The 72,089-nt window shown below is 40.1% G+C and overlaps 1 protein-coding gene and 1 pseudogene across 1 annotated transcript; one reads left to right on the top strand and one right to left on the bottom strand.

The window, feature by feature from the left end:
* Nucleotides 1-5,579: 5,579 nt before the first annotated feature.
* Nucleotides 5,580-41,784, bottom strand: CXADR (CXADR cell adhesion molecule). Its single transcript, XM_028116709.2, has 7 exons — nt 41,584-41,784; nt 20,387-20,553; nt 15,562-15,766; nt 9,213-9,368; nt 7,574-7,696; nt 6,919-7,057; nt 5,580-5,844 (listed from the first exon to the last, which is right to left on the bottom strand). Exons 1-7 carry the CDS (start codon nt 41,624-41,626, stop codon nt 5,580-5,582), a joined length of 1,098 nt encoding a protein of 365 aa, XP_027972510.1. The 5' UTR covers nt 41,627-41,784.
* LOC148164988 (large ribosomal subunit protein eL43 pseudogene) lies at nt 9,550-12,359 on the top strand (annotated as a pseudogene).
* Nucleotides 41,785-72,089: the final 30,305 nt, after the last annotated feature.

Here is a 72,089-nt window from a genome sequence, read left to right on the forward strand (position 1 = left end):
ATCAGGTTAAGATGATCTGGTTTTTAATATGATCATTTTTACATCTTAAGACAACCAGTCCACTATGACTCAGTGGATTAGGAGACAAGGACGCAGGGGAAGAGTCAAGATCATATCGGTTTCAAGTACTTTGTCGGAGACCGACAATGATTTTACTTCTAATTTCCTGCATCTTCTCCCCCCTTTCTCAATCTCCATTAGTTAGAATTTTCACAGCTCTGTAGTGAAATGAGAAGCAAACTGATATATCAAGGACCTTATCCTGAAATTTATTTCTTGGTTCTTCATTAACTCTAGAATTTTCTCCTGCAACAACTTTTTCTATAAATAGTTATCAAATTTAGAAAAATCACTTAAGTAACAAAACAACACATCACACTTGATTTAGATTTCAGAAATACCAGCATGAAAAACTGATCTGGGTTCCTAGGACTGGCTTCATGATCTTTTCACTGATGTCTTTATTACATTTAGAAATTACATTTGATTATGCCTTAGGCTTAAAAGCTAGACCATTTTTATTTAAAAACAAATTACTTTATATTCAATTTTACCTGTGTTTCATCAGTTTTGCCATTTGGTACTTAACTAACCACAAATAGGACCTGGCCTTGAGAGCTACAAGGTTAAAATATGGTCTAAATTAAAGGCATTAAATTATACTCAGCAGTTTCACTCAGCATGTTTTGTTGTAATCTTGATTCTTTGAAAATCTGGGTATCACGATCAGCATCCCAGCTCTCAGGGACACATGCACAGAATTTTCATTATATCAATTCTCTCTTTAGAGCCATCCAGCATCCCCCAGGATGTATAATTTTTCTCCCCATTTTAAACACCAGGAAAGTGAAGCTAAGGAAAGCAATTAGTAATGAGCAGAATTTAGACACGTTTGATTATAAGGCCTATCCCTCTTAATCTCTGAGTAGAAAATTTCACCTTAGTATAAACTAGTGGTTCTCAACTGGAGTAATTTTGCCCTCCACCCAGGTGGACATGTGGCCAACATTTGGAGACATTTTTGATTGTCGCATCTTGGGGAGGAAGAAAGAGGCCAGGGACGCTGCTCAACATGCTACAGTGCAGAGGGCAGTCCCTCACAACAAAGCATTATCCAGCCCCAATGCTGCTAAAAATGCTAAGACTGAAAAACTCGATTCTAACAAAACATTCCTAAAAATGTCTTCTTACAAAAGTATTACGACCTCACTCTTCTTTTCTGAAATCATTGTTTAGAATCAACGAAAACAGCTTTAAACCATAACTAGATGTTTAGGTATTCAATGCTACTCTTCAAGAACTCAGATTTGAGTTTATGCTCTAAATTGTGAACTGATCACAAAACTGTGGGAGGCTTCAACCCCAAATATGTTATTTGGTCTCATAATAAATGCACAGGTGTGGGGAAATATATGTATGTCTGACATGTTTTCATTGATGTGTGATAGTTTGATCTTTATTCTGTTTAATAAGGGATGCAAGGGGGGGGGGGGGGAGGAAGCCCTGAGGAATAGCATACTGAAGTTTTATGAAGTAGTCATTTTTAAAAAGGCACAATGAAGCCACACCATGAGGCAGAAAACTGCTTTCTTGATTTTATTTCAAAAGTACACAAGGTCACAAAACTAGAGCAAGTTTTTGGTTTTTTTAAAAACAAATTTGTTCTTACAAATTTCAAAATCTGCACCATTGGATACGTAAGCCAGAAACTTTAAATACAAAATCATTTTTGAAACTGACACTTATCAATTCTCTACTTGCATATGTGAAGTGTCAAAATATTTTTTCTCAGTAGTACAAGTTTATCACAAAAGTTCACAGTTAGGAATGAGAATTAAGTGAATAAATTGTGGTTCTCTTAACACTTATGTCATTAAATTAGCAGAAAACACAGAGTTCTTCCTTGATTGGAGCTTTTAGTGTTCAGGACCAAATCTAACCGATATACACCATACTTTTAAAATTACAAAACAGGGTATTTTTTTAAAACTTGATTTTAAATAATAGTTAAGAGACTAGATGAAGAAATTTTTTGATGTTACCATCTATAAGATAAACAGAACCACAAGTCACAAGTTTATTTATTATTTTTCCTTACTTCTGTAACATCGTAGAATTTGTGCTCAGTTATGGACCTTTTTTAGTGTCAAAATAGGCAAACGAGTAAAAACTCCATCTGCAGAATGTGTTGCCTCTATTGCAAGACTATCTAAAGGCATTGGAAATATTAAAACTTGCCCAGAACATTTATACTACCAAACACAAGAATATTACAAAGGTATATGTACATATATATATATAATGTCACAAGCCACTAAAAAGTTAAAGTTGTGCCAACACTTTCTACAAACTACTCCTTAACGTGACACATCAAAAGCATTAACCACATAAAATGTTTGTTTTTTCTATTCACACTGGAATAAGGCATCCAACAGCCCGAAACACTGTGGAGATGATTAGAAATAAACCTTAAACATTCAGAAAACTTCAAATTTACATGCCGCACGCACACAAAAAGACAGAATAGTTATTTTAAGAAGCCATACATTACAGAATTGGATATCCAACTTCATGCAATGAGTTCTTTCTATATTTAATCAAAATGTTTACTTGCCCTTCATTTGCTCCAAATTTCCAGAACTCAATCTTTAAAAATTATTTTAACAAAATCAGGTATTTCTTCATATCCATAATCTAATTGCATTTCTTCAATGAACTCCTCCCAAGACACACACAGGCTGTGTTTCCATTGTAACCACTCCATGGCATAGTTATTTGCCTGAATAAACTGGTCAGTGTAACCGTGATAAGAAATTTTGGGGGTTCTCGAAGAGGGGAATACTGGTAAGACTGCCAATAAGAAAAAGAACACCAGTGAACTACATATTCCAAGCACAGAACTCATACTCTCCAGTATCATTTCTTTTCAAACGATCCTGTGTAACTCAAAACAAGATGGTGTCAAGTCTCTCAGGTGTCAAGTAGAATCAAATGGATTCTCCTCAAAGATGCAGGGCCGTTCTGGAGTGGCCTGGTTTGGCTTTCTCATGATTAAGGACTGAATAACCAGTTTTGGTTGAATCACCTGATGATTACTAACAGTCATTCTAGAACAAATATTTCTAGTTCAACTGAATTATCATGAAGAATTACTTGGGAAGTTATCAGTACCTGACTGACCTGACTGTAGGATCAGCTGAAATTTACAATGGGAACAGCTGGAGAAGTAAATCTAAAACTTAACTCTGTCCTCAAAACTTACTCCCACCCACCCGGTCTTCTCAGGTCACACAAATGCTGTTTTACGAGCTGCGTTCTCAGGTGGTAAGTGGTATGGAGCTGGAAGAGCTTCTGGGAGAGAGTCTGATTACTCAAGAGCCAGATCCTAGACTAGGGAGGAGGACATGTCCACCTTTTACCGTAGTTCCTACTTAGACTGCAGCGTAATCTTCACTGTACGAAAACTGGGGGTGGGAAGGACCAAATGCTTTCATTATTCAAGTTTGTGATGTTATTTATTCTTATACTATCTTATAAATTTTCATATAAAACAGGCCAAACATCTGGCACCCAAAAATAGCTACTGATATAAAATCATAAACACAGTCAAAGAGTGCTGGGGATGTGGAAATTTTAAAATCTTTATGAATAACACAATCAGTTAAGTTGCAACCAAAAAGAACAGGGAAGAGGAGGCAAGAGTCAAAGTATGAAAAGAAAAGGTGTCACAGTGATGTGTTTTTAGGAACAGTACCTTCACCTCTAAGCACCTTTCAGGTGATAGCTAGCTCATAGGCACCAGAAATTCATAATAAAAATTAAAATTACCCAAAGGCACAGATGAAAATGTTAACACAAGTATAAAAGCAATATTATATAGGGTTAAAAACCTACTAAAAAATGCTTCCAAATATATAAAACTATACACTAATCCATTACACAGACATTCAGCTTAAGTTCAGCATTAAAAAGTATACACAATACTCTGTCTAATCTCAAATTCATACGAACATTAATTTATAATGTAGCATTTACCACCACAGCACCCAAAGAGATCAACAGAAACCAACTCCCTACCAAAATCTAGGGAAAAGGTTTTAGAGCTAGTGAAATAATTTATTGCAAACCTTATTTACTATAAAGAAACTGTTGGCTCATTTTACTATATCCACACTCCCTCACAATCTTAAGGGAAATACAATAAACTCACTTTCTTCTACTACAACAGTATTTAACACATTTGGCAGTTAGGAGTATACCTTTTACTCCTTTTCCTTTCATTTCTTCTTTTTTTTTTTAAAGAATAAAATCACTTTCACAAAACTAAGACTCACTCTTTTCAAAGCTCATCTTGATTTTCTGCAACTATACGAAGACATGTTGGCCATACAATAGCAGCTATACATCCTTCCCAAGTCTGAAATACAGAATCGATGGAGGACACCTACTAACAGAAAATGTATTTCATCATTCTGAGTCTATGAAGAAAATATCCTCCAGGAACTGCATTCAAGTGGGTAAATTTAGGATTACGTGTTTCTAGAACATATATTATGCAACACCAACACAACCACCCACCCTCCCCTCCCCGAACCAAAACACTGAACCAACTAGGGAAAAAGTTTTTCAATTTGGAACCAATAATCGGGGAATTTCAAACTGTAATTGTCAAATAATAAGTGAATTATAATTTTTCTTATTAGAAAAATATTACCTCAAGGGCTACTATTTAGTTGGGAACTGCAAAATATTCCATCCTTGTTCTGACTGGTCATTGTTCTGAAGATGGCCATGGGCCTCAAGGCATCAGATCACTCATGAACAAAACCCATATTCACTACTGCACCGCTAACTAGTATCACTGCTGTATGTAGCTGGCAGCAAATTTTCTATATGAATCAGAGAGATGCTCCTTTATTTTAGGGTATAAAAGAGATTACTATGTCCCTGTTGCCTATAGCAGTCTATCAATTAAATAGTTAGAAATCATTTCATAGACAAGGTTTATGAATGATTCAGAAGTAAAACTAGTAATTTCTAGAACACTGTAGTGTTTTCTATGTTATTAGAGATATTTCAAACTCATATATAAATAAGCTTCCAAAGAAGCTATAAAAAGAACATAGATGTGGCATTAAGTATTTTTGCCATGAATGTTTCTTTACCAATTTGGAGGGGACACCGGATCATAAATTGAGAAAGGCAACCTAAAAATAATGGTAGAAAACAGGGAGTACCACTTTCACATGATTCAAGCATCAACTTAGGGTGCATGTAAGTTCACCAATTCTTCCCTAGGATTTCATATTCAAAGTGCTCTATCTTAAGTATTGATATTCAGAAATCTATCATATCAATATCTTAAAGGAAATCCTTTTTCAGTTGGTGAATCTGTCTTTAGTAACTTCAATACCTTTACTCTTTCAGTAACCAAACAAAACTTTCTAAAGTATAACTTTTAGTTTCTGGTTAACTTCTTGATATATTTTGAGGCTGGTAGCAGAATTTAGAACGGAACAGTCTTCCTATTTGAAGAGGAGAAAAGAACCACGGAAAGCAGAGGTGAAAGCACGCAGGCTCTATACTATAGACCCGTCCTTGCTCTGTGCTGGAATCATCACAGGCACCGCTCCCATCCTACTCAGATTAGGGGCAGCTACCTTAGCAGGTGGGAGAGTCGGACTCTGAGGAGCGCGTTCAAAGTCTTCACTTGGTACTTGGTTATATTGAGTCTTGGAATATCCTTCCATGTTGGAAGGAGACATGGAGCCCAGGGATGAGTGATTGCTGCCCATGTAGCTCCTGGCAGTGGATGTACGGCTCTTTGGAGGAGGCACGTCTTCCCTAGAAAGCAAAGATCCCAATACAAATTCAAAGAACAAGCTTCTAAAAACCTACAATTATGTAAGCTATGAAAAATGGATACGGGTGAGGAAAGATCCTCTATTTAAATATGTATATAAAAGTGTGTGCGACACACAATAAAGCAACTGCAATAAGCTACAATGTCATGAACTGTGTATTCATCCCAAATCTATCATTTACACAATGTACACCTTCATACATAATAAAATGTAATTTTTATAAAAATCTGATTCTATAATGTTCTTACAAGGAACAAACTTAAATTTCTTCATACTGTGCTATCACTGATCAAGATAATCTATAGTCAGCCAACACATTATAGTTGATAAGGCACTAATACCTATAGAAATATTTCTACCAAAAAAAAAAGCAAGAAAAACTTTTTCGTTATGAAAATTACTTCTCTAAGACATTAACTGAAAGCTTAGCAGATTTAAATTCGCAAAAGCTGAGAATTTAGGCCTAAGATTTTTCACACCAAGCACTGACAAAGAATATACACCTGAGTTACCTCTGGTACAGTTTAAAAGTGCACAGACCCCAAGCCACACCTACCAAGTGTCCATTTATTTCCTGGATGTTATTTCAGTCATGTTATTTTTTAAAGTTCTATAATGCAAACACACACTTCTAGTTAAGATCTACTAGTTTAGAATATTAAAAAATAAAATCACATTACTAACAGTTCTATATAATTACTGATGTCACTTGATACGATCAGGTCTTTCTAAACCTCAACATCTGCTCCTTTTTTTTTTTTGAAAACTTCATGCCTATACTTTATTGGGAGAAGGTAGACAGTCTTAAGATAAGCATTTTGCAGTAGCTCTTAAAATAGGATTCAAAATTGAGGCTGGAGGCGGGGCACAACGGAGGTTGGTTGATTCCGCACACCTGCAATTGAAAGTAAAGCTTTCAAATGTACTGAGGGGAAGAGCCACAGCTTTTATCCAGTTCTAATGGGGTAAATGCTCCACATGATTAAGAGAACTAACGCTTTAGAGAAATAATACATTTAGTTTATTTTCGGCAACTCTTGTGTCACTTACTTACCTGATATCGTGATGAACTTCCTTTTCATATTTTTCTTCTCTGCGCTTTTTACGACAGCAAAAGACGGTAAGACCAATGAGCACTAGAGCAAGCAAAATTCCTACAATAGCTCCTGCAATTGTTCCAGCTCTATTTGAAGCTAGAATAAGATGTTAATAAGAAAATAATTAATAGTAAAAAAAAAAAATCTGTATCTAGTCATATTGAAGGTTAAGGATACAACCTGATGGACTGATTTCACTGTATATATTAACTTTAAGAGACATTTTAATTAGTTTTTGGTCCAGTGGGAAAATCCACTGGAAAGAACTTTCTTCTGAACTGTATAATACTATTTCAAGCATAAAAATCATGAAACCAGACTAAAACATTTTAATATTCAAAGCATTCTTGGCTGGCACATAAGAATGTTCTAATGATACATGAGTCGATTTGACAACTCTTACCTTCTTAATATCATTACAATAATGAAGTCTTTATTAATATAGTATTTTCCCCCCTTTCCAGGACTTAGAATAGCTAATAACCAAGGCAGAGTGCTTTGCCAAAGTTAGCATCCCTTTGCCCTCAATACATACTTGCTGACTGAACCAAAGGAAGCTGTATGAAGACAACAGAAAGACGTTATCACAACAGACCGAAAGAAGGTACTTACGTGGAACAACATTCAGGTGTAGCTGGCATTGATCAGAGCCTACTCTGTTTGTGACTGTACAACTGTAGGTCCCAGAGTACTCAGTAGAGGCATTTTTTACAGATATAACAGGTGAATTCATGTCTATGGGGAAGAAAAGGGGGAGTATTTGGCAAAACCTATCTTTATAAAACTGCATTGCTCAGTTTTTAGTAAAGGCAAACCCTATTAAACTTGACAATCCAGGTAAAAGTCAGACAAACTGAAGCTGGGTACAGAACAAATTTCCAGGGAAACATGCGCATGTCTCCAGAATGCAGACACGGTTGACTCTTAAATAATGGCAGGGGGTGGCAGGTGTGTAAGGATTCTGATCTCCTGCACAAAGATTAGGGTATAACTTCTGACTCCCCCTGAAATGTAACTGTAATTTTTTTAAAGATCTTATTTATTTTGAGAGAGACAGTGGGCACATGTGAGTGGGGAGGGCAGAGGGAGACAGGGAGAGACAATCTCCAGCTGACTCTGCACTGAGCCTGGAGCCTGAAGTGGGGCTCCATCGCATGACCCTGCAATCTCCACCTGAACTGAAATCAGGAGTCTGATGCTCAACAGACTGAGCCACCCACATGCCCCCGAAACGTATGTACAATAATATAAACAGCCAATTAACACACATTTTGTATGTTGTGTATGTTATTAAGAAAATCACTAGGAAATATTATTTACAGTACTCTCCGTAAAAAAATCCACATATCAACGGACCTACATAGTTCAAACCTGTGTTGTTCAAGGACCAACTATAATTGTCCTCCAGGTCATTTGTATCACAAGTAAGAGTACCCACGACTGCCTTAGCCAGGTACAGTTTCAGCTGACTCAACTGGTAGAACATGCCAACTCTTGATCTCAGGGTGGTGAGGAGTTTGAGGCCCACACTGGGCATAGAGATTACGTAAAAAGACAAAAACAAAAAATTCCATCCCACAAAGGCTCTTTGGGGAAGCAGGAAGATTTCAAACCTATTTTATCCCCGCAGATGGAAGAAACATACAAAAGTCAGAAGGGGTCATATAGTTTGACCTCTTAGTTTGAGAAAAGAAAGGTGGAGAGAAATCCTACTTCAACATGAATCTAAACAAAACATTCAAGATCCTACTCTTATTATAACCAAGCCATTATCTACATTATGATCATTATTTTCCATCAGTATTACTATCAATTAGAAAATACACAAGAGGGGCGCCTGGGTGGCTCAATTGTTAGGCGTCTGCCTTCGGCTCGGGTCATGATCCCAGGGTCCTGCTCCGCAGGGTGCCTGCTTCTCCCTCTCCCCCTGCTTGTGTTCCCTCTCTCGCTGTGTCTCTGTCAAATAAATAAGTAAAATCTTTAAAATATATATATACACAACAAAGAAACTATAATATCCTAAGCAGTGAGATTATAAAAATATTTTCATTAACATATGACACTAAGTTGACATTGTAAAACATTGAATAATTCTCATGGACTCTTGATTGTTCTGTACAGAAATGGGAAGGTATCTGAGAACCTCTCTCTCTCTCTCTACACACACACACACACACACACACACACCCCTACTACTAGATCTAAGTCCAAAACAATGGCATATAGTACAACTTGTAATTATCACCAGTACCTGGTAACCATAAGGCGGGCAGTTTCTGGGAGTTGGACAATTTCTGCCATTCATATTGTAATGGAAGTGAACCTTCTTTTGGTTCACATTTTAGTTTAAAGTCATTTCCAATTTCTTCTGATCCATCGACATAACATCTTATACCTGAAGGCTTAACTGAGAAAAGAATAAATTGTAACTTTATACGAGAACAGAATTTATGTTTGCAAGTGATTAAACACACAGTACATCGCATAACCACTGACTCATTCCCATGTGGTCGTTGACAAGACTAAAAGACTATAGTAAGTTATCAGCACCAGTTTACTCAACTTTATGCAACACAAAGCAGGCACGGATGAGCTCAGGTATCTTCAGGTGGGAGCTCTGGGCTCCTTCATTCCAAGGGGGCACATCTGAAAAAAGAGAAGGATGGTGCAGGCGGGTCCCACTTTAGACTCAAGGAAGCTTCCATCTCCCTCTAATCCTTACCTCTTCTACTCAATGCTTGACATGTAGGTAGCGCTCTGGGAGTCTGTGCCATGTCATATCCCTCTGAGTGCTGTTATCTCACTATTTGGGGGATTTATAATAAATAATGTTGATAACAGGAACAATTAACACTCTGCATTACATTAACCCCAAACCATCCAGAGAGCAGGGTTATAAAAAGGTAAACCTGAGGTTATACTCCAGGTCTCTCTGGGAAACTGTTTCGAGCAGCTGCTAAATCCATCCCTTGTCACTCCCTCCAAACACTGGAATAACACCTTGGCATTCCATACTCTTCTGTTGGACTTTATTAAGGCACAGTGAACGTACAATAAAATCAACACAATTGAATCTTGTGGGATGATCATTTTTAACAAATGTATAAGCACCACCGTGAAGCATGGCTCGCCTCCTCTTCCAAGCAATTTCCCTCTTGTTGAGAGCCGATGCCACAACCCTGGTCCCAGGCAGCCACTGATCAAATTTCTGTCACACGCTAGATTTGTTCTGCTGCTTCTAGAGTCATATAAATGGAATAATACCCATTTACTTTGGCTTTTTGTCTTGCTCCTTTTATTCACTGTAAGGCTTTTGAGACTCATCCATGCAGTCAGTAGTTCATTCTTTAATGCTCAGCTGTATTCTATCAAGGGACTAGAACACAAATTTGCCTCTCCACTCATCCACCGATGAACACGGTTTCCAGTTTTAGGGCTTGTGTTAAAACTCAATCAGCTAAACTCAACAGGAACAGGTGTGTAGTCTGTCACCATCAGAGGAAGGATTCTGAAGGATTCGGAGTACGGTCTAAGAGCAGCGTGGACCCGTCCTAAAGCATATGCTGTTTCCGAGGCTTAGGAGGATTAGGAGAAGCAGGGATTAAATTGGAGATGGGGGCCATTTAGCAACGGAGTACCCCAGGAAAAAGATGAGTAGTGCAGAGCAGGGGCACCACGGGGGAAGCAACAGTAGTCTCTAGTTTACTCCTGCTCCACAACCTTGGGACGAATAGTGCTCCCGCCATCCTGCTGGCTTTTACTGCACGTCTTCCATTCTGAGAAACAGCAGGACTGCTTTGTTCTTTTTCAGTCGGAGCTAATTTTTATTCTTTCAAGTCTTGGATGGGCTTATTCTTTCACTGCTGTGAAAATGTAAATGGGTTTTGTGCTATTACAAATGCTGCTTGAACACTTTGTAAATATTGATACATGTTTTCCTTTTTCTTGGTAATTCCTGGATCGTATTTGGAAAGTTCATGTTTAACTCAGTAAGAAACTTTCAAACTGTTTTCCAAAGTTGACCAAAAGGATTATTGGGGAGCATCTTTAACAAAGGTTGTCAATCATGATCTCACTTCTTCACACTTTTCTTGATAATACTTAAATTTGACTTTATTTCTCCACTCTCTTACTGCCTGTACCTTTTAACAAGGATGAACACATGCATTTAATTACACTGATGACTTTCCTAAGCAAATGTGTTTCTTTTTCAGCTTGATCAGTTACCCTGGGGACTACATCAATTAAACACTTCTAAATCAGTTTTGCAAATTATTTCATCCTGTGAATCTTCAATGAAGTGAGCTTTATTCTCCATTTCTTCAAACTACCAAATAAATCCTTCATTACATGAATTAGCAGATATTGTGAGATATTAAAGCAATGCTTCATACATCAAAAATCTATTGGTAATACAGCGTTCTAACCCTAACCTTCATCTTTTCTAACAAAAATATCCCTTTCCCATAAACCAAACATATCCAATAATGGGCAGTTACTTAAAGTGACTGCTGAGGAAATTCAAGGACCCACTGAGCTTGAGATACACACCATCTACAACAGAACAAAATGTTACCAACACTGGCTTCTGGGTGTCACTCTGGGGGCGCCCACCTGCTTTCCACTGGGAGGAGAAAGTGCAAGTCTTTCACATGCCAACCCCAACCATTATACCACAGGGAAGATAACTCTTAATGCATGGCACTTGCCTATATTGAAAGAAAGATAAAAACCACAAAGGAACACAGATAAAAGTCTTGTCTTCTAATGTTTCTTTGGCCTGCGGTTCCAGGATACCTGGCCATTGTCCCCAGAACATTTGCTTCCACGATCATTTGCACAGCCAACAGTCCTTCTCAAGAGAAGCTGCATGTCCATCAATTTGTACTTGGGCACCGTCCCACCAGTGTAGTAATGCTGTATTCCACGATCACCCCTCCAAGTTAATGGCCTGCACCAGTCTACGGGAGAAACACTCTAAATTCCTACACGGGGCAGGATATACTTTTATCATCACATCATCTACCCAGGAATGATATTTTTGCTTGGTTGAAAATACCCTGCTCTCTGGGCTCAGACCTAGTTTGCCACAACATAGCTAAAGGCATCAAGAAGGTCCAAATCATGGCTAAGTGTGGGACCTGTTATGGTGCCTCCCTCAGGAAAATGGCGGAAGACTGAAAGAAGCCAGCACGCCAAGTACACGTGCTCCTTCTGTGGCAAAACCAAGATGAAAAAACAAGCTGTGGGGATCTGGCCTTGTGGTTCCTGCAAGAAAACGGTAGCCAACGGTGCCTGGACCTACAGCACCACCTCTGCCATCACAGTAAAGCCGGCCATTAGAAGACTGAAGGAGTTGAAAGACCAGGAGAAGCTCCACCACTGGAAACACTGCTAGTCTATAATAAATGGGTTAAGTTATGGAATAACAACAAAATACCGTGTCACCAAGTGAAACCATGCACAGAACACCATGGGCAAATTTTGAGGAGAAACAAGATATTTGCATAGTCTCAAAGTGGGTCCAAAGATACCTATTTTTTTTAATTTACAGAGAGGAAAATCGTCATGTTCTAGTAAAGAAACTTTTCTATTTTATTTTGTATTTCAAAATAAAAAATGGAAAAAAAAATGCCCTGCCCTTTACCAGTGGCTTACAAATCCCCCAGGGTCAGCGTTCACCGAGCTACCCCACATGCAATTGCACTGTATACAACCGGGAAATGATTAATTGTTGTTCTATTCTTCAAGACCAGCCAATCTGTTTATATCAAAAGGTCTCAATAATATGTCCTTTCAGAGGTCTAAGGGCAGAAGGTGCTAGTGATGTGTGGTGGCCACCTATTAACCCTCAATCAATTCCCTCTGTCACTGAGCTGCATCTACATGAACTTCTGGCGTATCTGAAAGAGTAGGGCAGGCTCAGGCAATGGGGCAAACTCTAGTAACACTTCACCTCTCACACCCAGGCAACTAAGTCATCCCAGTTCATGTCCACACAGCACACAGGGCACAATGAACAAACGTCGTTACTCTGTGAACACTTTGGTGGCATCTCCTCCTGATTCCCCATAAGCGAATCAAGCAAGGTATTAGGCAGGGACTTCAAGTGAACTGAGCTCCACTGGACTAACGCTCAGTCTGGTCCCTAGAGGGCACTTCATTTTATCTTTCCTCCCAACTATCCAAGCAGATTCCTCAGATAAAGCTAACAGATAAGCTTCCACCCAACAGTCACTTTCAAGAGCAAATTCTGGTAGTTTCTCCCAGCAGCAGCCATGACTCATCTGAAAACATGGAAGAGCACTACAGGACATTCTCCTCCAGCTCTGACACAGCTTCTCAAATCAGAGTATTACTCATCCCCACTCCCCTCAGCAGTCACTTCCTTTTCTTCTCTTACCCTCCACTTAACCCCTCCTCTCTCCCTGCTTTGGATTCACAGCTTGCTAGGCCATGGTGATCACCTACAGATGTGACAAAAGGAGTTACTGTGTCAGTGCTTCTCACTTACCCATCCTGAGATATGAGAAGCTGGGCTGTGAGGTTTAATGAAAACGGGACATTTCTCCTGAGTGGCAGTCCTGGCTGCTGTCATGAGCGTGCTTAGCCACATGACATGCCAACCATTATTACCGACTCGGGTTCCTTCTAGTAGTATATGAGCTGCCTCGTGCCGTAGGGGTCCCTTCAGTCAGGACCTGCAAATTCAATCCAGAACCTGGTCCCATGGGAATATACACATGCCCACACACACTGTGCTTGTTCACACCATTTCTGGAAATGTGTGTCAACCGCATTATTCCCAGTGTACCTGCCCACTCAGGGTCCACAACAAATAATTCTGATAACAGGTAGAGTCTGGTACATTATGGACCAGTTAAAATTTCATCTCTATCTTAACTCAATGCTTCCTGGAGAATGTGTTCAAAGAAGATACGCAATCAGAGTTATAATCCCAGGTATGCCTGGGCCTGGGATAAGAGTTCAGACAAGTTATACCCGCTTTCACATTTACGAAAAAGAAAGGTAACTCCACATTTACTAAATGTAGACACAGAAAGCTAGAATTCCCAATGTTACCATATTCCTTCTCCTGGTTCCCTGTTTAGGTTCACTGGCTTTCATACCATAGCCGAAACATTTTGAACTAGGGCCATTTAGGATGAAGCGCCTTTTACCAGGACTCCCTTGTGTGCCCACTCAACAATGCGGCCAGTGCAAGGCAGTCTAACCAAGACAACACCTGAAGTTGCCACTGGAGTGCACAAAAATCCACATTCTTGTTCCCAGTCTCTACCTGCTCTGATATTGATATTCATTCTTTAGAAAAGAGTGATGTTTTAAATGAGTCTGGAATCCAGCACCTCTAAAGTTTTCCACCCCCCCCGCAACCAATCAGTTCTCGAAAAGAAAAGGAATGAGGTAGAGTTGCTGGGGGCGGGGGGGGAATGCCCTGATTAGTTATCTCCAGGGGTATGCTAGGCAGTTCTAGCGATCCAAATTTCCTACACAAAGTGGGTCTCCAAGTGTAACCCAAAATAGGACACCTTAGGTCACAAAACGGGAATTCCCTGTCATAAAACAGAGCTAGACAATTGTGTTTTTCTACATGGCAGCCATTGTACTGCTGGGTAAAGTCTACCACGCTAAGACTTTACATGTATATTTATGAACAATAACCTTTCAGTTTCTCAGTCTGAAGGAGTTAAGAGTGCTTGTGACAAGCACAGAATCTAGAAAAATAAACATGGAAGTCTTTGACAGTTTACTGATCCCCTTCTTAACTGTCAGAGAGACAAGATATCCTAGTGATCATCTGTCTAATCCCTTTATTTTAAGGATGAAAAACAGTGATGCTCAGGGAGATTAAATGATCATCTGAGGGTGCCTGGGTGGCTCAGATGGTTAAGCGTCTGCCTTCGGCTCAGGTCATGATCCCAGGGTCTTGGGATCGAGTCCCGCATCGGGCTCCCTGCTCCTTGGGAGCCTGCTTCTCCCTCTACTTCTCTCTCTCTCTCTCTGTCTGTCATGAATAAATAAATAAAATCTTTAAAAAAAAATAAAAAAAAATAAATGATCATCTGACGTCTAATGGCCTTATCCCTTTAATATTCCTTCTACTACATTCCATCTTCTCGGTTCTAAATATTCCAATTATTCATCATAGAAATCTCATTTATTGAAGTTATATAGTTTGCAAAAAGCTCAAAATGCCCATAACAAACACTTCTGAAATGAATCGAACAGGGTAGAGATTTAAGGATAATTAAATTTTTTATGTTTCAAAAAGGTAGGCTGAGGCCCAAGAAATGAAGAGATTCTATTTCTTTTTCAAAGCAAATCTGAGCATAATACCAAAAAAATACCCTGGATCTCCTAATGCCCTGTTTAGGGCTCTTTTTTATCACAAAACTCTGTCATTTGCCTTTAAACTCTTTTGTGAATTTCATAAAGAAGTCAGTCACTTCTTATATTTTTAATCCAAAAAGTATGCTAGTTTTATGTTTTATGAGGACATTAGAATTACTTCAAATGCTGCTATTACAGAACCGTGTTGTATTACTTTGTAACAAGTAACATTAATACAAACAATTTACCAAGAACTGTCAGCTGAATCTTCTTATTTCCAACACCAGGAGCTTTTTTCACTTTGCACTGATATGTCCCAATATCCGACAACCGTAAATTTGTTACATTTATTGATGCGTCACCAGATTTGAGGTCACTACTTGTAAAATGTACCCGTCCTTTCAGATCTTGATAGTAGTCGTCATAAATTTTGTCTCCAGAATATAAAATAATCTGAAATAAAACCAAAATAAGACAGGGAAAAAACAAATAAGCAAACCCTCTGTCTCATTAAAGGAGCTCTGGATACACCATGGTACTTTCTGTAGGATCCAAAATAAATATAAAAACACAGTATTATCAGGAAAACTACAATTATTCAAATCACAGATTAAGAAAACAGGACATCACAGGGTGCCTGGCTGGCTCAGTAGGTAGAGCATATGACTCTTGATCTCAGGGTTGTAAGTTTGAACCCCATGTTGGGTGTAAAGATTACTTAAAGATAAAATCTTGGAGGAGGGTGGTGCACCTGGGTGGCTCAGTCAGTTAAGTGTCTGCCTTCGGATCAGGTCATAATCCCAGAGCCCTGGGATCGAGTCCTGTGTCAGGCTCTCTGCTCAGCGGGGAGCCTGCTTCTCCCTCTGCTTCTGTCCCCACCCCACACTTGTGCTCTCTCTCTCAAATAAATAAATCTTTTAAAAAAATAAAGTAAAATAAAATCTTGGGGCACCTGGGTTGCTCAAGTCAGTTAAACGTCTGACTCTTGATTTCAGCTCAGGTCATGATCTCAGGGTCGTGAGACTGAGCCTCAAGTCAGGCTCTGCACTGAGTGTGAAACCTGCTTGAGATTCTCTCTCTCCCGCTCTGCCCCTCAACCCACTCACTCTCTCTCCACAGTACTCAATTTAAAAAATAATAAAATCTTAAAAAAAGAGAGAGAGAGAGAGCAACGGGATCCTTGGGTATGGTCACACACTCATTTTAAATGGAAAACCAGGCGCCACCCACCAGTGGACCTGAAGAGGCTGCTGGCAGCAACAGTAGCGGCTCCAGGAAAAAGAAAAGGCTCCAGAAGTGATCCCAGGAAGATCAAAATGGGCATTTACCTGGTAGGGCATAACCCACACGACATTTTCCAAACTATCCCTTATATCCCAATAAAAACAAATTCACAAGAAAATGTTAATAAATAAATAGGAAAGCCAAGACCCAACATAAGTTAAGATAGCCCGACGTAAGAGTGGCTTAGTTAGAACGAGAACAGATGTGCGAATCCTACACATGTTATTTTTCAGCTGTCTCGGAGCTTACTGTATGTCAATCACATGTGTAAACTCAGGTAAATACCACCACCCCTATTCCCCAAAAAAGGCTGGTGAAAATTTACCTGTGGAATCTAACAACAACAAAAAAGACAACATTTTTTTGTCTTAATACAAAGTCAGAGGCACTTGAGGGTTCTAGACTCTAAAAGATAAAGTCACAAAATAAACCTCTTGAGATACATGTGCCCGGGTTAACAGGACCTTTCAACTAGTCTTCTGAGACTAAGAGCAAAGACCGCTTTCTAATTCTGCTGAGTTTTCTGAGCCACTGTTACAAGCTTTAATGGAGATAACTAAAGGCTAGATTTAGAGAGAAAATAATTTTTTTTTTTTTTAAAGATTTGATTTATTTATTCATGAGAGACAGACAGAGAGAGAGAGAGAGAGAGGCAGAGGGAGAAGCAGGCTCCCAAGGAGCAGGGAGCCCGATGCGGGACCTGATCCCAGGACTCTGGGATCATGACCTGAGCCGAAGGCAGACGCTTAACCATCTGAGCCACCCAGGCGCCCGAGGGAAAATAAATTCTGTGTTAAACTTGGCTTGGAAGAGAATTACAATGGTCATCTCTATCACCCAAATTAACATACTTTATAATTTTTTCACATTTTCTAATGAAATCCTACTGGATCATCTGAGACAAAAGGTTCAAAGAGCAGTGGCACCAAACTCAAGTAATAATCAGAGAACATGACTACAGTCTGTATCCTGCAAGTAATTTTTATCTGAGATGTAATTATGGGCAGTATAATCAGAATCAGTGTCCTCAGCAGGAATTTCTTGATGACAGGGACTTGGGTTCTTTTCGGTATCATCACCTCCCCTGCCATGCTAACCCCACTCCTTGTCCACGAGATTTTTAAAATTTATATATTTAATGTCTGCACTCAATACCAGTTCGCTAAGTAGATTAAAAAAAAGCAGCTGAAAGGTCCACAGCTGACATTCAAATGAGGCCATCCTAGCTTCCTCTGTATTTAACTACTGACTCCCTTATTCAATCTACGGTACTCAATCCCTCATTTTGCTATAAACACACCTTAGCAGTTTATTAAGGAGTCTGACATGTGTCCTCACTGTTAGTTATTTTGTAAACTCTCTTAGTATTTCCCCAGGAAAACGATACTACAAATGGTGGTTACGTGGCGGAGAACTAACATTTACCAGAAAATTCTGACTCCTCTTCACAACCCTACAAAGACAGTGGCACCATCCACAGTCACCCTTGAAGCTGAGGAGGGCAGTGACTCTCACAGATGAACTTTTGCAAAGTCCCACAGCTAAGATGCAAACCAGATCCATTTAACTTGGTATGCTTATTGACTTGGTACTGACTTCGTTAATTTCTACAGGACTTTTAAGCTTCTAAAATCCTTATGCATACAGTATTTCAGTGAATTCTCATTACAACCCTGTCTTTTTCCTATTTTACAGGAGGACAGAGGCTTATGAAACACGGGAGGCAGTATGGGGGCAGTGCAAGGGATCACAAAGTGTGGCAGGGGAGCGAGAGAGACCTGAGTCCAAGCCCCAACTGCATCTGTTGCCAGCTGTGTGACAGTGGGCCTCCATTTCCTCTTCTTCACATGCATAAAAATTCTCATTTTAGGTTGTTCTAAGGCTTAAATAACTATATATAATTAAAATCTATAAAACACTGCCCAGCACACAGAAAGTGCATAGTACATGGTAACTGCTGACTAAAGAGATCACATGGGGAACAAGGATGGCTAACTTCTCCAGCCCAGTCCCCTGCTACAGTCACTACTAGTTTAACTGAATTAAAATAATGGCTCAGCTAACAGATAACATAGCTGAAATTCTATATAAGCATCCTCTTCTGTATCATCTCTCCCTATCCCTTTTACCTTTCTTTTTGGTTTGATTTTACCATATTTTAGGTTAGAGGCTAGGTTTTAACCCAGAAATGGACACTAAAACCCAGTTCCTAGTTTGATACTTGTCTCCTAAGTCCCGTAGGCAATAAAGCTCTGCCTCCCACTCAGCACAGAAGACTCTGGGTCCTCCTGCCATGAACGGACACGCCAGGCTACAGGGCACACTGTGCTTCTTGGTCTCTAGACGTATCTTTTCAGAGGGCTTCACTCAGGAGTCCTAAGCCAGAAGCATTTAAGACCCATGCTCTCCATTCATTCATCTGAACCACGGGAGCGGTCACAGGCTCTACAGCCCTGGCACTGCCAGAGGAGGGGTATGCAGAACCGGAGGTAGAATAGAAGCCTATGTTCAAGGTGTTGGCGCTGCCAAAGAAAGACACTAAGGGGAAAGAAGAGCAAGCAGGGAGGCACAGGGTATCTGGGCTGAGTAGACAGAATGAGTCAGGCTCTATTTTGCTTAGGGAAGACAGAAGGAAGTTCCTTCCGGTAGCACAATTGGGACAGAGGTAAGTCTTTGGAGGAGGTGGCCCTGGTCATTCACAACCTGGGAAAGACATTAATTTTTTCCTTCACAAATACATCAGGGGTAAACTGTCTGAATTTGCAAAAACAGTAATTACCTAACTGCACTGTTTCAGTCATTAAATGGCTTAATAACCTCTTCTTTTCTATGGACCATAAATAAAAATAAATTTTCTCTTCCAAATGTGTATATTACTAATATATTCCTGTAAATATTTGGACTTACTTTTCTCTCCCTGATCTAATACAATGTGTTTTTTAGAACTAAACGTGTCAGATAAAGCTAATATGAAATATTCTAAGTTAAGTGAAATATTTTAGTACTAATTGTGTGATATATATATTTGGAGAGGAGATTAGTAGGCAATTTTCCTCCCTTGTGCCACTTTTGGCTTTCCAGGTTTTCAACCTTAGGCTCTTAATACTTTATAATTAGAAAAATGTCTATAACAGTATTTTGCTATTTCATTTTTTTAGATTAAATATTTTATAAACTGTTTTGCCACGAAGATTTTGTTTTGCTTTTTAAGAAATTCATTATTCAGGATATTTAACTTGAAGAATATGGAAGACAGACTGTTGTAATATGTACTTGCATTGCACTGTTACACTCAATGACCCTTATAGCGATAACAGAATTCTTGTGTTAAAAACTGAATTCTCAAAAAAAAAAAAAATTAAGAAATAAAACAAAAAACAAAAAAGCTGAATTCTTTCTAATTCTTCACAAAGTCTAGTTTACTTGCTGTCCCCTAACACATTATGCATGTTCCTACCATGCTTTCTATCATGCCTGCTCCATGTACCCCTCCCACCACTCCCTCACGCCCATTTCCAACTCCAGGTTTTCAGAACGTTCTTAAGTTCCTCTTCTTCCTTAAAGCCTTCACTAAGAAATCTCAGGCCACTTACCCATTTCATTCCATTACACGTGTCCTCACTTTCCATCCAGTGACTGTCTTCCTCACCCAGACCACAAGCCAGAGAAGTCTGGGGCTTTCTACATAGCTCCCCCATTCCCACCCCTGCCTCTGTGATCAGCATAGTGATGGACACCTAAGAAGTTCCACAGACATCTACTAAGTGAGCAAGCACTCAGCAAACTTACCACTTGATCCACTTTCTGATTATCAGCTGGTGATAGCAGCCATTCGATATCCAGTGGTCCCTGGTCTTCTGGACTAAGGGTAAATTTGCATGGCAAATAAGCAGTTTCCCCTTTGGCCTTTTCAATCATCTGATCAGGAGTAGTGATACTCAAACTTCTGGTAAAATCTGGAGAAAGAAACATGCACATGGACTAAGCATCTGCTGTTAGACTGGCAGCACACTCAGCACACACCAGCTGTGCAGGAGAACAGGATGCGATTTGTGACCAGAGCGATGAGGTTCAAACTCAGTGGTCCCCAGTTTTCAGTTTGTGCCTTTGTAGAAATGGAATGCCAATATTAATATCATCTTATCTGATACAATTTCCTTTAAGAGCATTGAGAATCTCCCAGCATCATATGAGATACAAGTTTCTATTAGTAGAGGGTATTCTATGTCCAAGCAGATCTTTAAAAGTGAATTTAGCTAGTCTCTAAAAGGTCAGTTATATCATACTAACTCAGGGCTACATTTATTCCTACTTGCCACAGTGCCATACACAACACTGGTAACTCTTGCTGCTGGGACACATGCTCATGAATTTTGACAGTACTAATTCTCTATAATGATGATTTTGATGTTGTTTTTCATATAATAAACCCCAACAGACCAAACCAAAATGAAGAATTAAATTATCAGCCATCCCACAATCCTTTCCATTATCCCCAAGGAAGCTTAATACATATCAACTGTCACTTGTAATAAAATGTTAATAAAGTTGAAGCCAAGAGATTGAGAATGAAAGATGTTACATTCAAACCGTTTATATTCAAGCACCATCATAAGCTTTTAAACACATTTAAGGGCACTCCTCAAATAGCAGACCCAAACTGGACAAAAACTAAGACTCTCTGCTCCCTTCAATCAGAGGCTGGCCTAACTCTGACCAACAGAGCAGTCTGAGCGCAGCTGTGAGTTCCGAGGCAAGACCTCAAGAGACACCGCTGCCCCCACCCTTGCCCTCTCAGACCCCTGGCACCGAGTGACCAAGCCACACAGGAGAGAACAGAGGTGTTCAGCAGCTGCAAGTGCTCAATATGCGGCCACCTTAGAATTTCCAGCCCCCGTTCCAGACCAGCTGCCTGCAGCCCCATGGGAGACCAGAACTTCCCATCTCAGCCTGGCCTAAACTGACAACCCACAGGATCACAAAGCAACACATAATTTTTTGTTTTAAGCCTCTAGAGTTTGGGTTGCTTTGTTACACAGCAAAAACTGATGATATATCATCCAAACCCAGTGATTCAGCCCAAATGGACCGTTTAATATCCTAAAAAAGGTCCATTACTATTCCAATCTCCATTTCATGTCCACATTTTTATTTAAAATTATGATTTGGTATTTATGTGTATAATCTCAAGTGTTTCTCCTGAATTAATATTCAATCCTCTAATAAATACTTTCTATCGTTTCTAATAAACTCAGTTCCAATCCCTCCCTCATTCACTCAGGCGCTCTTCTACCTCTCTAGCCTACAGTGATTTATCCGTCTTTCTACAAATATTCACAGTACTTTACTTTCTGCTATGATTACCCTTTTGGCACTTACTTAGTATTTATACTATCTTGGGGTATTTTCCTCCATAAGCTTTATTGTGAAGTTGACTTAGGTAGCCTCCAAGGTTTTGTCATGTGTTCTAGATGTTGATGAGCTTGTCTTCTTCCCATAATACCTTGCATTTTTAAGTAAATTTTAAAATTCCATGTCCTGATTTAAATCATTAGCCCCAAAAGGGTTTAAACATTTTTGTGGATGCCTCTATCTCTTGTTGTAGTTCCTTGCACATTAGCAGAAAAGAACTGGTGACTAGATCATAAATCTGATCAATTTTATAAAGGTTGAAAGAGAGTATTAACCTACCAGAAGTTGTTCCTGCTGTATGAGGATCTCCTTTCTATAGCTACTACAATTTGTTATCTCCATTTGTCTGGGTATTGATACTTTACGTATTAAGGTAAAAACAATCTGAGTACGCTCCAGAATGAAAATTCCATTCCAAAATGAATCAAGACATAGCCCCAAAATATCAAAGCCAGAATATAAAAGAAAATGAACTTTTGTTTAAAAAAAAAAAATTAAAACTTTCTGGTTCCTCGGTGCTTTTCGAGTTTTTATTTTATAAAAATAAAAAAAGTTAGGGCGCCTGAGTGGCTCAGTTGGTTAAGCGACTGCCTTCGGCTCAGGTCATGATCCTGGAGTCCTGGGATCGGGCTCCCCGCTCAGCAGGGAGTCTGCTTCTCCCTGACCCTCCCCCCTCTCATGTGCTCTCTCTCAAATAAATAAAATCTTTAAAATAAATAAATAAATAAATAAATAAAAGTTAAATGACACCAAACATCTAAATATGTACATATTCAAATTTTAACCATGCTCTCTGTACTTCTATTGCAGTCATTAGAATAAAATGCAACTCAGTTTTCATGATAGTATCTTTCATTCTTTGTTGTTTGACACATAAAAATTACTTTTACCTTAAAACACTACCTTAGGGAACAGTTACATATGTATAAAAATGATCCGCAAAGATATATCTTAAACTGTTAAGAGCAGTTACTTTTTGAGAACTGAGATTTTAAGGTGATTGCCCGTTTCTGCTTTATACTGGTATTTTCTTAATGTGTGTGCTGCTAAAAAAATATTAAACAGATTTTTAAATGGCTTTCAGCATTTATTTCTAAAAAAATGTTTAAAACATTCAACTGCTCTTCAATGTGTTGCACTAGAAATGAATTAAAATCTCAAGATTGTACAAAACAGTTACTGGGTTTCCTAGCAACACTGAAGGGGCTCTCTGCACAGAGGCATAGTTTATCAAGCGCTGAAGTATGCAACAGTCACAAATTGTAGGAGACAAAAGGCTGACACTAGGTCCCATGCATTGTCTGAAGACTCTTTCGAACAGGTGCTGCCCAATTCTATTTATGTAGCAAATTAAGTGATAATTTAAACTGCAAACTACTTGCAGGTTCAAACACGGCCTGAAACCTAAATAACAAATCTTATAATTTTATTTAAACTTATATTCAGTGTGATGAAATATGTAGAACATTATGAACTGCAAGTATTTGCAGAATCCAGTTAATAAGTGCTCAACACTGGATTATATAAGTAAACAAACTGAATCACATCCCATTTTGGCAGTGACTGAAATAACATCTCCCAGTTTTCTGCTTGCTTTTTTTAAATCTCCAAATTTCAAACACTTGGATCTTCAGAGCTTCTCTTCTGCCCAGTCTGACTTCTACTGGAGCATCAAAATGACACCAGCTCATCGAAGTATTTTTTAGCCTTGATGTTGTCATCTCCTAGCAAACATTAGAAGATCTGTTTCTGCCCTAAGAATGGAGAAGAAACGAAGATAATGAAGACTCTATTCCTCTAGCAGGAAGGCAACATTTTGAACCAAGGACCTGCTTTGATTTCTCTAACAGACTTCTTCAAGTTTAAGCTACCCATTGACCTGGATGGTCTTCAGTTATCTTTTTCTTCTCGCAATCTTAAAATCATTAGAAAATGGAAAGTGCTCATGAAACTTTATGGCTGATTTAAAAAGAGAAAGAAGTAAATGTGAGAATTTTCAACTATGTTTTTTTTTTTTTAAAGATTTTATTTATTTATTTATTTGAGAGAGAGAATGAGAAATAGAGAGCACGAGAGGGAAGAGGGTCAGAGGGAGAGGCAGACTCCCTGCTGAGCAGGGAGCCCGATGTGGGACTCGATCCCAGGACTCCAGGATCATGACCTGAGCCAAAGGCAGTCGCTTAACCAACTGAGCCACCCAGGCGCCCAACTATGTTTTGAATAAGTCTTAAAATTAGAGAACACCAAAGCTATGGAGGAAAAAAACACAAATTTAACTGTATTAGGTCAGAGAACCAGAAGCTAGCTTTTAATAAATTTGCTGAAAAAAGGAAGTTTTTTTTAAATTGTTCTATCACTTGGGAAACAATAGTTTCCAACATATTTTTCATGTTTTTACCTCTATCAACAAGATCCTAAATGTGAAGTCTGACCAGTGATGGTACATGCACAGGGATTTTAAAGATCACGTCTGAGTCCAGGCACATCTTCTAGGAGGCATTCCTTCTGCCCAAACATGGACTGACTTAGATGTCCTCTATGTACACCTTGGGCAACGGATAAGGCCTCCATCATAAGCACTTTTCCTGCTTTACTGAAGTTGCTACTTTACTGTGTGTCCTTCCTACTCTGTACCCCCAGTGAGCATTTCACATCTGATTTTGAAGTCAAAGACTCAGCTAGAAAAGGATGAAGCAAGGAGAGAAAGAAAAGAAAAAACACAATTCACAGAAGTACCTTCATATAAGAAAAGGAAAACAGATGAAAGACGGTCCATTTCAAAACAGTGGAGAAAAATTAACAAGTTGTAATGCAGTTAAAAGTAGGTGAAAATCAGTTAAGAGCTTTCTCTGGGGCCAAACATAGGAAATCAAAGCAACGAGAGGAAGCACTGAGGAGAAAAGTTAGTCCTATTTGTGGAGCACTTGTGTTTGTGCATGCTGCCCACTTTCTCCCCTGGCCCACCCTCTCCCACTGAGAGCATCTCTAGCCACTTATCAAAGTACCTCTTACCTGTCACCTCCTCTCTGAAGTTTGCCCCGTTCTTCACGGGCCGTGTTTAACTGCCTCCTCTGTATTACACAACGTGTTCCTCTATTGTTGGGAACTGTTTACAGGGCCCCACCTTAAGCACATACACTTTCACTCAGTTGACAGTGTCTCAGGGCTTCATCTCTGAAGGGTATGTCCCAAGCCTCATTTAATAAATCCCCGGAGGGGCGCCTGGTTGGCTCAGTTGGTTAATTGTCCGACTCCTGATTGCAGCTCAGGTCCTAGAGCAGGTCCTAAGATGGAGCTCCGTGGCAGCCTCTGGGCTCAGTGGGGAGTCTGCTGGAGATTTTTCTCCCTCCCCCTGCTCACACTCTCTTCCACTCTCTCTCTCTAAGAAATTCATAAAATCTATAAAAAAATCAAAAATAAAACAAAAATAACCCCCCAGACCTGGTGTTGGCCGAAACTGCTGAACTTTTAAGTATAGAGCAGGAGCTCAGAGTAGAGGGAAGGTGAAGGAACTATTTACTGTCTGAAAGAGGAGGTGGGGACGCCTGGGTGACTAAGTCAGTTAAGCGTCTCCCTTCGGCTCAGGTCATGATCCCAGGGTCCTGGGATCGAGTCCCATATCGGGCTCCTTGCTCCGCGGGAAGCCTGCTTCTCCCTCTGCCTGCCACTCCCCCTGCTTGTGCTCTCTCCCGCTCTGACAAATAAGTAAAATCTTTAAAAAAAAAAAGGAAAGAGGAGGTGATTAATGAGACATAAAACCATCAGTCCTTGTGGGAAAAGCATAAGGAGGGCTATGTGAGACCATGAATCCAGGAAAGCAAAGGAATAGAACAATGATCCCTAGACAGGAGATACACCTCAGAAAAAGCTGAACAAACCTGGTTATGTGCTGATGCTTATTAATTTAATACTCATAGAACAAGAAATATTAGCAAATCGGATAAGAAATTAACAATATACAACTTTATAGTTCCATTAACATGAGAGAAACTGGACATTAAGAAAAACTTAAAAAAAAAAACCCTTCTATTTGTAAATATTCTAAAATCACAACTGTAGCTGAAGAAAAGTTACTTGTCCTATTTTTCAACTATCCTTAGAAAACAAAGCAAAAATAAAAAATACTACATACTGATACATGGTTTCTCAAAATACCTGGAGTCATTCCAAAGATATTAACAAAAAAGGGGAAAAGAGACTAGAAAAAAAGAATTTAAATTTACATTCCAAAAGTCTTGCATATCTCTTTGATTTCTTGGGAAGGGGTACATTATGATGACCTTAACATCGATGGTTATAATTTACTCGATATTAATTTTTTGAGAAATGTCAAAGAATGTCTTAAGAGTTACTATTTTAATGTTAAGAAATAAACTGGGTAAATCAGGAACTGATATGTTTAAGGGACACGTTGATCAGGACAAGTATAATTCTATTGTGTGTATCTAATAACAAATACTACAGATGCCTGTGTCAGCAATCAATCACTAGGATATTCCAATATCTGCAAAAATGCAATTCCCGGAACACCTGTCTGGCTCAGTCAGTAGAGCATTTGACTCTTGATCTCAGAGTCTGATTTTGAGCCTCATATTGGGGGCAGAGTTTACTTAAAAAAATAAAATAGAAATTCTTTTAAAAATGCAACTACTACTGGGGCTCCTGGGTGGCTCAGTCCTTAAGCGTCTGCCTTCGGCTCAGGTCATGATCCCAGGGTCCTGGGATCGAGCCCTGCATCAGGCTCCCTGCTCCGCGGGAAGCCTGCTTCTCTCTCTCCCACTCCTCCTGCTTGTGCTCCTGCTGTCGCTATCTCTTTCTGTGTCAAATAATAAAATCTTAAAAAAAAAAAAATGCAAGTGCCACGCTATTTGGATCATTTCCTTGACCCTCCCTCTAACCTGTGGCAACTTTCCTTTTCACCGGGAAGTTGCTTTGGTATTAGCAATTTATAAAAGCCACCTAAATAGTATTTCCTGAAAGGAAAAAGAAAAAAACATTTTAAATATGTTACTATTATAGTTATCTACTCCAACTAGGCCTTTCAATATTGCTGGGGGAGAGAAGAAAAACACTTAAGAGGAAGGTAGAAATTATGCTCTTTGCTGTCTAGGGGTTTTGCTTGTTTAATTCCCATGTGGGCTACCCAGTACAGTATGTTAGTATGTACTCAGAGCTAAGAAAGTAATACTTACAGTTAGATAAGTTAGTAAGAATGAGAAATGACATTAAGTGGACTTATATGCTTTTCTATGCAGTTTTTAAAATACAAATTTCCAGGGGCGCCTGGGTGGCTCAGCGGTTAAGCGTCTGCCTTCAGCTCAAGTCATAATCCCAGGGTCCTGGGATGGAGCCCTGCATCTCCCTCTCCCTCTACTGCTACCTCTGCTTGTGCTCTCACGCTCTGTCAAATAAATAAATAAAATCTTTAAAAAAAATAAATAAAATACAAATTTCCAGCTCCCCGCCCCCATCGAGAAATAAACAAGCAGGTGTCCAGGAAATAAATTGAAATGGAAATGGGGAAATCATTATCTTAACAACAAACAGTAACTAACAGCGACTGGGTGCTTATTATGTGTCAGGCACTTTTCAAAAGTGTACATATATTAACTCTAAATTCTCATAACTCTGAAGGAGGTACGACCATTACCCCATTTTACAGTGAAGAAATAGAGATACTGAAAGTTATCTAAGCTACTAAGGGGAGCAAGATACAAACCTAGGCAGATTGGCTGCCAAGCCACATTTATTCTGTAAGTAGAAGTCCACCAGTAAACACCCTTGAACACAGAGATCTTGTTTCAAAAATTACTATGGGGATGCAGGGGTGCCTCAGTTGGTTAAGTGGCTGCCTGCGGCTCAGGTCATGATCCCAGGGTCCTGGGATATAGTCCTGCATCGGGCTCCTTGTTCAGCGGAGAGCCTGCTTCTCCCTCTGCCTGCCGCTCCCCCAGCTTGTGCACTCTCTCTCTGACAAATAAATAAAAATCTTTTAAATAAATAAATACATAAATATCACTATGAATCACCAGGAGCAGGTTTTAGACCCCACTCCAATCACCACAGGTGCAGGAGCGTTTGGGAATTCACACTTCTCCTCTGCTGTACTGAACTTCTAAGGAGACAGAATTTTAGGTAGCACATGGTTCAGGAGTTTGGGTGAATCTTTGTCAGTTTTTGTTTTTTTGTTTAATTTTATTTTTAAGTAATCTCTACATCCAATGTGGGGCTTGAATTTACAACTCCAAGATCAAGAGCCAGACAAGTGCCCTTGGGTGAACTTTTTTTTTTTAACAGGGAAATAAATACCAGACTAGGAATCTGTTGTCATTTGTCACAAAAGAACAAAACCCACTATCATTATGGACATGTTGCTTCTTTAGGGCTTAAACATAAATTAAGGGTGTTGAACTAAAATATCTATTTCAGATCTAAACATGTCCTAATTTTAGACAATCAACCAACCAAGGAATCTTCCCAGACATCCACCTCCTCCCCTTCTTCTGCAACTCAAAGGTAGTGAGCAGCAGTTCTCAAGAGCTCACTTAAACATGCAGACATTTCTGACACACGAGCATATTGAATTATGGAAGCTGTTCTGTCCATTAATAGCATGGGCTCCAAAGATCTGGGTTCAAATTCATATTGAGTTTACTAAATGCTTGGCTACAGGCAAATTTCCAGCCTTTTTAAGTTAGTGTTCTTCTCCTTTAAAATGGGAATTAATAGTAATAATGCCTACTCCATTGTAAGAATTAAATAATGTATGAATACATTATATAATAACCTTTTATCCCTTACACTTAGCAGTGCCTTCCATACAGGAAGAATTCATCAAAATGTTATGTAAATAAAGGACTCTGAAATGTTTCTACTATGTTTGAAAAAAGAGCATAACTAGTGACCTAGGCCAAATCTGATTTAGTAATGGTTTTCGGGAGTTGTTAACGGGATATGTCTATCTACAGAGGTTGGAATGTGTTGGTAGGAACAAAGTGGTAGAGTGTGGTGTGGGGTCAAGGAAGGGTTATTTTGAAATGAGAAATGTAGAGCATGTTTATATGAGTCAAAAGGAAAGAGCAAACAGAATGAAAGAGGTTTAAAAATACACAAAGCAGAAAACTCAGAGACTGAAGGATCAACACCCCACAAAAGAATGATGCCTAGAAAATAGGAAACAAAACACCTTTAAGTAAGAATGGGGGGGGCGGTGCCTGGGTGGCTCAGCCAGCTACTTAAGGTCTGACTCGTGATTTGGGCTCAGGTCATGCATGATCTCAGGGTTTTGAGATGGAGCCCCGCGTGGGACTCCATGCTCAGTGGGGAGTCCGCTTGAGATTCTCTCTCCTTCTCCCTCTGCCCCTCCCCCCCACCCCGGCTCACGTGCTCTCTCTACAATAAATAAACCTTAAAATCAATCAATTAATTTATAGATAAGAATGGAGGAAAGGACATAAGAGGACTGGTACAACTATGGATAAGCTTACACACTGAGGTATAAGAAATTAAGGGAATTTGTAACTGATTGAATCCAAATGATACAAGTTCATAGTTGATGAAGCTGAGCTTTATCATAACATTTTTCGTTTTATATATTTGAAAACTTCCATAATTAGGATGTTTTTAGAAATGATATGGCACTATACACCCACCAGAATAGCCAAAATGAAAAAAAGCCACGACGAGGATGTGGAACAACTAAAACTCTCATACTCTATTGGTGGGAGTACCACCTGGCACGATTAATTGTGGAAACCTGCTTGGCAATTTCAACTAAAGCTAAACATAGGTATTACCTATGGGACCCCAGAAACACCATTCACAGGTAGGGAAATGTGTACGCATGAGCACTGAAACACATGAAGGAGAATGACGCAGCAGCATTTTTCACAACAGCAAAAAAATGGGGGAAAAAAGCCCATCAGCAATAAAATGGGTAAATCAATTGTGATATAGTCACACAACAGAATACCACATAGCAATGCAAGTGAATAAACTACAGCTACACAAAACCAATAATCTTTCTAACGTGGTAAGTGAAAGTTAGACAAAAAACAGACTGTATAATTCCATTTATATAAAGTGGTAACACTAATCTACATCATTAGAAATCAGAAGAGAGTGAAGAATTGACTAGAAAAGCTTGCGAACTTGGGATATGTGAGGGGAAACAGAAGTGACTACTGTTTGGAGGAACTTGGCTCTCAAGGGTAGAAGGAAAGTGGTTAAGTGTGATGTGTGGTCAAGGAAGGGTTGTTTTGTTTGTTTACAAAGATTTTATTTGACACAGAGAAAGTGTGCACAAGCAGGGGGAGCAGGCAGGCAGAGGGAGGGAGCAGGGAGCTGGATGCGGGGATGCAGGGCTCAATCCCAGGGTCCTGGGATCAGGACCTGAGCCTAAGGCAGATGCTTAACCAACTGAGCCACCCAGGTGCCCCTGAAGGGTTGTTTTGAAATGAGAAATGTGGGATATATTCTATTTCCTAATCGGGGTGAGATTAAACATGTTTCTGCTTTGTGAAAATGCTTGTTTTTGTTAAAAATATAGTGTCCCTATGCTTTATAAATGGACTTTACAAAAAAAAAAGTCTAGCCACATTGGGACAATAAAGTCTTCCCAATGTACACAGCTGTGCACCACAGTCCATGAGCAGGAGCAAAGAAACTGGCCTGTAAGATCAATCCGTATCAGAGACAGAACTGAGCTCTGACCAGGGGACCCTGGATTACTGAAAAAATTCTGGTTTTATTTTTTTTTTAAAGATTTTATTTATTTATTTGAGACAGAGAGAATGCGAGAGAGAGAGAGAGAGAGAGAGAGAGAGAGCGCGCACATGAGAGGGGGGAGGGTCAGAGGGAGAAGCAGACTCCCTGCGGAGCAGGGAGCCCGATGCGGGACTCGATCCCGGGACTCCAGGATCATGACCTGAGCCGAAGGCAGTTGCTTAACCAACTGAGCCACCCAGGCGCCCCAAAAATTCTGGTTTTAAAGCAACCAGAAGTGGGGTAGAAGGTGGTAGGGCCCAAAGATCTTAGGGACAGAGGTCTGATGAAGTTCAGGAAGCTAGGCGACAGTGTCAACAGCGTTCAAAATTTCTTCAGGGAAAGAAGTATAAAGAGAAGGTTGCCTCAGTAAACTGGAGAAAAATCACTGTATTTGAGAGGTCAAGTAACTGCTGTGTAAGAATGTTATAAAAGGGGTGAGTGGGTGGCTCAGTCAGTTAAGTGACTGACACAGGTTCAGGTCATGATCCCAGGGTCCTGGGATGGAACTCTCTGACCGGCTCCTGGTGGAGTCCGCTTGTCCTCCCTCTGCCCCTGGCCCCAGCTCGTGCTCTGTCTCTCTCTCAAATAAACAAACAATAAATAAATAAATGTAAATCCTAACAGACGAAGATGACGCTATGATGGGAGGGGGTGGGACAGGAGTATGAGGCAAGGCATTTCCTGGTCATTGTGGAGAAGCAACCAAAAGTTTGGTGTAAACAGAGGGCAGGAGACTCACAGGTTGAAGGGTTGGTACATAAAGTGGAGGGAGCGGAAAGTGGTCAGGAGAACCCAGTGGGGCACCAAGAGAATAATCAGAAAACCATACATCTTTACATCACGTAACATTTCTGCTCTGATCCCCAGCCTGCTCTGCTTCTCTGGCCCCAAGCTGGCTGACAGTATCAGAATGGTGTCTTCCTCATTATCTTCTGAAGCATTTATCACAACACCTCACCCGTATATACATATTATATGATTTATTTACCCCCAAATGTCTTCCATAGGAATTCAAGTTCTAAATAAGAAATATTTAAAATATGTTATAAATCAGGACCAGGGAAAATGTAAATTATAGTGGAAAGCCAGGGGTACCTAAGAATGTAAACATGCAGACATTTTTTCTATCAGTATTTGTTGAACTGGATTGTGACACACCCTTTCCCCACCCTCCTGTCTCTCTCTCTCTCTCTCACACACACACACACACACACACACAAATACTCATCTCAAGAATTTCAAATGCAATCAGAATTAAGTCTTAGCCTTTTGTCAATCCATGCAGTATATTACCTTCCCCACGTTCCTTAATACACAGATGCTAATTTCAGAATTCTCTGGCAAAACAAATGCAAATAGCGTATTTTGCATTATGGGTAAAGCAGATCCATTGCCATGGTGAATATTTTCATCACCTTTACAGTATAATATGTATTGCTCTATTTTTAAAAACATGCCTTTTCTTCCTTGCTCATAAAAACCTCAGGCTCTCTTCCTTTAATTAACATGAAACAGTAAAAGTAACTGAGTACTTGGCAAAAAACAAAGCAAATGCACACACAAAACTCAGGTAAAGTGTCTTATAAAGATGAGATCACAGAAAATTAGAAAGCAAAGAAACAGATATAAGATCAAAATGAGTAAATATTATCTCCTTATGGAAAATCCTGAAGGTAATAAAGGGTTAATTACAGTAAGAAAATCACCCCTGCTGTAAGCATGTCTAACTTGATTGCCTCAACTCACATTAATTCCTTTCTAATATCCCAAAGTGAATTCAAATTTCCCTAGCAACCATCATCAGGGGCCAGTCTATCCTTATTTTCTACCTTCCCATAAATGCATTTATTTCCCTCACAGGCAAGTTAAAAAAATGCGATTTTTTGTGCATGTATTTCTTTTTTCTCCCTCATACCTAAAACGTAAATGCATCGAATAAGGGCAGCCAATACAATTTTGTGCCTAAGTAACAAATGTTCTGGTAATTCCAAGAAACTAAGTAAGAAACGAGAGACTTTAGTTAGCTTGTTACCAACAGGAATACTGTGTGATACAAATAATTATAATTATCTCATGAGCACATCACACCCATGATTTTTTAGTTAGTAGGATGTTCAGAGACTAGATGTTAGAAGGTGACTGGAACTAAAGCTCTAATTTCTAGACTTGTGCTGACCAACAGGTAGCTGCTAGCCACATATGACTACTGAGCACTTCAAACATGGCTACTGCGATTTGAGATGTAGTATGAGATTTCAGACTTAGTACGGGGGGGAAAAATTTAATCTTATTAATGTTTAATTTGATCACATAATGATATTTTGTATATACTGGGCTAAACAAAATATATTCTTTTTGAAGAACTGTAATGTCTCACAACTCTAGACTCAAATATTTCTACAAGGCACAACCTGCTGGGGCTGAGGAGCCCAAGAGCTCCAATTCCATCTAAATCCCACCACCACTATAACATCTGCAGATATGCTTCAGGCAAGCCAGAAAAAAAAAAACAAAATTATATATATTCAAATTAATTTCACCTTTATTTCTTTTTACTTTTAAATGTGACTACCAGAAAACTAAATTACATATGTGACTTCCATTACATTTCTGCTGGACAGCACTGTTTAGACCAATGTCACAATTTATTGGACTTAATTCCTATAAATGAGAATAATACAAAATGTTCTTCCTATCGGGAGGTTGTCAGGAGAGCAGATTCAAATGAGGCACTTATAAAATTGTCTTAAAAAATAAGTTACATCAGGACACCTGGGGGGCAATCAGTTAAGCATCAGACTGTTGGTTTCAGTTCAGGTCATGATCTCAGCAGAGGAGTCAGCTTGTCCCTACCCACACCTCTCTCTCTCTGGATGTAAGTTACATCCTAACAACTATGCATTTTGGTTCACTGCGATGATCTAGATTTAGTGACTGCAACATGTTTATAATAGCACTGGTTCAAATTCCATCCCTGATGAAGTTATATAAATAATGCATATACTGATACCTTTTATTGCAAAATATAAATTTAAAACTTGTATAATGTTCTTGTGTTTTTTGAAACAAAATATATGTGTCTATTTACGGGAGGGGGGGGGAGGGAAGGCACAATCACTTTTCTAGCCCAAAGTTACCAGTTCATTCTAAAAGTATCAGATCTCACATTGTACAACCAAGTAGTTAGAGATTCTTCTCAATTCTTACTGTACAACAACCCAGGGCACAACACACTCAAAAAGGTTTTGTCTGGCCCATTAGGGAAAACCCCCATGGGAATCGCTGGTATTCAAGAGTCCAAAGCTCTCTTCACTGGGGAATCCAAGTGAGACTGAAAGGGTTAGCTACAGTCACTCTAACAATTCAACAGAGATGTGGCTGAATTTGTTCACTCTATCTGAATGTGTCCTGAGATTCCTTGAGAGCATGGGATCTGTGCAGCCAAACTACCCCTCCTCTGGAGAAACCTATAAAACTCACTGAGAACATACATTTACACTATGGGATGGTGAAAAAGTAACCACATTTAGTTACTTGAAATCTAAATACATTTTTATTTCTTGGAAGTAAATGAAATCAAAGTCATTCCCATTCCAACTTGTAAAATAGCTTTGAAATAATAAAGGTGATTTAATAGTTTCAAAGGCAATTTGCATTGTCTCAGTTAACCAATTAATACTGGTTAATTTGACTGTAAATCCTTTTTCTCACCAACTATCAAAAGACAAACTAAACCATGCCATTGATCTCACACCTACCCTAAAACTAGACTGTTATTATCTCCCTCCCTTAGCCTACCTTCCCTTTGTCAACAGGACAGGCCATAGTCTTTCTCTTCTATAGCACACTGCTAATTAAAATTAATTGCAGAGGCGCCCGGGTGGCTCAGTTGTTAAGCGTCTGCCTTCGGCTCAGGTCAGGATCCCAGGGTCCTGGGATCGAGTCCCACATCGGGCTCCCTGCTCAGCGGGAAGCCTGCTTCTCCCTCTCCCACTCCCCCTGCTTGTGTTCCCTCTGCTCCTTCTTTCTCTCTCTCAAATAAATAAATAAAATAAATTGCAAATACTGCTGAGTCAAGTTAAAGCCTTTAATGCTTAAACTCTAATTGGCTAACTATTAGAAACCTGGAAGAGTGAGTCAATGAGGTGAGGGAAGAAAGGTGACAAAAAAGGCCTGTGGGAAAGCAAAAAAGAGAAACTGTCTCTTTAAGTCGCCATTTCACCACTGAATATAGAAACATTTTCAGCTTCCTTTGCATTTTTACAGACAGTAATGAATTCAACAGAGTGAACAAACTACAAAGCAATACTAATGGTAAGGCCCCAAGAGATCACCAAACCAAACTATGAACTCGGAACCAGCTTCCTCAACAGATCACTTCATCATGCCAGGGTGACGTTTTCCCAACTCCCTCCCATTCCACCATTTGTCATTTCAGCCCCCCAAAAAAGTTGAGTAGAAAATAAGGTAGGGAACCAGCACCAGAAAAGCTTGCTACTTTTTACTGATACATAGCACCACACTCTACCGAAACCAGTCTAATTCCAATACCAATCTAACAATTATTCTAGAATACTAGATTTTTCTTTAAAAAAAAGTTCATTTTACTAAGATAATTTTTAATTTGTCTGGTCTCCTTTATCATTTTAAAGTCCACATCCATGCCTTTCTGGCCAACAAATGAACCAAATTGAAAGTTCCCAGTAACAATTCTTGCCTCTACTTAATTACTCTTGAGAATGCTTTGTATGTAACAGAGGGAAGATGGAAACACCGGGATTGGGAGAACAGGCTGCAACAGGAGATTAAAATGAGACCGAGCGTTCACACAAATTCACTCCATTACTGAAGGCAGAGCAAAGCTGACAAACACCAAGCTGGCCTGTGCAGGATATTGAGCCCAGCCCTGCTCACCTCTTCCATGATGTACCTATTCTTTTTTGTTGTTGTTATGATGTACCTATTCGTGACCTTCAAATGATCTTTCCCTCTAGGTCTTTTTCTCAAGTCAATATTCATCAATGCCTGTCTGGAACACTTTCCTCATTTATTTCATTAACAGGCACTGTGCACACACTGGGAATGAATTAGGAAGAGATAATCCCTGACATCATGAAATGTACAGTTTGTTGAGGAAAAACAATTATAATAAAGGCCCACTTGATAAACGTTAGAACAATAGATAAACGTTAGTAATGCAATGTGCTCGGGGCAGGGGAAAATTCACTTATCGGACACCAACGATGCAATTTCAACCATCTTAAGAGATGCTGGCATAACCTGGACTCCGGCGGCTGGAGGGATACAAGTGACTCAGAAACTGACTGGATGTAAGCAGATGAGAGAATAAGAAGGTAGAGCACCCAGATATCTGCCACTTAATGGGAGAGGGAACAGTGGTTATGTAGACAGGTTCAACTGGAGATGCCTGTGGAAAGTCTACACAGGGGATGTCAAGTGGGGGTTTCAAATGATGGGAAAAAGCTTGGGAGACACTAGACACTGGAAGCTGTCAAGACATAAATGCTAACTGAAGCCATAAACTGAGGAACCCCAACATTTAAGGTACAAGGAGGAAACTGGGTGCACAAAGGAAAATGAGTTCCCATCTGTTGGCTTCTACCTTATCCCCTGGGTCTGCTACTGTCCCTTGGGATAAAGGTCATATGTGCAACGCTTCACTGTCAAGCCAACTGCAAATGCTGTTTCCCTTTCTTCACTTACCTGATGCCCACTCCTTAATCTATGAAAATCGAGCTTTACCCACTACAGAAACTGTCCTCCCTGTGGAATCAAGAACTTCCTGAATGTTCCCAATAATCTCCTAATGGTAAGACCCATTGACCTCGTTTCTGCACCAGTTTCTGGGACACCCTCATCCCACAGTTCTCCTACATCCTGCGCATCCCGAGCATCACTCCTCGTTGTTCACCTTCTGTGTACTTATTAGATGCTGATGTGCTCCAGTGTCACATTTCACCATCTCTCCTAGTCCTACCAGCTTTTCCTGGTTAACCTTACACAGATGGCACTTACCAGCAGCGATTATCAATTCTCTACCACCGATCTTTGTCCCTTTCCCAAGATCCAGTCCTTTGTTTCAATCCTACTAGGTATTTTTTTTTACCTCCATTCCCCTCAGGTGCCTCTAATACCACCTGTTCAAACTTAAGCTCGTTGGTCGCTTCCCCTAAAACGTGTTCCTTTTTTCTTCCTCTGTAGTCAGTGACTTCACCATTCACTCAAAGCCAGGAATCTTACTGCTTCTGTCCAACTACTTCTTGCAACCAACCAGGTATCAGGCTTTGGTGCATTTCCCTCAAAACAACTTTTCAGATCTGAGAGGAAGCCCAACACCACTCTGTTTTTCAACAGGTACTGCTTATGTGTGTATCATCCCAGATAGCTTCCTGTGTTAGTGTTAGACCCATTGGTTCTACCTGCCTCCAGACTGCTGCCGAGTTTGTCATTCAAGAGAATAATCTCACTTCTTGAATGCCTCCACAAGCTTCTTAGTGCCACCACGGAGGGTGGTATAACTTGACAAATGTCAATCATCTTTCATCTCCTACTAAGCTCTTGGCACAGCCTTAGAGCTTCACCCACCCAGAGTGTGGTCAGCAGTGACATCACGAAAGACTTGTTAAAAAGCAAAATCTCAGGCCTCACCGGACTTTCTTATAAGAACGACTCAGATACACATCCAAAGTTCAAGAAGTGCTGGTTAGATGCGTTAATGAACTGAATTTCTCACCTCCCAAGACACATCATACCCTTTCAGATCTCCATGCCTTTGCAAAAGCTGTACCATCTGCTGGGAATGTCCTATCAAAACTCTGCACCTTGCAAAGTTCTATACTACTGTAAGGGCACCTAGCACAGGCACAGAACATAGCAGCCAATAAATATTTGAATGACTGGATCATGTAATCAATTAATTAATGGATGAGAGTGGCTCCAGACTTGCAGAATCTGAGACACTCAAGTGCACTCAGGTGGAATGTGAATGTTAGGCAGTTGGACACAGTGGCCCAGAATTCAGAGGAGAGGTGGACTGAGCTGGCACTATTTTTAAGTCACTAGCAACTATTTGGAGGTTATAGTAATGGATAGATGAGGTCATCCACACTTAAGATGAAGAGAAGAGGATTATGGGCTAAATCATTGGGAAGGCTGGGATGTAAGGGACCTACAATGAAGTCGGTGAAGAGCAGGTTAGCAGGGTGGGAAAGAACCAAAGTAGGCATCAAGGAGCTCCAAAAAGATAAATGGACTTGGTGCAGGGTTATTGTTACCTCTGTCAATTGAAGTGGAATAGAACAATGAAATCAAAGATAAGGCAAGAGCTTAGCACTTCTTTATAGACTAACAACTGAATGAGACAAGGCTATTGGAATGACCACTACAAAGACCATCTTTATTTGATGAGAAAGGGGAGAGAGCTGGAACTGATGAGAGCCACCTCATATACACAGACCTATTGATAAAAAGGCTGCAAACTTTCAGTCACACGACATTTACTGAACATTTGCTATTTGCCACATACCATAAGCTAACACTGGGACTGTAACAAGAACACAAGTAATGCCCCTGCCTTGTGATCTGTGAGTGCAATGAAATAAACTGAGTAACTGATGGACCCCACAACAAATAGGGTAAGGAGCCAATGTAAAGTGGCTTGCCTCGGAGGAGGGGCAACATTTTTTAGGTAGTTGGTATAATGGCCAAAATGTAAACAGTAAGAGGTATATGGAGGGGATAAAGTTCACATTTAATCTTCATATTTTTTACGCAAAGGAAGACTCCAGGAAAGCAAAATGATAAAACATTTCACTTTGCTCCATAATGACTCTGAGATGGTAGGATCCCTATTTTTTTTTTTTAAAGATTTTATTTATTTATTTGACAGAGAGAGACAGGGAGAACAGGAACACAAGCAGGGGGAGCGGGAGAGGGAGAAGCAGGCTTCCCGCGGGGCAGGGAGCCCGATGTGGGACTCGATCCCAGGACCCTGGGAGCATGACCCGAGCCGAAGGCAGACGCCCAACGACTGAGCCACCCAGGCGCCCGGATCCCTATTCCTGACACACAAAGCACTGAGGCGCACGGAAAGGACAGAGGCCTGCAGCCATCAAAGGGCTAACAAGTGGTGGGGAGACAAGTACTTTTTAGCTTCACTCATGTTGACAATGTGAGAAACAGCAGCACCTCAAACTTTAACAAGATCCCCAGGTGATGCTGATGGTGGTACATGGGACACATGAGTTTACAACACCCGCCTAAGCCGTGCGTGGTTCCTCTTGTTTTCCTAATAGTGTCTGAAAGGATTCAACTAAGATCAAGAAATGAAAGGGCTAATAATAAAAGTCTTCAGTATTTGGCACATAGTCAAACCAACAGCAAGTTCTTACTACATGACAGATAACCAGTGATAGAAATTTAAGGAGGTCAATTAGAGGTAACTGAAGAGGAAAGTGGCTGCTTTAGAGGCAAAAATAGCATAGTGGTAAAAGCAAGGATTAAGAAGGAAATTTGTGACCTTGGCAAATTAAGTTATATAACTATTCTGTGCCTCAGTTTCCTCACATGTACAACAGAGATCATTATAATACATACCCTCCAGGGTTGCTAGGTAGAGGGAGTATATGTAAAGCCCTTAACAGTACCCTGACATTTAGTAACTGTTCGATCAAGGCTTTAATTTTACTACTTTTGCTACAGCTCTACTACTGCTACCATTACTACTGGTAGTACGACCTGCTACTGGGTAGGTAATAAAATGCATCAAGAGGACGTCCACTAGCAACCACAATATAGAACAAAACTCTTTACAACCCATATGGAAACAGATCTAGAGGAAAAATAGCACTGCAATTTTTTAATATGTAAGCCTCCTCCACTTTGTTTTGCCAAATGTAGAAGCCAATCATGTTACCACTCAAATCGAATTCATAGCAATGAATGCCTAAAATGGCAAGAGTTATCTGAAGAAATACTCAAAGCCATACACCAATTACATAGCTTTTTGAGTTGTTCCCTAAGCAGGAAAACTGTACCTAAAAATAGTTGTCTTGTTAAGCTAAAGCTAAGCTCAAGTCTTTTCATGAGAAGTTCACTATCCTAGTATACAGTTTATGAGTAGAAGGACCCTCCCTGTATTTATCAAAAATATCTTCAGTTGAGATTGTTCCTAACAAAGTGAGGTGTCCAGAAAAAATGAACTCCAGACAATTATCTGGACATCCCCAGAGGAAAAAAAATCCTCTACATGGTTTGTTATTCCACTTTTCTGCTCTAGATGTAGACTAAAATAATTTTCCCAGAAAGAACATGCGTTTCCACTTCAACTTCAGTTCAGTCCTTGACAAAACAAAGATGGGAATGTACCATGGAAACTGGTTACTGACCCTTCATCTTTTCCGGAAGCTTTACTTTGGAAATTTCACCCAAGTCTAAAGGATATGTATCAAAAAGGTGGAGGTGGTGCTATACATCGAAGATTAGACCTGTTAATAGAATGTTGATCCCATGAGTAATGCTCACAGATGTGGCGTCCAACAATGGAATTAACATTTCAACAGGAAGTAGAGAGCCATCCCAACAAAAAGGGCCATCCAATCCTTCCGAACACTTAAAAAAAAAAAAAATCCTTCCAGAGGGTGCACAAAGTGTGCCTCCTGAGGGTCGCACCTATGGATTTTTTTTTTAAATTAACCATCTGGTTCTAAACGTGACATGTGCTTACCTTGACAAACGAGATCAGTTAGTTAAAACACTACCATGAAAACAGATCAGTTTTTTAAAGCGTCAAATGATTAGGCTTTCTAATGGTCCACGCATTTTTTAAATGCCTTTTTTTCCCTCCCGAGAAAGGCGCAGCCGAAAAACGCACTTAGCGAATCCTTTAGGAACTGCCCTGTACGAGTCATCCCCTCTTATCTTCAAAATGAATTAACTCATCATAAACGCAAACCGAGGTTACGAATTTCTTCTTTGCACTTTGCTCGGAGGCTGCAGAAATCATGACTGTATTTTTCCAGGAACCTAGTTTGGATTTCCAACCGTCTACTTCCTCGAGCTACCTTCTAGTTAACAGCTCGTGCTTAGGCTCGCCTCTTCTACGAGATCAAGAATGCTCAAGCTACTGTTCGTCTCGTGCTTGGGCTCGCCTCTTCTATGAGACCAAGAATACGCTCAAGCTACTGTTCGTTCAGCGCCTCTTTCCTAGAGGTGGCTTGGACGATCGAAGGCACTGAAAAGCTCAGTGTCTTATTTAATCATGGCGTTTGTAATTCAGCCTCCCCGCCTGGACTGCTCAACACCTGGAAACTCGCAGCCCAAGACTTTTGAAATCTAGTAACCCCAGACGGACACGACACAGCGGCTAACAAGGGAAAGGGCAAGAGCAAATAAAGCAAAGCTCGCACCCGCAGCAAAGAATGGTCTGGGAAAGACGCCAGGCGCACCCGGCATGCCGCGCCCACCCACCCGCGCCCGGGGAGCCCCTCCACTGCCGCCCCTCATCTCGGGGCTGGGTCCCTACTACCGCCAACTCCCACCCCCCCCCCGACATCTCACGCCCCCGCATGGCTCCCTTCGGAGCCGTTCCACCTTCCCAGCTCGCACGCCTGGCTCCGCAAAACCACACCAGTGCAATACCGCCCGCACGGCCACCACTGCCGCAGCGTCCCCAAATCGCACCCGTCCCCTCCCCCATGCCTCATTGTTCCCGGGTGGCCGCAGGCAGCGAGCGCCCCAGGGCGGTGCCGGCAATAGGAACCCTAGGAATCAAATTGCCCCCCACTCACCCGCGACTCCGCACAAGAGAACGAAGCGCAGCAGAAGCGCCATGGTGGCGGCCCGGCCGTGGGCGGTAACTGAAGGTAGGCGGCTCTCACCCGGGGAATCAGTCGCCCGGTGCCTGCGCGCTCCCGACTGGCTGGCGGCAGCGGCACCTCCGCACCCCCGTCCCACCCCACCCTCGCTTGGCAGGTGAAACACGTCACTTCCGGCAGTGACTGCACCCCGCGGCGCGCGCCGGCTCCGCCAGGAGCGTGGGGTTGCCATGGCAACCAGCGCGGGCTGCCCTAGGAATCCTCGGGAGTAGTAAGCTCCCGCGCCAGCTGCGTTCTGCGTTGGGGTGAGCTGGCAGCACTTCGCCCCAAGCACGAGCCGGGGTCCCTGCTTCAGTGCCTTCAGTTAAATCGGGATTTGTGCACTAGGGTCGGCCCAGCCCCTCTCCCCAGACAACTGAAACTGCGGTCGCGCCCTTGCTTCAGGGTGCGGCACCGGACAATACTCGCCCGCCTGCCCCGAGATCCTGAAGGGCGGCAAATATGGCTGGCCCTGCGGGCACTCACCCCGCCCTCCCCTCAGGGTAGTAGGGAATGGGGGGTTGGGTTTCCAGCCGTGTGTCCCACCTCTGGAGGTTTGCTGCGAGGTCTCCCACCTAAGACTCTAGGGAAAGCCAACTGAGCAGCGCCTCCCCCAACCCCCCTCAGCATTTCCTCCCATTTCATTGAGTCGGTGGGCTGCTGTGGAAGGCTCGAGAAGGTGTTTCCCCATCTCCCCTAATAACTGAACCCCTAGACTGCGGCTTCGGATTTGGGAAATACCTGGGCTGGTTTTTTGACCCTTTGTATTCAAAGATTATTCTTTCCCTAAAATTGGCCATCAAGGACCAGTGAGCTTTAAAAGTGGGGTTAGGGGGCGCCTGAGTGGCTCGGTTGGTTAAGCGACTGCCTTCGGCTCAGGTCATGATCCTGGAGTCCCGGGATCGAGTCCCGCGTCGGGCTCCCTGCTCGGCAGGGAGCCTGTCTCTCCCTCTGACCCTCTGACCCTCTTCCCTTTCGTGCTTTCTATCTCTCATTCTCTCTCTCTCTCAAATAAATAAATAAAATCTTTAAAAAAAAAAAAAGTGGGGTTAGGTAGGGGTGGTTAAAGGCTGGAGGAGGTCTTGGGGGGCCCGGGGAATTAGAGATTTTGAACGCCTGGTCAACCTACAGTGTCACCTCCTGGTATCCTCCATACTCATTCTTGTGTCATTTGTGTTCTTATTTGCTCTTTGCAGATAACGTTTATTTATAACTGCTGATAGACTGTGGTCTCGACAGTTCCAGTATCAGCATTGAATTAGAGGAGAAAAGCAGTGTGGTGCAGTGGGTAAGTTCTTGGGTCCGGGAATGGGACAGTTAACTGGGCAAGTAATTTAAATACACCTAGCTATGAAAATTAGATAAGATAATGCATAAAAGAATGTTTGGTCCTGTGCCTGGCACATAGTAAATACTCAGTCAAATGGTAGCTAATAAAAAATATTATTGGAAAAATTCTTATTATTTATTGAACCAGCAAAGGAAAGTAAATCAGTAAGACCAAAGTTGCTCAACTGAAATTTAGCCTGGTGGTCTGTTATCCTGACTGCACATTAAAATTATCTAGAGGGGTGCCTGGCTGGCTTAGTCAGTGGAGGGTGGGAGTGTTGATCTCTGGGTTTGAGTTTGAGCCCCACCTTGGGTGTAGAGATTACTTAAAAATAAAATCTTTTAAAATATTAAAATAAAATTACCTAGAGAACTTCTACAAAATACCAATATCTGAACCCCCACTCCACTGATTCTGATTAAACTTGTCTCTAATGGAATTGTGACTGATCTAAGAAGAGTCCAGAGTAACTGCTAGGGATTTCCTATTAAGGAAACAAAAATTCTCCTGGATATAATTGAAGGTATAAAATATTTGGAACTTAAATTTTTACTCATACATTATACTTAATGAAATTAGACAAGGGGCACCTAGGTGGCTCAGTTGGTTGGGCAGCTGCCTTCCGCTCAGGTCATGATCCTGGAGTCCCAGGATCGAGTCCGCATGGGGCTCCCTGCTCAGCGGGGGGTCTGCTTCTCCCTCTGACTCTCCTCCCTCTCAGGCTGTCTCTCTCTCTCAATAAATAAATAAAATCTAAAAAAAAAAGAAATTAGACAAGAGTATTAAAGTTATATAATCTATTTCATATCTATCTCAGACTGTTAGATAAAATTTTTCTACTATTAGTTACTTAAAAGCACAGATTTATTATAAGTGTCTCCTCTAGTAGAAATTAAATTCATCCTTCATGGGTTATCTCAACCACTTACTAGAGGAAATCTTTTGAAATTATCCAAAAGGATTTTTATCTTAATCCCTTCGCTTCTAGTACTTTTTTTTTTTTTTTGGCAATCCCTACCTTTTGCTTTCTTCTGTGGCACACATCTTCATACCTATTAATCACTTATCTTACTCTGAATATTTATTGAAGGCCAAAAAGGCACATTACTCATCTTTGTCACTCTTGGAAACCAACTTATACTAGGTTCTCTAGTATTTGTTGAACTGAATATATTCAATTCATATATTGATATATTGACATATATTAATAAAAGTATTATGCATACAATAACTCAAATTATATCTTGATATATCTTTTTAGAATATACTTTTAAAAATATAAATTTTACAAAATTAATGTTTTATACTTCATTAGATTACTGAACACAAATTTTTCCAAGTGTATCATCTCCAAGATTTAACTAACTTTGAAAGGAGCAATTTATCTTATTTGGGAAACTAATTCTTTATACAATTGTATTAAAGCTGGGGAAAAATAGGAAAAATTTTAAATGGAGTCATCTTTGGACTTTGGTTTGTAACTACATTATTTCATATAAACAGCAGCTAAAATTATGCAAATATCTGAAACTTATTAATGACACCTTAAAAAAGCCTTTGTGACTTAGTTAGCTTGGAAATTATGTCTCCTGAAAGCTGTAATGAGATAATCTCATTAATTTTGGATCATGCAAGTTGATTGATATTTTCAAACCAAGCTAACAGTAGTACACAGCCATTAAATGAATTGTCCTATTTTAGTAAAGCACCAAGCACTCCACATTGTATAGCTTCTAAACCAGCAGACAGGTGATTCTTGGTCTGTCAAGAAGATAATTGTGGAGACAAACAACTATGGTTAATATAGCATTTGTTCTTACAAAGATATCTCAGCAGTAATGGATTTGTCAACACTCCAAGAGATGATTAAAATCTTATGATCACATTCAGAGATTAACTTATTCTTTTTTTTTAGGATTTTATTCATTTATTTGACAGAGAGAGAGCACAAAGCAAGGGGAGTGAGAGAGGGAGAAACAAGTTCCCCACTGAGCAGGGAGCCCCATGTGGGGCTCTGGGGCTCAATCCCAGGACCCCAGGATCATGACCTGAGCCAAAGGCAAATGCTTAACCAATTGAGCCACCCAGGTGTCCCAGAGATTGACTTATTCTTAATTAAAGGATTTTTACCTCTTCAGAGCCTGGAATATAAAGGCATGTAAAGCAAGAAACTTTCTTTCATAGGTGACACTGCTATTTTTACTTTCTGGAAAATGATAATGCTTTTCTTAAGAAATGAAGGTTTCTGGGGTGCCTGCCTGGCTCAGTCGGTAGAGCATGTGACTCTTGATCTCAGGGTCATGAGTTCAAGCCCCATGTTGGATGTGGAGCCTACTTAAGTTTAAAAAAGGAAAAAAAAAATGAAGGTTTTTCACAGTGTATTCTACTTACAATACCAAAAGCATGGGCTTCATGGGTTAATACCATCCAAGTCATCTATTTACCCCTGTGCCAATGAATTTATAAATACATATTTAATTTTATGCCATGTATATAATATTTAGAAATCAACCCTTAGCCAGTGACCTGGAATTTTTTTAGATTCCTAATGTTACAGGATTTTTTCTCCATCAGTGCCCATGGTTCTTGGTCATGCTGATTCGAAGAATGAAGAGGTAGACCAGACAGAGTGGTGGACAGCAAAGCAAGGCTTATTGAGTGATAGCAAAGTAACAGTACAAGGCTCCAGAGGAGGGAGGGGAACTGAGAAGGTTGCCATCGGGGTTTCTAAGTCTAGGGGTCTTTATGGGTTTGTTGGAAGGCTATTTAATCTGATTAACCCTCCCTGTGCCTGTCATCCAATCAGGTTTTTGTCATCTATCTATCACATGGAAAAGGGTGGAGGGCTCCTTCCAGGGTGGATGTAAAATGTTTTTAAGGGTGGTTTCCTCTTGGGGAGGGGGCGGCTTTGTCCCTGTCTGCTTTTGTTCTAATTATCCTTAATCCCTAATAATGTGATTCCAGAATGAACACACAAAAGTGGTAAGTTTAGGTGTTCCTGTCTGGCTCAGTCGGTGGAGTTTGCAACTCTTGATCTCAGCGTTGTGGGTTCAATCCCCACATTGGGTGTAGAAATTACTTAAAAATAAAATCTTTAAAAAAATGAGAAGTTTATACAGACCAAAATTGAAGATTTTATTGATGGCATTTTAACTTTCTTATCCAAGAACAGTCTCTATTTGTTCCAGTTGCTTTCTTTGTTTTGGTCTCTCTCACTTCATACTAGTTGCTTTCCTCCAATTTCGGCTAATTTGTTGCTTTCTGCTCAAAGGTTAAAAAAGGGCAGAAAAAAAGCATATTGAAAGTTCTGGGTTTGTTGGTGACTGGGTCGATTTGGGGAGATCACCAGTGAAATTGCTTTTCTTTTTAAAGATTTTATTTATTTGAGAGAGAGAGGACATGAGTGCACACTCGTGGTTGAAAGGCAGAAGGAGAGGGAGAAGCAGACTCCCCGCTGAGCAGGGATTCCCTTTGCAGGGTTTGATCCTAGGACGCTGAGATCATGACCTGAGCCAAAGTCAGACACTTAACTGACTGAACCACCCAGATGCCCCTACTTTTAGAAACAAACAAACAAGAAAAACCCTGCTATCTAGCACTTGAGTGTAAACACATGGTGGGCCAGCCTTTTTTTTTCTTTAATTAAAGCAGATTACAGTGTGGGGCTTGAACTCACAACCTTGAGATCCAAAGTCACATGCTCTACTGACTGAGCCAGCCAGGCACCCCTGGGCCAGCTTTCTGGAAGGATGGCTGGAATAGCACGGAGGGCATCAACTTTCATGTATAAATCTCTGTATATAGTATATCTTTTTGATACCTCCTGTCCAAAGACCCACTTTTACCCACCCAGTCTTAGGCCAGCTAGCAGAAGGGGTGAAGGTGGGAATCTCAGTTTCTAACTTTTTTTTAAACTAACTTTGAACCAGTCACCCTGTTTTGGTTCACCTCATCCCATTCTCAAATGAGCCTGATGCTATCAAATCCTGAAGCTCTCTGAAGGTTCACTTAGACCACTGCTGGCTTAGACTTCAGCTTTCTTTCTTTTTTTTTCTTTTTAAGATTTTATTTATTTATTTATGTAGGCACACAAATTTTTGTGTGTAATTCCCCATATTTTTTCAAAAATCTGTCTTCATTTGAGGTGAAAGCCTTTGGGTGTCTTATTTTGTGTGTGTGTGTGTGTGTTTTTAAAGATTTATTTATTTGAGAGAGAGAGTGAGTGGGAATGCGAGCCAGGGGAGGGGCAGAGGCAGAAGGAGAGAATTCCAAGCAGACTTCTGGCTGAGTGTGCAGTCTGGGGTTTGATCCCAGGACCCTGAGATCATGACCTGAGCTGAAACCAATGATTGGCCATTCAATCGACGAAGCCACCCAGGCACCCCTCATGTTTTGTGTTTTGACGTTTATACAGGTTCTTACTTAACATTAGGTTTCTTTTTTCATGTTTTATGATTATTTTTTATTGCAGATGGATTTTGTGGAACTTTTTCTTTGTGAAGTATTTGAGGGTTTTAAGTATTTTCCTTGAGAGATGATTTGTATGGACCCAGGGGCACTACCAATCCAGGAAAACTTTAAAAATAATTTTTGGGATTAAGTTCCCAAATGACACAGTTAATACAAATTTGGATCAGAAACCAGCATGAGAGGAGACTGGTCATTATAAATTCTCAGATGGAGGCTCACCATTCTCAAATCTTCATTAGTCCTTTTAAATAAAACAACATTCCTGTGCTCTGTAGATTGGCTGGCTATATGGAGAAATCACATCTTCCTTTGTTGACAGCCCTCCAGGTTTTTTCATTTAGCTTGCTCCAGTCAGTTTATTGAATCACTTGAAAAATATTATATTTAGTTGCTTCTGCAAGATTCTCTAGTGTCCGGGTGGAATAAATAAATCCTCATCAAGGATTTCCTCAGCAGGTTTTCCTCAAAATATCCAAGTTTCCAGGGCCACATTCTGATCATCAGGGGCCCTAGGTACTTCTGTCTTTGTGGGCCCCTTCCACCGCAAAAGATCATTAAAATTGTCTTTTCTACTACACCTGAAACCAATTTTACCGTATATGTTAACTAGAATTTAAATAAAAACTTGAAATAAAAAAATCTTAAAAATTAAAATAAAACTGTCTTTTACAACTGTGCTGGTATAAAGACAAATTTAATCCAGGCTGGATTATGACATTATTTCTTCTGATTTTAAAAGAAATGAAAACATTTTCAAAGGCCCTGGATAAACTGACTCTGAGCATTGCTTGTCTCTCCCTCACTCTCAATTCCCCTTTTAGAAGTTGTTTTGTACCAATATTAAAGGTTTAATAGGAAAAGGGTGAACTTAGACATTTTCCTTTCATCTCTGTCTCTGTTTCACCTCTTTTGCCGAAAGTCCCTTATGGTGTCTTCACCTTCAGTCCCTTTTCTTTTTCTATGCCAAAACAATCCACCAAGTACTAAATTTGTCCTATATTAAAGATAAGAAAGAAATACAACATTTACCTAAGGATAAAAGCATGTTGTTTGTTTTATTTAAGCTCTTCCTTCATCTCCATGTTCTGTAGTTTATATTTTGGCTTTGAGGTGTTTATGTTTGTTTTCTTGTTTAGGTGAAAAAAAAATAGGACTGGCAGAATAAACCAGGAGCTTATATCCTCTTTCTGGGATTTTACACTAACTTTGCTAGTGACCTTTGGAAAGAAAATTAAACTTTGTGAACTCTATTGTAATCCTCAGGAAGAATTATAATGGCTGGTGTTTATGACATGTACATAGGGCATTTTGAGAACAGATGACTTAATGTTTGCACAGTGCTCTGGGCATTTTAGATCAAAGATGCTGAGCTTACCCAGCATTAAGCCCATTTAATTTATACCCAGATTATATATTTAACTCTGACAGAAGTGGATGGAGACTTATATACTTTGTATTTTGCCTGTTTCTTTTTGGCTGGAGACAGCTTTCTGTCTGATAGATAATAGCAATGCTTTACATTTATAGACCATATAAAATCTTTCATCCAAGGAGTTCAAAGAACTCAGCAATTATGACTCATTGTTCCTTAAAATATCTCTACAAAACTTGAGATGACATGCATTGAGGTAAACTGATTATTGAGGTAAGGAAACTAGAGTCATGGAGGCATTAAAGTGTTAACAAGGCATTTCAGGAGTCAGAATTCAGGTAAGTCCCCCTTTCTTTGATTAGACCTTAACATTCCATCCCCATAAAGGGAAGCTCTACAAGGACTTCAGTTGTATTTATGATAAAGATAATACTTCTCAACTATGAAGTTGTTAGCTCTTATTTCTCCAAGCTCATCTCCTTATCCCTGCCCTCCTAGGTCCTCTCCCATAGCTGCACCCACTCTGCAGATACTGTCACTGTGACCAGAACATCTGACCTATAAAGTGGCTCCTATCATCATTCCCATATCAGAGGAAGTGTCTCCTCCTAAAAAGACCCCCTGATTAAATCAAATTCCAGAATAATAGTTTCCCAAAGTACCAGGCACCTCCCCTTTAGAGCACTTGCCTTGCACTTTAGAGTGCAAGGAACATGTCTGTTTTTTCTTACTATTTTAGCCCCAACATCTAGTTTAGTGCTTGGTGCTAAATATGGGCTCAAAATATATTTGGTCACTGAATTAATTTAGATTTTAGGAGAAGTGTTCTTTCAGAATTTGAACCCAAATCCTGAAACTTCAGTTTATAATTATAATCAGTAAGAAAATAGTTGGCATTCTAAACTATTATTCTAATATTTGAATAGGAAAATATATAGAATGCCTCAACAACTTAATTCAAACTAAAACCATTAAACTAGTATGATGACAAGTGACCAGTTAGGAAAATGGTGAAAAGGCAGGCGCTCATTAAAAAGGTGATTAAGGGGAAGTCTGAGATTAGACAGAGAGTCAGTGGAATTTTTCTATAGCAGGAGTCCCCACTTGAACCCAAGAAAATGGACTTCTCTATTTTTCTTTGGCTTCCAGTCATCTTCACATCCTAATCTGGGTGGTCAGGAGGGGCTTACTATAGATTTTTCTAGGACACCTGAGGAAGAAGACTGATAGAAGACTAGCTGCATTCAAACTGTCTATTCCCTGGCCTTACTGAAGGGCTCACATGTGAGACTCGTGGAGAATTCCTGCCAGCAAAAGCCTGAGATGTACTAACCAGTTGCTTGAGTATAACACGGAGTAGGCAATAATCTCTCTTCCTCTGAAGTTAGATTTTTTTAATTTGGCAGGAAGAGCAATCCAAGGGGTGTGTGTGTGTGTCGTTATTTTGTTTTAAAGAGGGCCTTTCATAATTCTATCTTTGTTTTGGAAAGAAACTCTAGAGGCAGTACAAGGATAGATCTGAAGAGAGTAGGAAGAAACAAGGGAGGAGATCATTGAAGAAATTATTGTCATAGTTAAAATAAAAGCTGGTGGGGTCTGAACTCCAGTTGTGGTGAAGGAATAGGAGACATTTCGGAGACAGGACTAGCAGGATTTGAGCCCAGTTGGATGTGGGCTGTGAGGAACAGGAAACAAAGCCAGCTCAGGTTTCTAGGTTTGGGTCATCAGTGCATAAGGGTGCTATTAACTAAACAGGGAATAGAGGACAAGCAGGTTTAGTGGAGTATAAATGTTAGGTTTTTGGCACCTGGGGGACATCCAAGTGAAGATGCCAGAAAGAGAGACGACCTGGCTGGAGAGCCAGATTTTGGAACCTAGATTACACTCCTTTGAGGAATTAGTTTGTTTTTTGTATTGCTCATAGCAGCCATGCTGTAAATGTGAATTTCCCAAGGAAGCTGACAAACACCTATTTAGCCTGTGGTCTTCCTGACAGAGCATGGTCCTTCCTGAGAATGTTTCTCTGGGGACTTGCATTCACAAGACCAACTCTGCACTCTAGTAAAGCAACTTCTCTCCATCAGACATGGAATTGGGAGCCAACACTTCTTTGCCAAACCTTACTCTTTTCCCAGGAACAATGGAGCATAGAATGTTTGAGGGCAAGTTGTATATATTTAGGGTACGGGACTAATATTGTTTATGGTTTTAGGGAGAAGGGACTATATTTGCATTTAAATAAGTGAAGGAGAGAATTGCTAGATTATTCAGTGATCGAGCATGGATAGAAGCTGGTGGGGATACAGTGGAAAATTGGAGTAAAGGACCCTGGTTAGAGTTGAAAGAGTGAGTGAGTAGCAGGAGTGCTGAATCAACAAGAAAGCAAGCTTGGGACCACAGATCCCAGGCAACTTTGGCAACCTTATTAATAAGTTTGGGAAGGTATCAGCTGTGATATTGTGGTTTATAAGATACTGTGATATATATTTGGTCATTTAGAAAAAAAAAATTGGGGGCGCCTGGGTGGCTCAGCCGGTTAAGCAGTTAAGCGTCTGCCTTTGGCTCAGGTCATGATGCCACGGTCCTAGGATCAAGCCCTGCATGGGATCAAGCACTGCATTGCATCGGGCTCCCTGCTCAGTGGGAAGCCTGCTTCTCCCTCTCCCTCTGCCTGCACCCCACCCTGCTTGTGCCTGCTCTTTCTCTCTCTCTATCAAATAAATAAAAGCTTTAAAAAATATATATTTTGTTCATCTGAATAACCAAATATATATGAGAAGTACTTCTCATATATAATTGATCTTCACATACAGTTCCTGGCCCATAGCTGCCAAAACTCTTGGAATTTCTAGAGTGGTAAGAGCAATGGGAACTTCTTTTGTTATAATCTTTGGTTTCTTATCTTCAGTTCCTGAAAATGCTTCAGAGCCATAAAGATGAAATGGATGTTTTGTTATTCATAACCAGCCCCTTTCCACCACCACCAGGTTTGTTAATGAGGTGATTTTTGGAAATTCCCTAACTTTTGGAGGCTGGTTGCCAAGAGGATCAACCTGAAATAGAGGGGTAGATCTTTCAGTCCCACCCTCTGATTTCTGGGGAGGGGAGAAGAGCTGGATGTTGAATCAATCACCAGTGGCCAGTGATTCAATCAGTCATGCCTACGGTAATGAAGCCTTCCTAAAAATCCAAAAGGTGCGGGTTCAGAGAGCTTCTCTGTTGGTGAACCAGAACGCTTCCATGTGCCACCATGCCGGGCCCCCAATTCCACAATGACAGAAACCCCTTTGTTGGCGCCCTTGCCCCCATGTATCTCTTCATCTGGCTATTGATCTGTATCCTTTAATATCTTTTGTAATATACTTGTACTCGAGTAGATACATGGGTTTCCTGAGTTCTGTGAGCAGCTCTAGCAAATTAATCAAACCTAAGGAGGGAGTTGTGGGAACCTCTGATCTATAGTTGTTCAGTCAGAAGCACAGATGACAACCCAGACTTGACACCTGGCGTCGGAGGTCCGCGCTAGCAAATTATGCCCAAGGAGTGGGCATATATATAGCTAGTTGGTCAGAAGCATCGGTGATAAGGTGGTGGAGGGTCCAAATGTAGAACTGAGCCCTCAACCTATGGAATCTGATGCAATCTCTGGGTAGATAGTGTTAGAATTGAGTTGAATTGTAGGACACCTGGCTGGTGGTTGGAGAATTGCTTGGTGGTGTAGAACCGCGCCCCCCATACACACATTTAAATTGGGGAATAGAAGGGGTGCCTGGCTGGCTCAGTCAGAACATGATCTCAGGATCGTGAGTTCAAGCCCCATATTGGGAGTAGAGATTACATAAAAAAATTTTAAACTAAAAAGTAAAGAAATCATCTTTAAAAAAAATTGGGAAGCAGAACCTTTATCAGCCATGCATTCTGCTAGTCAGTGGTGAAGAAGAGGAGGATGAAATTGAGGGGGTGCCCAGGGGAAATGGCAGTGGGCAAAGAAAGGCCATTCTTTGGACTGCCAGGTGACTCCCTGGCTAGGACAGCCTTTCATAGGTACATTGGATGTTTCTAATTTCAGATTGCTAGTAGTGAGAACATATCCCAGTTCAAAACTCAAGCTCTAAAGGACTAGGAAACTTGTAAATTTCCAATAAAGGAAAAATTTTACTACTGTATAGATGGACTTGCTATCAAGGTGATCTTACCTGCCCCTACTTTTATATGTTTAAAAGTCCATTATACGTTCCTTATTCAAAAGCACCTGAAAGATTGAAGAAGCCCCCTTGTCATTAAAAAGCATTCTTGTCACCACTGAGCATTATGATTTCACTTTTATGAACAATTTATTGCATATAAAAATAAACTTTGGCTGATGTATTTATTTGATTTCCCTTCTGTTGCTATTGCTAAACAAGAAGGGAATATAGGGAGTATCACTGAAAGGAGATTAATTTCTGTTGTGTTGTTGAATCAGACAAACTTCAGATATGACAAGAGATGCTATATGGGGATGGGGGTTAGGGAGGAATTTTAACCTTTGTAGAAACTTAAAACTGAGGAAAGAATATTTAAACATATTTAATATGTATTTATTAAAAAGCTATTAGGTGGCTCCAATTCACGGTATTTTAGTTTTTTGTAATCTGCTAGAGATTAAGTGCATTCCTTCATGACCAAGTAGAATTGCATTCAGTGCGTATGTTGGATTCTGTTAACATGATAGGAATTTTGCAGACTGTTCTGCTGATGTGTTAGGCCATATCTTTTTTGAGTTTTTTATTACAATAGTATACATTTCCTACTTGCTTGATTAAGGAAAGAAATGGACTTCTGCTGAATCGTGCCAGGATATCCCATATGGCTCTCAACAAACAGCTGCTGGTTTCCTGACATTCTTTTAGATGCTCTTTCATGCACTAAAATTGCTTAATGGACAGGAGAAGAATCAAATGGACAAACATTGGCAAGTCAAATAGAAACTCAGATGACAATTCAAAATGGATAATTAGGTTTGGTCTGCAGAACTGCAAAAAGCCATCTGCCAAAAGACATGCCTGCCGATTCCAGGGGCTGACTTCTTAGAGTGGTACTAAGATTCCAGTTACTCTCTCAAGGTTGAGAGCCCAGTAAAGACAGCAAGAAGAAGGGTCTCAATTCAAGTCGAAAAACAGATAAACCAAAGTAGATTATAATCTTCAACAGAATAAGGAAATAAACATTTAGCCTCCTGATATCCTAGGTCAGCTCCTTTTCACACCCTTTTATCTTTCCCCTCAGGCCTCAAAGGGCTGCTGAGAATTTTCTTTTCTCCTGTTTATAGTGCTATGTTTTAGAAGCCTATGCCTAATCCAAGCTTGTTGAGATTTATTCCTACATTTTCTTCTAAGAGTTTTAAGTTTTTTTTAACTCTTTCATTTAGATTTATGAGCCAACCTTCTTATTTTGCATATGGATATCCAGTGTGTTAGCACCATTTATTGAAAAGTCAATTTGTCCGTCATATAATTTTTTCGGCACCCTTGTTGAAAATCAGTTGACCATGGATGCCTGGTGGCTCAGTCGATTAAGTGTCTGCCTTCAGCTCAGGTCATGATCCCAGGGTCCTGGGATGGAGCCCCACGTCCGGCTCCCTGCTCTGCCGGCAGTGTTCTTGTCCCTCTCCCTCTGCTGCTCCCCCTGCCTATGCGCTCTCTCTCTGTCAAATAAATAAATAAAATCTTTAAAAATTTTTAAAAATCAATTGACCATAAAATGTAAAGGTTTATTTCTGGACTCTCTTTTCTAATCCATTGATCTATAAGTCTATCTTTTTAATTTTTTTAATATAGGTATATCTATGCCAGTATCATACTATCTTATATACTGTCGCTCTAATAAGCTTTGAAATCAGGAAGTCTGAGTCTTCTAACATTGTTCTTTTATTCAAGATTGGGTTGGGTATTCTATGTTCCTTGCATTTCCATATGCATTTTAAAAATTCAGCTTCTCATTTTCTTCTAAAAAACTAGCTGGAATTCTGACAGGGATTACACTGAAACTGTAAATCAATTTGGGAAATGTTGCCATCTTATTATTAAGCCTTTTGGCCCATAAACATGGGGTGTCTTTCCACTTATTTAGGTATAGTTCTCAGGGTAATAAAAGTCTTAAATTTCTTTGTTAAATTTATTATATTTGATGTTGTTATAAATAGAACTGATTTCTTAATTTCATTTTCTGATTGAGGAACCAATGGCTCAGAAATGTTAAGTTGCCCAAAGGTCAAAGATGCTAGTATATAGAAATACAACTGATTTTTGTGTGTTGATTTTATATCCTGCAACCTTGTTGAACTCATTTATTCTAGTAGTTGCTGTTTTTTGTTCGTTTGTTTAGTGGATTCCTTAGGATTTTATATATACAAGGTCATGTCATCTGGAAATAGAGATAGTTTCATTTCTTCCTTTACAATCTAGGTGTTTTTTACTCCTTTTTCTTCTCTAATTGTCATGGCTAGAACCTCTAGTACAATAGAAGTTGTGAGTGGAAATTATTCTCTTATTTCTGGTGCTAGGGGGAAAGTATTCAGTCTCTTACCATTAAATATAATGTTAGCTATGAGTTTTCCATAGATGTTCTTTATCAGATGAGGATGTTTCCTTCTATCCTAAGTTTTGTGAAGAGTTTTTATCATGAAAGTGTGTTGGATTTTGTCAAATGCTTTTTCTGCATCTGTTGAGATGATCATATGTGGTGTGATGCTGGGCACAGAAGCCTAAGATACTAGGAAGAATATTGTATTTTCTCCATCAGCTGCTTGTAGTGTGATATGGAATGTAGTGAGGTTAAATACAAACTCGGGTTAGAACAAAAGACCCCAATAATTAGACAATACAACTGATAGACAAAATGGGTCCCTCATGTCAAAGGAGTAAAAACTAAAATTTTTAAACAGGTTAAATGACCATGTGGAACAAAACCAGTCAGCACAACCTAAGGTGGCAAGCTTGCACAAAATTCAGCAAAATTTGCAAAAAGACCCCTGCAACACATCCTGTCATGCTCTCAAATGGCTGCCACATCCTGAAAGTGCTACCAGAAATAGCGAGGTCTATCCTCCTTGCCACTCCACTCATGATACTTGCAGTTTGGGACTTAAGTCTGACCAGTCCCCATAAAGGGCACAGAATTTGCAGTTTTTGTCCATTTAACCCTGTGCCTAATCCTTCCCCTTTGGAGTGTACTTTCAGTTTGCAGCCAGAGGCTGTATTTCCCTGGTTTGCAAGCTGCATGGCAAAAAAGCTTTTCCTTGTCTCTAACAAAATCCTGGCATTCCAGGATGTTTTTTGTTGACAAGGGTCTAATGTAATCATTACAGGGGGATCAGTGAAACACAGCTGGTTTCCAAAGAGGAATATAGAACTTGACCCATTTAGCAAACATTCTGATTTTAGTATTGTTTGGTTAGAGTATAGATGAATCAAGTGATAGCCAAAATGGATGATCTCTATGGGAACGTAGGGTAGCGGTTTGACCCGGGCTGACCCCGAGGTACAGGTGTGAGTGCAAGTTTTTATTTAGAATATGATTCCAGGAAACACAAGTAAGGAAATGGGGAAGTGAGACAACCATGGAAAAAAGCCAACAGAAGGTATGTTGATGAGCAGAATGACTCTGTGGATAATGGATCAATCCCAGTGGGAGATCCTGGTAGATTATATAGAGTAAGTCTTGTAGTTGTCCCACCTGAGGAATGAGGAGCTGGGGTATTTATTTACCAACTCCCATCTGTTGATGGCTGGAGACTGTGCCTGGGATATTAACTCCCCAGCATTCTCTATCTGTCCTTTAGGGGTCTAGCACACTCATGCAGTTGGAGAAGGCCCTCAGACAGTCAGTCATTGATTTTTCCCATAGGAAATATGGGAACAGTAAATGCTGAATAAATATAGGCCTGGCACCAAAACATCTGCTACATGGTTCTTAAGTTTTTTGGTTATCAACTAACTACTTTGACAATTTGATTAAAGTTATAGATCGTCACACTAGAAAAAACAATAAGTGCACATATGTATATGATTTTGTATTCAATTTATTGGAATTTAAAAGTTACACCTGAAGTGCCAAAGAGTCACTATCTTTCGGGTTCTATGCTGATCTATGGAAAATTTTTACCTTGTCCCATTTTGCTGGAAAATGAATACAGGGTGGTTGAGGCCAGTTAGGGAATTACCAGTCTTAGACAGCCTTGTGGAAGAAAGTATTATGAAATAGATTCCATAGTTATATTGAAATACAATGTTCTTAATGAAGGAATGGATGACATTATTAGAAGGATTCAGGGATGTGAAGGAGAGAGGTCCAGATGTTCTTGCAGCAGGTGGTATATAAGAGGAAGAAGCAGCCTCCCTGGAGCAGGGAGCCTGATGCGGGGCTCGATCCCAGGACCCTGGGATCATGACCTGAGCCAAAGGCAGATACTTAACTGACTGAGCCACCCAAGCACCCCACCCTAGAGTTCCTTAGTGTCTTCCACCATGTGAGTACACAGTGGGAAGAAGGCTGTCGTTGAAGCAGGTTCTCACCAGAAACTGAATTTTCCAGTGCCTGGATCTTGGACTTTCCAATCTCCAGAACTATGAGAAATGTTTGTTGTTTAAGCCATCCAATCTATGGTATTTTTGTTACAGCAGCTTGAATAGACTAAGATAAGTATCTTCCCTAATTGGGTGAATTATGAACCTTGATCCAATTTTCTGGTAAGGCCATCTAAAATTCAAAACAGTCTATTTTATTTTATATTTTGTTTGTTGAGTGGGTAATGTAATTGTATGGTTTCAGTTTTAGTAAAAGATATAAAAATATTTTTTTTCCTTACGGCCTGCCAGTCATCTAGAGTTCTTCCAGAAGCAGTAACTGTTACCAGTTTCTAGCACAGTAGTGTTGATGGTTGTGGGAAAGAGATTTTCAGTACCTAGGAAAATTAACCAGTATTGAAACAGCATAATTGCTATGATGTCATCACGACCTTGGGACAAAGGCAATATCATTAAACCAGTAAGGATAGTCCCCCATGCCTGCTCCACTTTCAGAAGGAGGCTTTTTGGCATACTGGTTTTGGCTTACTGAGTTTTCTGGCATGGCATAGACCTTGTATGTTGTGACCTGCATACTTTCATTGTGGTGGATTAGGAGTCACTGGATATCTCTTATGACTGGGTTATGTCTTTAAAAATGCCTGATAACCCACTGGTGGGTATGTAGTGTGAAAGTCTTGGGTTCTGGCCCATGTTGTGGGGCAAGACAGGCAGCGGTCTGGTCTGTTGCTGAGATAGAGCCTTTCTCTTAAACAGAAGGTGGTCAGTGTAGATATAAAACAACTCGTAAAGGCCTAAGAATTCTTTTCCTTTGTTTTCCAAGAGGACCTCTTGATATAAAAGAGAGTAAGTGGTGGCAACACTTTTGACCTACATGGTTCCCCTGTGGTGCCTAAATAACTGGAAATGAATAGTGGGGACTGGGAACTATGGTGTTTGTGCTAGAAACTCCAGTTTTGGGGTGGCAAGAATATAGGTGTTTCAGAAAATGAAGCGAGAAAATACTGGGATCATTCCCATTTCTTAACTAATTTAAATAAATAAATGATGACCCCCAAAAAAGGTGGGGAGGGGGGAGAAGAGGAGGAACTATTGTCCATGATTCAGGTTCTTGCTTATCTGCCAGTGCTTGTTCCTGGTGATTTTCCTGGTGATTTTACTACTGCCCAGCTTCCCCTAAGTCATACTGCCAAGTCTCTAACACTGACTTGGTGGCCAACAAGTTTTGGTCTTTGGTTCTGTGTGTGTGTGTGTGTGTGTGTGTGTCTGTATGTGTCTGTATTTTTTAACAGATCTGATAGTTCTGCATGGTCTGAGTCATTTAGGGAGAAATGTGCACACAGGAATGAAAAGATGATTGTGACCTGGGTTAGTTTGTCCTTCAAGAAACATGTTGAGACAGGATTAGACATGCATGAAATTTCTTGGGGAAAATACCTTTTAGGGAAGATGGAGAGAGAGGGAATAGAGGAGACTGAGAGAACCTCAGGCCACAGCACCCTTCTGATATCTGTGAAGGAGAGAGGGGAGGAAGCTACGGAGGGTGAGAAGAAGCTTAGAAAGCAGAGCAGTTTAAAAGTTTCAGCAAGGCCAATGGGGAGTTTTCAAGCCAACGTCACTAGTGAGGAAATGAGCCTGCCTTTGTTTCCCTGCCATACTTGGTCATCTGCTGGGAGCAGCTAGTGGGCAGCTTGACCTGGGAACCCATGTGGTAGATTCAGAGCCCAACACCTGGGATTGTTCCCTAGGACTCATGTAGACAGGACTGTTTTTGTAATTTTCAAGATATCTGCAAAATTTGTGTGGGAGTTTGGAGTATTTCAAGGTTGTAGGGGAGGGGAGGTGACACTTTAGTGAAAATAATAACAGCCTAAACAACCAGCATTTAAATGTGCGTCAAGTACTTACTAAGTGCTATACATGCATTAAATCATGCAATGCTGTGATAACGTTGTGAAGTGGTGTAGTATATAGAACTCTTTCAGTTGGAAATGACAAGCCTAAAATTAACCTGGGTGAAAAAAAAAGAATTTATAGAATTTAACTGTTCTCATAACCAAGATGTCTCAGAGTTGGGATTAAAGGGGGGCAAGTGAGGTAGGTCATGGAAGTGCACAATAGGATCCTGTTTTTATTTTAAAAGTCAATATTTTTTTTCAATCATGGATTTTTTTACATTAATTTTGATTTTTAAAAAGTGTGGTTTAAAATACTTTTTTTTTTGATGACAGTTTTTTTTTTTTTTTTACATCCCTTTAAATTTTGCTCCTGAGATGAGTGCCTCACTTGCCTCTCCTTAGTTCTGACCCATAACTGGATCCAGAAGTTCAAATGACCACAGCATGAGTCAGCTCCTTTGGGTCTGCTTCTTTAATTTTGGTAGGCGCTTTCTATGTGTGGCTTTTAGCACTCACAGTTTTAGAGGGAAGGAGACCTTTTCTCTCCTGTATGTTCTTGAGTCTTTGAAAGGACTCTAATTAAATTCATCTAAAACCTTGGGCATTCTGGAAGAATTTTAAATTATAGGATACACTCTAATCCAGGAAGACATTTTAATTTCTGGATTAATTTGTATTACCTTCTTCTTGGAAAATCAGTCTTCTTTTCTTAAAAATCATTTATAATTTACAAAATTCTCATTGGAAGGCAAAAACAGTTGTAACTCACTTCTATTGATTAGGTAAGAAAACCAAAATGTCTGTCATTGAGATAGCTTTTTATGAAATATTAATATATCTTTCTTCATGGAATAGCTGTATCAAGGATATTTTATTAATTGAAGAAAGCAAGATGTAAAACTGTACCTAGCATATACCACCATTTGTGTGAAATATGTATGTGTATGCATATGATTATTATTTCTGGAAAGATAAAGGAAAAAGCTAATAATAGTTATTGCTTCTGAGGAGGATATTTGGGTGGCTAAGAGAACACAGGAGGAAAACTAAGTTTTTACTGTGTATCCTTTTATGTCTTCTGAAAGTTGAATACTATATGCATGTATTACCTATTCAAAAAATTGGTAGATTTTTTGAATCTCTTTTTTTGCAGTGAATGTGTGGTAGATACTATTATAGTTATCAGGGACAAATTAGGGAATAAGAGAAGTTTCTGTGCTCCTGGAGTAGATTTAGCCTTAGAGTAAATCAGGCCTTGACTTAGTAGAAAATAAAATTTGATTATAAGATCTCTGGAGTGTAACACAGTCAAAATGGCATGACTGTGTTTGAATGATCAGTATTGATGTGGAAGGCAGTTTTCATTTTTTCACTCCTGACTTTCCTTACTCAAAATGAGATACCAGCAGATGTATAAACCAGGCATGCTAGAATTTTTTTTAATTTATTTGAGAGAGAGAGAGTGAATGTGAGCAGGGAAAGTGACAGAGGGAAGGGAGAGAATCTCAAGCCAACTCCTTGCTGAGCATGGAGCCTGACTTGGGACTCAATCTCATGACCCTGAGATCATGACCTGAACTGAAATCAAGAGTTGGCACTTAACCAATTGAGCCACCCAGGTTCCCCCAGGCAAATGTCCTGAGATCAAAGAGACAGAAAACAAATATTAGTTGATAATGGCAGTCTGTTCCCAATAGTAAATACAAAGTACAATTCATTACTGACCCCTGCCCTTAGCAATGAACATGGGTTGTCTTGTCAATAATGTTAATAGCTATTATGAGCCTTTAGTGAACATTGGTATCCAGAATTCCAGGAGCACTTGGGTGTTGGGTCAAAGGGGATATATACTGATTTCATGAATCCATGTGTTCTAAAGACCAAAGAATTAAGGGAGTATCTCAGGTTACTGTGGTGTGAGGTGTTCCTCATAATCATGAGGAAACATAGGTGCCTCCGTGAATTTACTACTCTAATTGGCAGTAGGTGGTCATGACAGTGACAGCAGGAGCTAAAGTTTCTAGTATACAGGTACTAGGCTAGGTGATGGCAACATACGCTTCTCCAATGAGGAGACCATGAGAAACATTAGAAAGAATAGTGTTTCAGTAATAATGAATAGAATTACCTTCTATCTGTTCCTGTGCTAAACCTAATTAGTTCCAGTTTCTGGGATTAAAACCTTAAAAAAAAAAGCTTCACTACCAGAATTTACTCAGTGTGTCAATTCCTGAAGAGCTCAAGGGCAAATGATAATTGACTTCTGTGAACATGAAAATGGTAATTCAATTTTGAGTCTGTACCTAACTAGGTCAATGTCTGCAAAGCTTCCAAGATTAATATCAGGAGGTGATACAGGGATATATGGTTGTGCAGGAACCATGGGGCCAAATGGATCTCCCATTACAGAAGGTAGAAGAAGGTACTCAGCTGCTGATGTGGCTAGATTTGCTGCTTCTGGTAATTTCTTCTCTGGACTATTTATAAGTCTGGAAGAAACAGCTTTTCTACCTTCTTTTTTTTTTTTTTATATGTTGAACTTTGCTTGTATGAACACAATTGCCATTCATAGATGGTTATTCATGTCTGCTTGGACTTGTTAGATGAAGTGCCTAGTTGGTATATTTAGATTCAGTGTTTCTCCCTCTTATGGTTTTAAATCACTATTAATTATTATTTAACATTTATGTAAGTTCATCATAGGTAGACACAAAGAGAGACCAAGAGATCAATCCATCTTACTCATTTTGCAAGTGTTAATGCTGAGGTTCAGGGGGGAAAAGGTATTAATCTATCCATAGTCAAAGGAAAATTATTTCACTAAAACCAGTTGACAGTTTGGAAAAATACATTTAGTTCACCTTATAACAACATACCCAACTGGATTAAAAAATTTAAAAAAATGAATAAAATAACCAAAAGGATATATGTGTGTGTGTGTATGTACATATACATATTTAGAGGTTAGAAATGTAATTTAATTCAAAGATCTTTACTTTTGATTTATCTTTGGTAAATTTTATTGAAATATACATACAGAAAAAGTATGCAAATCATTAAGTGTGCTGAATGAATTTTCACTGAGTGAACACTCCTGTGTAATTACATAAAGCCAAAGGAAGAAAACACTCTGTCTCTCTCAAATAAATAAATAAAATCTTAAAAAATAATAATAATAATTTTTTTTTAAAAAAGCATGAAGAGGGCACCTGGGTGGCTTAGATGATTAAGCATCTGCCTTCAGCTCAGGTCATGATCCCAGGGTCCTGGGATCGAGTCCCGCATCGGGCTCCCTGCTCCTTGGGAGCCTGCTTCTCCCTCTGCCTCTCTCTCTCACTCTGTCTCTCATGAATAAATAAATAACACTGAAAAAAAAATGAAAGTTATGAAAAAAAATTAAAAAAAAAAGCATGAAGAAATTTTATACTTCTCTTGAAAGATGTACACATTATGGTTACCTTTCTGTGGTGACATTTTGACAAGCATTCAACATGTAACACCAGGATTAATCAAGAATTACCACTAATAAACTACCAAGGTAATACTCTTTTTTTTTTTAAGGTTTTATTTATTTATTCGAGAGAGAGAGAATGAGAGATAGAGAGCACGAGAGGGAAGAGTGTCAGAGGGAGAAGCAGACTCCCTGCCGAGCAGGGAGCCCGATGTGGGACTCGATCCTGGGACTCCAGGATCATGACCTGAGCGGAAGGCAATCGCTTAACCAACTGAGCCACCCAGGCCCCCCAGGGTAATACTCTTGACAAGCAATAGAGATACACATTCTCCTGAAACACCAATAGATAAAAAGTGTTAGAATTCTAGCATATCAAATTACTATGATAATTCTCAGCACTGTTTGAAGTGTTTCACTGCATTCTGCTGAATTACAAGTATATAAATAATAAGCTCTTATTGCCTTGTCTAATAGGACAATCTGCCAAATGTATGCCCTATGGGGGATTACATGAATATTTCCTTTCTTTTCTTATGCAAAAGATGTTGCCATTCATCCTTGTATAGATAAAGATGGAAGACCATCTTTGAGCAGATCATTATACCTTGTGCATCCTAGAAGGTGTGGACTATAGGAGAAAGGCAAAAAGAGGCATTTAGTTTAAAGCCGGCTCCTGAACTGAGAAGTTGAAGGAAAACATTTACTTCAGGGGCCCAAAAGTCTTCTGGAAAGGGAAACAAATCGCTCCGATCCTTGACCCCCAAGTTTTCTACCTGAGGTTTGGTTTCAGGTAGATTCACAGATTTGGACTAGGTAGTGCCATCCGAGGCCCAGGTGTCAGTTATGCAGTGGGGCCCCTGAAATGAGCTGTGGGAACTAAACTCTGGCTTGACCCTAAGTCAAGAGGGGAAGTAGGGCTGGGAGAAGTTGGCCTTGCAAGTCTGTCCTGAACCAGAAGTCCACATTAGTGAACCTCACTTATGCTGTTTTTCAGTGAAAGAAGAGAGATAATATAAATCCTGTTTCTAAGCACAATTTACTTCAGGTATGCAATATAAAAAAAGAAACAAGTGAAACTAAAGGAATTATTGAAATTGGGCATCAGGACAGAGCTCTACACAACAAGAGGTAATCTTTTTTTTTTTTTTTAAGATTTTATTTATTGATTTGAGCATGCGACTCTTGATCTCGGGGTTGTGAGTTTGAGCCCCACGTTGGGTGTAGAGATTACTGAAAAATGAAGTCTTAAAATTTAAAAAAAAAAATTAAAAACAAGGAATAAAGTAACAGGTAGATATTTTCAAAAGTGAAAAACATTAGACAACACAAGACCCATTAAAAGAACTACTTGTTAAGAAAAATTAGCCAATTAAGAGACTGAAGCAAAGAGCTCAGAAATGAGAAACTGGTGAAGAAAATGACAGTGAATACTGGCTCTGTTAAAATGGAAAAATGACACTAAGTTACTATGGGAATTTTGCTACAGACTGGAAAATAAATGTTAAAAATCATGAAATATATAACTATAATAATAAGAGCCTAAATAAACAACGTTGGGAGGAATCGCAGGAGTGCTAAGGTCCTTGATCTTTTCTTAGCAAGATGTTAACTGCTATCAGTTAAAATGTAGAGATTTTAAGAAATAACACAACTCCAACCTCGTTATATTTTTCATAAGTCCTTTGTTAACCGACGAATCTTTCAGAAAATATTACCTCTTGGGGCGCCTGGGTGGCTCAGTTGGTTAAGCATCTGCCCTTAGCTCAGGTCTTGATCCCAGGGTCCTGGGACTGAGCTTCGCATCAGGCTTCCTGCTCAGCTGGGAGTCTACTTCTCCCTCTCCCTCTCCCTCTGCCTGTCCCCCATGCTCCATGGGCTAAGTCAGCCAGGCGTCCCTCTGTTACTTTATTCTTGAATACTGTCTTCTCTGAATAGATTATTCTTGGGTCACACTTTATTTCTCTTTTTTTTTTTTTTTAAGATTTTTATTTATTTATTTGACAGAGAGATAGTGAGAGCCGGAACACAAGCAGGGGGAGTGGGAGAGGGAGAAGCAGGCTCTCCGCTGAGCAGGGAGCCCGATGCAGGACTCAATCCCAGGACCCCGGGATCATGACCTGAGCCAAAGGCAGACGCTTAATGACTGAGCCACCCAGGCGCCCCTATTTCTCTTTTTGAGGATTGTTTTAATTATCTAAGGCTATGTAACATATCACTCAAAATTTTAGCCATTTACAACACCCCTTTGTTATGGTATGCAGTTCCTGAGGGTCAGGGATCTGAGAGTGGCTTAGCTGTGTGGTTATGGCTCAGATCTGATAACGTGTGCAAGCTGTGTGTTGGGACTGTAGTCATCTCAAGGGTTGGCAGGGCCTAGAAGATCTACTTCCAAGGTGGCTCACTCATACGGTTGTTCTTGGGAGGCTCTTCCTCCCTGACTGGTGGCAAAAGACTTCATTTCCTCATTGCCTTGACCTTTGCACAGCAGCTGACCTACCCCACAATGTGCTACCCAAGAGGGGATGAGAGCACAACCAGGACTGAAGCTGCAGTGCCTTGTTATAACCCAATCTTGGAAGTGACATACCATTACTTCTTCAGGATTCTGTTGGACCACACAGTCCAACCCTGTTAAAGTGAGGGAATGGACTACACAAGAGTTTGCACACCAGGACATGGGGATCATGGAAGATCACCTTTTAAGCAGGCTAATACTGCTCTTTTCCTTCTGGTGTTGAGTATTACCATAGAGAAGTTAGAAACCAGCCTAAATTCCTTCCCTTGCCAGTAGCTTACCTATAAAACCTAGATGCCTGGCAAAACACCTTTATTTTTGAAGCTCTTTAGTTTGGGAGTTGAATGTTCCATATCGGATTTTCTTGGAGGTGATTTCTTTCTGCAGATTCAGTTTTTGTTTCATTTCAGGGATATTTCTTAAATCAGATCTTTGAATAAAATTTTTCTTTCATTTTTGGGTTCTCTTCTTCAAGATCATCAAGTTAAAAAGGGGCAGAGCTATTTACTATATGGGATGCAGAGAGATGCGTCTTCCCCTTGCTTCTTATCAGTAAAAACAGTATTACTACATTGCTTAGCTCATGCTATAGACCAAATGCTTATGTCCTCTCAAATTTCCTTTGTTGACATCCTACATCCCAATGTGATGGTACTAGAAGGTGGGTCGTTTTGGAGGAGATGAGATCATCAGAGTGGAGCCTCTCATGAAATAGGACTAATCCTATTTCTCTCCTAAAAGAGACCCCAGAGAGCTCCCTTGCCCTTCCCCCCTGTGAGGACACAGAGAGAAAATGGCCATCTATGAGCCAGAAAGCAGGCTCTCCCAGACATTGAATCTGCCAGCACCTTGATCTTGGACTGCACAGCCCCAAGAACTGTGAGACATAATTTTGTGTTGTTTATAAGCCACCGCATCTATGGTGTTCTGTTATAGCAGCCTGAATAGATTAAGACCGTTTATAATAAGCACTCAGTAATGTTAACTCAGTGCTTTATATGCACCATGTCACAATTCAATCAGGTAAGGGCTCATAAAATTCCCATTTGACAAATACACAAACACACGTTCATATTAATATACTTAGTGAATGGCAGAATTGAATTTGAAGCCAGGTCGTCTGACTTCATAGACCAGACAAGGAGAAACGTTGCCTTCTGCATCCAGATATTGGCCCCTCAGCGGCACATGTCTGCGTGTTCAGCAGCCGTGGCAGCACCTTCAACAAACGTCGGCATCACAGTTGCCATTCAGCAGATCAGAAGTGACCGGACTCCTATCTAATAACTGTAGTGAGATGGAGTAGGAGAGGAGAAACATGGTTCCAAGAACTTGACCAAGTTGCTTATGGAAAAACTGTCTCTCGTTCCCCTTAGACCAATTCTGGAGGATATGAGAAAACTGGACTTCGCAAAGAATAAAAGCAGATCTGGGGAAATACAAATTTATGGCTGCTTTTGCCCATAGTTTTACCTTAGGCCTGGCTCACCTAAATGTAAACATACATGTACAGAAATGTGTAGAATGAAGTTACTTAGACTATGTATGATCACAAAGGGGTTGACAACACTTCTCAGTAGGGTGTTGGAAAAACCTTTAGCTGAAAGTAAGATAAGCAGCTCTCTACTTGTTCTCTTGTTCTGGCTCTGATCCACCTGCTGATCCTTTTGAAACTCTCATACCAGTCTTTCCCCTGGGTTGTATCATACAGTTTCATGCCAGGCTGGGAACTTCCTGGAATGGGGCCAGGGGCAGGGAATAGAAACTGTATAAATCCTCAGTCTGTGTACAGCTGTTCAAGGTTCAAACTGAAACACTCAGAGTTTACATCTACGACATGCTAATTGTTCTAGATATTTGTTTCTATTTGCTACAATCAGCTCTGTGTACATAGTTTGATTCTCTTGCTCTCTGCAAATGGTTTCCCTTTGCTTCCACTGCTATAGTGGGAGGGTTTTCTTGATGGCCTGCTTTTAGAGGCAAGTTCCAGATGGAGTGATTTATGAGAACTCTCCCACTATTTAGAAGCAATTTACTTCAGTTGTCTGGGGCATTACTCAATGTTGTTGCCTTACCCCCATCCCTACCGCATTATTTATAATTATTACATAGCTTGAAGCAAGAAATACATTTGTATATGAAGAGCAAATTGTTAACAATGCAGATTTGGAGTTTAATTGCTTAGAGTCTAGACCTTGTTCTTCCTAACTGTGTGACCTTGGGCAAAATACTAACCTCTCTAATCCTCAGTTTCCTTGGCTGTAAAATGACAATTAAATGACAGCCAGCAACAGATACAAAAAGCAGGCCCTCCCCTTTCTTTGGCAAGTTTTAAATACTTACAAGGAGACAGTTCCTTGCTATTTATTTACTTATTTTTAAAGATCTTTTTGGGGGGGTGGGGAAGTAATGTTAGGAACTAATATTTTTGTTTGGGATTGTGAGAAAACTTTAGCTCTCCGAAATTCACAGTTCTTTGTTTACTAACTGCTTCTAACAAAATGCTTAAAAAAATAGATTTTCTCAGAGATTTCACTGTCTATATCAAGTGATTTTCAGTTTGCTAATGATTTCCTCAAAGATAGAATTCCTGAATTTCTTGGAGGTTTTTTTATTTAAACAAACAATAATGAGAAATTTATTCAAAAGCAGATGTTGGCGAATGAAGAACTAATGGCAGGTTTTTTTTTTATTGTGGTAAAATATAACATTTACCATTTTAACCATTTTTATGTGTACAGTTTGGTGGCAGCAAGTACCGTCACAGTGTCATGCAACCATTATTACCATCCGTTTGTACCTTATTCATCTTTCCCAACCGAAACTGCACTGATTAAACAGTAACTCCCCATTCCCCCCTCCCCGCAGCCCCTGGCAACCACCAGGCAGATATCTGTAATAGTAGATATTTTTAAGGAGAAAGGAACAGGATGGGGCTTCCCTAGTGTGTGGCAGGCACTGCATTTCTACTGCAAGCCTATGTCATTTCTAAACTATCCCACTGAGATGTTGATCTGGTTTCTTGGCATCTGTGGCCCCAGAGGAATGTCCAGTCTGACCTGAGCACCTGCCTCTATGGAGGGTGGGGTGGGGATAGCCAGGGCTCATTGTGTGCTGCGCAGGGGACCTGACAGCAGCCTAGTCCCTTCCTGATGCTTTGAGCAATCAGCCCTAGTCTTGATATCCTGTTCTAGGCCCTGCTCAGCCTCTCATTCTTCCTTTGGAGCCCTGCATTTCAGGCCAGGGACTCCAGCTGGTTTGAGACCCGCCTGCCGATGCCAGCTCAATTTCTACCCCACCAGGAATTTACCATTCAGCAACCCAACCCTGTTTCCTCCTGCCCAAATACCGACCTAGTAAAGGCATGCTAGACCTTGGTGCTTATCTGTAAACTGAAGAGGGTGAATTAGGTAATCTCAAAGGTACAGTGCAGCCTTTAAAGTTGTTACTCTCTGTTTAAGACAAACAAGTAGTGGTCCTAATGTAATAGCCTAGATAAGATTCTTACTGACAAACTCTCTCTCATACTGGGATCGGTCATTTTTTATGTAAACTGAAAGCATTATGTTTGCTTTTGAAAGTTCAGCTAATGGCTAGCAAAGGCTTAATGCATTTAGGAGAAAAGATAATCTGTTGGTCAGTACAAAGAATTTCATATCCTGAATATAATCCTGAAAAAATTGGAGATCTCTGAGGAGCCTTTGGCTGGACTATATTGTCTTTGCATAAGATGGTTTTGGCTTTCACTCTAATAGAGCTTTAGCCCAGGCAAGGGCTAGTAGCTTGCTATTTGATAGGGCTATTTGCATTTCAAAGCTAATCAGTATTAAATAATCAGCTGATGAGGAAGAGTAAGAGGGTCATTGTTGTATTTTATTATTGTGTAAACTCAGAAAGCAGGCTGAGAGGCAGAGAGCTCACTCATATTCTAGCAGATAAGAAAGTGGTTTAACGTGAAAGGTCCCTTAATGGATGTGTTACTCATTTCTTTCCACTCGTATGACTGCTAGGCTTGGTAAGGAAGTAAACATAAAATGTGGAGAGAAGAACCACGTTTATTTCCAGTACAGACCTTATACTTAAGGTGAAAGCATTTCTTAAATCTTTAGCTTGTATTCCTCTGTAACTAGATGGTTACTTTTTAGAATCTTTAATAGTTTGAATTTATAATTATAATGTTTTATTGGCTAATTCAAATCAAACTTGATTGTAAGTCTGATTTAGTGGTTCTTAACCCCAGAACATTAGAACTGTAGCTGGGATGCAGGGGTGCAAGAGTACCTGGCTCTGGGCAGACCTGGTTCCATCACTTGCCTCTGACAAATTCAAAGGCAGAGAAACAAGTGGTGGTGAAGCAAGAAAGGGATTTATTTCAGTGAGGCCAACACCAGGAAGACAGTGGATTAGAATCTCAAAGATTGTCTCCAAAGTGCTGATAACACTTCCAGGTTTATATAAAGAAAATGTGTGGCAAAGGTGGGTGGGTACATGCAGGTGGGCAGTAAAGGCCAAATCCATCACTTTCTTGGGGTCAATCCACATGGGTCTTCCTGGCCCAGGGCAGTTCTTACTGCTTGAGGTGGTAGCTTTGGTTCCCATCAGAGGACGCCTTGCCCATTGGGTCTTTCACCTGAGTTGAAAGATAAGCTAGAAAGAAAAACTTAATCAATTAGGAAGTTTGAAGTCAATATGGAGGTAGTTGAAGTCCTTTTTCAAGAATCATCAAGGGCAAAGAAAAATACTGATGTTTGTTCGCACCCCAGAGAATGACATGATTGGTTTGGGGTGGGGCCTGGTCATTGTTATCATTTAGTAATTCCCCGGTGATTCTCCTGGGTTGAAGGTTGAGAACCACTATTCTAATTTTTATTGAACATATCTTTATTCAGAAAAAAACTCAGAAAACAAAAAACTTCGTTGACATTCCCAATGTCAATAGGTGGTCTCAGTTTTTGATTGCACACATCTATTTAAAAAAAATTGAACACATTCCAAAGTATCTCTGTGTGTTTGTACTACTTTACTAACATATTATCTGTATCATAAAACAGAAGAGTAGACATTTATAAAAATAGGATTAGTAGTAAATAAATATCTTCGGGGTGCCTGGATGGCTCAGTCAGTTGAGCATCTGCCTTTGGCTCAGGTCTTGGTCCCGGAGTCCCAGAATTGAACCCCGCATCGGGCTCCCTTCTCAGTTGAGAGCCTGCTTCTCCCTCTGCCCTCACCCTGCTCGTGCTGTCTCATGCTCTCTCTCTCTCTCTCAAATAAGTAAGCAAATGAATGAATGAATATCTTCTTCCTGTACCCCTAGTATTCTTGTAGCCGCTCTGGAAACCAGTGTCCCACAGGCTAAAGTCCAGATTCCTTTGCATGGAATTCAAGGGTTTCTCTAAACAGAATTTGATCTCCCTCTTATCATTGTTATATACCATACCGTGTTTGTTTATTGTTATATTTCTTACTGTCTTAGGCTACTTTCTTGGGAAACAGACCCTGAATTGGAAACTTGCATGTAGAAAGTTTATCGAGGAGTCCAGGAAATAGGATTGAGCAGAGGATGGAGGAGATGAAGTTATGAGAGTTCTGGAGCTGGGTGACCCTTCAGAATTGCCCCACCTTGAGGCAAGGTCCTTAGGCCTTCATCCTGCATTAAGTCGTTATCTATGTGAGCTGCCCCTGGGTGAGGTGGTTCTGATAGCAAATCCCCCACAGCCATCACCCACCGACCTGCCGGCTGTTGGGGGAATGAATGTCTCCAGTTCCAAGAGGGGATGCTTAACACAGCAACCACCATGTTCCCTGTAGCATGTCTTAGCACAGTTCTTCCTTACACAGGAATATTTGACCCTGTCTGTCCTCAGAAACCAAGCCCTCCCTGGTGACTCAATTTAAAATACCACCACTTCCTCAAAGTTTCTGTGTACTGCTCTGCTAGGAGTAGTACCAGGGGACACGGCACAAAAAGCCGAGACTCTGGAGCACTTGTGTGGCTCAGTTGGTTAAGTTCTATCTCTTGATCTCAGCTCAGGTCTTTATCTCAGCTCAGGTCTTGATCTCAGGGTTGTGAGTTCAAGCCCCGTGTTGGGCTCCATGCTGGGCATGGAGCCTACTTAGGGAAAAAAAGAAAAGAAGAAAAAAAAAAGCAGGGACTTTGATGTCATGAACACCTGGGTTTAAGTATTATATTTTAGGGGACTTGATTGGGCAAGTTATTTAACTTCTCTGAGTCTGACTGGAGCTTATTGAGACCTACTCTAAGGATTTTTACAAGGAATATTGAAATAGGGGCGCTTGGGTGGCTCAGTCATTAAGTGTCCATCTTCAGCTCAGGTCATGATCCCAGGGTCCTGGGATGGAGTCCTGCATCGGGCTCCCTGCTCGGCGGGGAGTCCGCTTCTCCCTCTGCCTGCTCTGCCTGCTGCTCCTCCTGCTTGTGCTCTCTCTCTCTCTCTCTCTGTCAAATAAATAAATAAAATCTTAAAAAAAAAAGGAATGTTGAAATAATCACTCAACCCATGATACAATGCCTTTTTTGTTCTAGCTTTTACTTTCTTCCAAATTTCTTCCAAATTTACTTTCTTCCAAATTTCATTTACTTATTTAAATGACAAAATAAAAAAAATTAAAAATAAATGGCAAAATAAACATAATTAAGAAGCTGTAGTGATTTTATCATGTTTATTCAATTTAAAAGTTTATTCTTTATTCTGAGATGTTTCTACTTTATGAAAAATTGATTTTCATTATGAAAATCTGATGGCAGAGTAACAGATTTTTTTTTAATTTTTTTATTGTTATGTTAATCACCATATATTACATCATTAGTTTTTG

Source organism: Eumetopias jubatus, unplaced genomic scaffold (assembly GCF_037043125.1).
Source record: "Eumetopias jubatus isolate StellerSeaLion01/CBP00866 unplaced genomic scaffold, mEumJub1_p1.0 scaffold_1, whole genome shotgun sequence".
Classification (NCBI taxonomy): Eukaryota; Metazoa; Chordata; class Mammalia; order Carnivora; family Otariidae; genus Eumetopias; species Eumetopias jubatus.

Bases quoted from the DNA above. Each gene is read 5' to 3' on its own strand.
- CXADR (XM_028116709.2), bottom strand. From the start codon at position 41,626: ATGGCGCTTCTGCTGCGCTTCGTTCTCTTGTGCGGAGTCGCGG. The intron at 15,767-20,386 runs GTAAGTTTGCTG...GTTTTATTTCAG, and splicing joins ATCAGAAAGTGGATCAAGTG to ATTATTTTATATTCTGGAGA. The intron at 7,697-9,212 runs GTACTGGTGATA...TCTTCCCCATAG, and splicing joins GCCCGCCTTATGGTTACCAG to ACATGAATTCACCTGTTATA.